The sequence below is a fragment of the Fusarium coffeatum genome (assembly GCF_003316985.1).
Source record: "Fusarium coffeatum strain FIESC_28 chromosome Unknown BRIP53273_contig_395, whole genome shotgun sequence".
Taxonomy (NCBI): domain Eukaryota; kingdom Fungi; phylum Ascomycota; class Sordariomycetes; order Hypocreales; family Nectriaceae; genus Fusarium; species Fusarium coffeatum.
The window spans coordinates 1-53,002 of record NW_022158184.1 but is presented as its reverse complement, the minus strand read 5'-3'; the positions used below and the strand labels follow the sequence as shown (position 1 = coordinate 53,002).

The window sequence follows — 53,002 nt, the reverse complement described above, 5'->3', positions numbered from 1 at the left end:
TTTTTTTTTTTTTTTAGGGCAGTAACGTTAGCTGGCGTCAACGCCTCAAAAGGATGGTGGTGTTGTTTGGTGCCTGGGCAATGACGTCTCCTCGCTCAAGCGAATCCGGGCAGTTTCCACTGCTATTTTTGAAACTCGGTTATCTTTTTTTGTGGCAAATACCTTTTCGTACTGAATGAAATTGAGTGTTGGCTGCATGTGTGCAGACAGGAATAACTGGCAATGGCCAATATAATTCAAGTTTCTTAATTTGTAGATCTGCAATCAATGTTTCGTTGTTGAGGATAAACTCATGGCTAAACTGAAGGACTTGGCATAAATCGATAGGCGCAATAGCTAGGTAGGTAGATTTTGAGAAGGAAAGCTACTAAGGTGGTAGGTACTAGGTACCTAGGTATATAAGAGGATTGAAGACTTGACGAGCTAGGTCCCTACAGACGAGGTAGTCGTAAGTTGGGCAGAGAGACGACGAGGGGATACACTGCTGACTATCGCTCCTGATGTCCATAGGAAAGAGATAGAAAGGTAGGTACCTAGTAGGTAAGCAGGCGGCTACGTCGTCGTTTCGTGTTGAATCATGCTCCGTCTTGTTTGGTCAACCTATTTTTGTTTCAAGGCGCTGGCCTTTCGGTGAGAAAGAAAGTAAACTGACAGTTGCAGATTTGAAGCACTGTACTACCTCGAGCAGCCATTGATGACCGTTGTTCTGAAAATAGGCACCTGCAATGGCAGTGACAATGACAATGACAATGACAATGACAACCATATCAATTCATGCCATAAATGTACAGTATCATCGTGAGTCTTTGCCACCCAATCAATCAATCAACAACTCGCGACACAATACAGTACCCAGCCGCCCTTTGTAACAGTCATCCATCCATCTAATCATGAGTATCGTATTTTACCCCTACATTGTATTACAGTAATCCCACGGGTACAGAAACTTTGTTTGTTGTCCTGTCATTGCATCAGCTAAAAAAACGGCCCGCACTTGGATTTTCAGCTCAATCTTCTATTACTACGACAAGTACCAGAGGCAAAAGGCTACGTGAGACATCTCAATGTCTTGTGATAGGGCAGTTGCAAAGGAAGTAAAAGGTTTTCACCGAATTTACTCCATGATATGGATACCAACTATCCGTAGACGAATCCCTTCTGTCAACAAGAAATACCCAACTCGTGTAGAATTCTCATAACTTAACCAGGCCAGCCATTTCGTTGTACTAGTACAATGGGAAACACCGTATGTGCGTTCTTGTCTCATCCGTCCTATGCATCCAAGATGTGGATTCTTAAGCACGTACCTACCTACCTGGGTAGTTGACAAGTGACAGATAATTGCGGCGGGATCTAGATAGCCTCACCTTTCAAACCTTGGATGACAGCTTTTTGTTGTTCCCTAGCTCGTCCGAGCCCATTTCGCTTACACGCATTGATCCCCTTGTGAGCCTACCTCAACGCAGACACCTTTAACTAATGCGGACCAAACTCACAGCCAACCTTTGTTATAGTCTTCAAGTCCGACACCAAATCAGTACGGATACTTGGTGCAATAACTACTCACTACCCACTGGAAGGAAGGATTCTAACACCAGGTGCATCAGCAGCACCCCTAGTCCTTGATCAACGCCTAAACATGACCTCCACCACATCAAGATCCGAGCGAATATCCAAGCCGATCCACAACTCCAGGATACTTACTACATAAGAAACTTGATTTTCACTGTATTGAACCGATCTGGAAAGGCTTGGTGTGAAGAATTAGCTCGGCGATTGAAGAAGACGTACCCTAGTTCCGTTTGACCAGGAACATCCCCGTGGCTTGTACCTGAAGAAGAGTCCAATTCACAAAGAGACTCGGTCATAACCGTTGAGCGGTCGAGCGGCTGCAGGTAATTACTTACTGACTGACATCTGTCACTTTTGACGATGAGATGACTCTCTCATCGCTCTGGGACAAAACTGTCACCTTTTCAGTAGGTGTGGTATACTCATATCTTTGCCTAACAATCCCATGTTGTGTCTGTCATCACCTTCACCTGCGACCAGACGAGTGATGCCAAATCACAAATAAGCTTAGCTAGTCACTTTCTCCGCAATGTGGCCCCGAGGATAGGAAAAAGAAAACAACCACATTCGACCTGGAGGTCTTGCTTGGGCATCCATCTGGCCCAAACAGCGCTGATCTTTCTGTCTACGTTCTCGCGCCACGAAGAGAACTGTCCAGCGTGACACATCAGCGCTCAGCCCACAGGAGGACTAGGCTGAGAATAGTTGAGTATTCCGTCGGTATGCTCAGAGGTCGTCGATGGTACATACGGTTCCGACGACTGTTATGTGGGACATGGGACGGAACTTACCTTGTGTGCGTGTTGGAGGCACGACCATCGATCAGCGATTCTTGTAAGTTGCGCATCAGCAACCAGGATGAAACATCTGCTGGTTGTTGCAATCCATATTCCATAATGCTCAGCGGTGAAGCTTTGCTTGTTCGAGGCACACATACTTGAAGTAACATTCTCGCGATCCCATGTCAGGTCATGCAGTGCATGATCCCATCCCGTTAATTGTATCTTTGGTCTATCACCATGTCCTACAAGGAGATGCGACAACACGACAACCCACACGTGACCGAATATGACAGTTTTGTGAGCTAATCGAGACTTGCTTGCGTGATGATAGTTCCGGTATACTTTATTCGGAATATAGAATATCCTTACAGAACAGTTCGACATGATATAGATACTATAATGATGCCTGGAGAATCAAGTGAGACAGCCTCTCAATGTGCACAACATAACTCCCGCTTAAGCCAGTGCACCCATAGGGTCCCAAGGAGGCAGGATGATGGCCTCCTTCTTCAGGACGTCTTTGACCTCTTTGCTGCAAAATCGGGGATCAACAACAGCCTGGTATACAAACTCATCCAGCCAAGCGTCACTCATAACGAACCAGCCCTTATCGCCCGCAGCAGCCCCCCAGCTATTCTGCACCCTCCAGCGGACAGGCTTGCCCGTCTCATCGTCAAGGTGCACAGCTGTCAACACCATGGCATGTGTCATCTGGCTCTCCCTTGTCGTCAGTCGCTGTGCCTTGCTCATACCGAGCAAGCTGGTATTGAAGCCAAGTTCGTAGTTGAAGAGGTCAAGATCCATGATACCCGATTTGGAATCACTAAACTTGCCAACGTCGCTGCCGAAGAAAATGGGAAGACCGGCCTTGAGCATCTTGATGCAGGTTTGCTTGAGAGTATTGATATCGACGTTGACATAGCTGACTCCACGTCCACCGACAATGTTTCCAAGTCGCGAGACTGAGAGTAGCGAGAGCGGCTCGTGACGAGGGTCATGCACAAGTGAGATCATACTCTCGATTGTGGTAGATGTGACCCGGAATTCGGAGCTGTATATGTTCTTGGCGAACTCTTTAGGAGTGGCCCTGAGTTCATGAGCCTTTCCGTTCTTGTCATTGTACTGCCAAACGAAAGCCTCCTCGGGGCTAGGTGGTGGCCCGAGGAGGAGAGTCATGATAAGAGAGATCTCGCGCATCATCTTGTCCTTGACTGATGAAAGTGTCGTAGCAGACACACCCGTGTGGGAGTTGACCAATCCTCTTAGCTTAAGAGCGAACTCGCGAAGCTTGGTCTTGATGACGTTGTTGAGAACACCGGAGCTTTGAGCATTCCATGTATCTGGGTACAGGGTCTGAGGCACGATACCATACTTCTCGACGAGATTGTAAACCATATCCCACTGGCCACCATCTGAGACGATGTCACCTAGTAAGTTTTGAACAAGGCGGCCTTCGAGGTCTTCCCCAGCAGTATCGATGATCTGTTCAAGAAACCAGTTTGACTTCTCGAGTTTGTCCCAGTAGAAGAGATATTGCTGTGACAGCTCGAAACTCTCGAGATTATATCGCTTCATTAGTGCCACACGGAAAACATTTGTGGAGGCAAAGAGCCAGCAGCGACCGCTTGAACGCTGGTTTGTGATAGGGTCGCCTTCGAATGGGATCCTGACGTTGAATATCTGCTGGTCCGCGATTTCGGTAGGCAATGAAGTTAGAACCTGTCTTGGGTTGGCTGAGCTCAGCGCGGTGAGGGCAAGTCTTCCTAGCAGTCAGTAGTGAGCTGGTGCTGTACTAGTAGTAGAGTCTCACTTATTCTTGGGATCCTTAAGAACGGAAGCCTGCCATGATTCAAGCACATCGATCGAGAGGCCCTGTGCGTCTCGAATGAGAGGCTCTAGGGGTTTTTTTTCGGCGTTGTTACTGATCTCGATGAACTCTTCGTCATCCTGCATTTGAAGATTGTGAAGACACTCAAATATAGCCTTCTCATGAAGTGTTGGCTTAGATGGTTGGGCGCCCATGATGAAATGCCAGTTCAGGGTAGGTGTAGCAAGTAGTGGTTGTAAGACCTGTGTTGAGATACAGAGAATGAGGATAAGTTAGAAATAAATACCCTCAAAGAAAAGAAACTCTCTATGTAACCGAGAGTTGTCACGCGCTCTCTTATCAATCATACCTAGGTAAGCTTGCGTGTAAGAAACTAATGGGCCCTACCATCCATCCATCCCTCTTGGGCTAGGTTTCATAACGCGGGGAAGCAAGGACCTTGATGGGAAAGGCAATACCGACATGAGCGAGGAGTTCCTAAATGAGAAGCCGAAGAAAACAATATATCGCCCAGCAGGTGGAAGAAGTAAAGCAATGGTTTGGACGAACAGCCAATGACAAGACGTACAGTTAACCAAAAGGATTGAGAAGAATAATATAGATCTAGGGTAACTACTTATTGAAGATACCGGGACTTGGACAAATGGTGTCTGGGCACGGTTAGCTTGACAAAGCAAGAGGGGAAACTTGACAGATCAGTGATGAAGGCAGACAAGCATAGCTGTTCGAAAGCCAATAGCATCATATACAGGACATCTCGGGGCATCACAAGGCGAAGCGCGGATCAATGAATTATGTAGATGCGGAATCAATTGTCAATTACTATGGTTCATGTACAGAACCCTCCCATCTACGCAAAAGACTCCAATATTTCCAGCTGACCAATATGACTTATCCAATCTCGACACATAAACAAAACACGAACACTCTTAACACAACAGATCCCCTATGAAAACTTGACATTGTACAGGTGAGGCCCAAGACCGCCCAGACCCGCTCCTCATCACGAGGTGAAGCTGGTGGCTCTGTCTCTTCGCTCAATTAGGCATTGGGAAGTAGTCGCATTGTAAACGGCTGCCCGTCTTCAGAAAACAGTTGAACACGCTTACAGGCGAGAGCCGTGGATGACCTTCATGTCAACGGCGAGCTCACGGCCACCGTCGTTAAGGACGAGGACGCGAACGGAGCCACGGCCAGACTCGAAAGCGTTGTGCAGGCGAGAGTAGAGGTTGGACTGGTCAATGACAGGGAGACCCTGCTTGACATCGCCAGTCTCAGTCATGGCAACGATCTGACCCTCCTGCATGTCGAGGACACGGTACTGCTTGAAGACAGGGCCGAGCATGGACTGAACGACAACACTGGGGGCAGGGTTGGAGATGAAAGAGGACTCCTCGTGAAGCTGCTTGGAGAAGAGATCGACACCAAGGTAGCGGTACTGACCGGTAGCAGAGGAGGTAGAGATGCGGATGACCTGGCAGGGGCGGCCCTGGAGCATCAGGAAATCACCCAGACGGATGTGGTGGCATGGGATGCTGACGGTGTTGGGAACGCAGTCAGCGGAAGGGCGAGGACCCTCGTGAATGTCGACCTCGACCGAGCGGCTGCCCTTGTCACCGAGCTTGTGCATGCCGCCGGAGCGCATGGAGTTGAAGTGACCTGGCAACTGTTAGTTTCTACTCAAGCAGACGAAAGGGCTCAATAGCTGCCCGGATCGAGAGGATTGTACTGACCGTCGTCGTCGTAGTAACCCATCTTGGACTTGTTGTCTGGCTTGGAAGCTTGGACGGTTTCTTCGGTAAATCTCACGTCCTTCTTGTGAGATGGACGAGAAACGGGAGTGCCAACGGTGAAGTTGTTGACTTGGGTTGTCTTGGTGTCTCGGTACTGAGGCTGGGAAGAGCGGGCGTCAACAGTGAAGTTGTTGATCTCAGTCTTCTCAGAGGTGTTGTACTGAGGTCGCGAAGATCGTCCGTCAACGGTGAAGTTGTTGAACGCGGTCTTCTCGGTGTGTTGGTACTGAGGGCGAGAGGAACGTTCGTCAACAGTGAAGTTGTTGAACTCGGTCTTCTCAGATGAATGGAATTGGGGAGCGGGTCGGCCTTCAACGGTGTAGTTGTTGGCTTGGAAGTTGTCTTGAGGTTGGTAGTGAGAGTGAGAGTGGGAGTGGGAAGGAGGGTCTTCTGTGGAAAAAGCTTGGGCAGGGCGGTAACGCTGGCGGTATTCACGTTCAGCGAGGTCGATGGGGGTGGAGTAGTAGGGATGACGGTGGGTGTCGATCTCTACGTGAGTGTGAGAAGTTTGATATTGGGAAGGAGGTTGGTACTGGGAAGGTTGGTATTGAGAGGGAGGTTGAGGTCTAGATTTGTCTGGGTTAGCTGATGGATGTCTATAGTAATTCGCTTGCGTATCATATGGCAACGGGAGGCGGGCGGCCCCTGAGATAGCTCCACCGCCTTGCTCAGGCCAGCAGGCTTAGAGGCGCTAGTGAGCCGGGGAGAAAGCAAAAGCAAATTGGGTATCCAGCCAAGCTGAGGTGGGTTGGCAAGGTAGTGCGCAGGGGGTGGGGTGTGGTGAGAAGGTGTGGGGAGAGTTGAGAGAGGAAATGAGATGTGATGTGATAAACGGGATGGCTGGGGACTGAAGCGCCCCGTGCATTGTGTGTAATGGCGAGCCAGACCAAGAAGAGTGAAAGTGATAACCGAGGGCTGGGGGAAGAAGCTCAGGGGCAACGGCAATTGTTTTCGCCTAGCGATGCTTTGATTGCGGTCTTGTTTTCAAATCTCCAAGTGAGATCAACGCAAAGACATACGGACAGACAGACAGACAGACAGACAGACATGGACGTTGAAAGCCAGACTCTCTCAGACTCTCTCAGACCATGACTGAATTGAATGACTGTACCGTGCCCCCGTGAAATTGACCAAAAAAGTAAAGAAACCGGGCTATTGAAAGGGTTGTAAAATGAAATGTAAAATCGGACATACCGTCGGGCGTCTTCACGGATAGTAAAGTGGTCTTCTTCGTGCTCGAATTTTTGGACACCGGGACGGTGGTAATGTTCTTCTTCACGCGTAATACGGACCTCTTCTTCGCTAAACTGTTGCTCTGGGCGAGAAGGAGGAGCCTGTTCGGCGGTGACAGAGACAGAAGAGTATTGACCTTCCCGTCCGGCTTCGGGCTGTTGGGGCTTGATCTCAACCTCTTCGTGGGTTTTGGTCTCGGTAACGGTCTGTGTATGGGACTCGGATTCCCGATATGTCGATGGGAAGATGCTGAAAGGGACGGGGACGCGTGCCTCAAAGTCCAGATTTGCGACTTTTGCTGGCGCGAGAGAAGCTTCTCATACAACCTTCCGAAATTCGAAAGGAAGACAAGAAGTTCTCTGGCTCTTGTTCCTACGAAACAAAAGTCGAAGAGAATGGAAAAGAATCGGAGATGGCGAGCGAAGGCCTTCAGTCGTTCTTTTCTTCTTGTCTGGGTGAGGTTGTGAATTGACGATGTCGATGTGGATGGCGATAATTGGAGGGAGTAGGAGGAGAAGAGGGACCGGACAGGACACAGAACGAAACTGGGCTTTTGAAGACGGGGGCAGGATTGGACGAGTTGTTCCTCTGTGAGCAGTTACTGTACTTGTGTGTGTGTGTGTGTGTGTTGCTCCCTCGGCAGCGCAATGTTCTGTTGATCCGTTGTGTCCTGTCCTGGCCTCTCTTGTCCCAGCCCAGCCCTTTTTCACGCATCCTGCCTTATTGCCATATCCCACCCCCTTGGGTGTGTCGATTGTTCTTTGTTGTTGCTGCTGACGGCTTGTTTACCACTTCTCTTGTTTACATGCCAGGGGGCTCAGCATGTAGCTCTATTTACCTCTTACCAAATCAAGAGTAGATCCGCAGTCTGAGTCCCCGTACGTGGAAGGCCCCACCAACCACTTCGTGATTACAGCCCCATCTTGGCCTGAACGGACCATGCTAACCCTTCCTCCTGCGTCTCAGCCAGAGACAATCAGCCAGCCTCCCAAAAGCTCTTGGAGCTCTTTTCCTCTTATTACCTAGCTGTCTTGTAGCTTTAGCCAGTAACCAGCCAGGAAGCTACCCAGCTCCGCGCTATCCTGTTCCACGCAATTCTTCCCACCTCCAGATTCATCTTGAAAGATGTGACACGGCCCATGCTTTGAGCATGGCTCTCAAACAATAACCTGCAAAACGTTAATAGAAAGTGGAACACAACCCCATATCCGTACGCAAGTAAGTGATGAAGCTTCGATCTCGTCACCGCTCCGCGTTTGTCGGACCTTGTCGACTGAGTTGAGCGCCATCTGGCCTGTTCGGTACTGTAGCATGGCAGCATGGATTCGACTGCGATCATCTCTCAGATTCTCCTTCACCTCATTGACCAATTTGACCCGTATTGGCCTGTTCCTGGACATCTTAGCGACCTTGAGAGCTCGCGTCATTGGGCGAGCCTACCAATTTAGATATGATCCGGATCCTAACCAGTAACGCCACCGTTCAAACCATGTCAATCAGGGGGTGGAACCTGGCTGCCGCTGTGGGCGACACCGCACAGTATCCCCAACCACTTATTTCATCGTCGGTACTCCTCGCGAGATCTAAGGATCTCAGTTCCAAGTCTATCAGTAATCAATTGACTGAAATAAAACTCTGTGTGATCGACTTGTCTATACCGTCCTCTGACAGTCGAGAACCACCTAGCTGAAGAAAAAGCATGGCTGACCAGCACGAAACCAGAATCCATTCTCGAGCGACAGCACAGTTTGAGGAGACCACATGGCGGGCTCGTGCAGGCAGTATCTTTCCTCCTATTGGTGGCCATGTGAAATCCCAACCTCTTCAATTCCATCAACTCCCGAATAGTTCCAACGCCGGTGCGCCAACAAACCTCGTTCAGCTGCAGTTCCAGCGGCTGATCAGGCATGATTCAACTCGTAATCAATATTGAACGGGTACGGGGAAAATCGTGGAAGCTGACCATTGGACGATGCTGCACCTTTTATGCGAGTGTATTATTTAGTGCAAGCCGGTGATATGATACATTCCTGCCTACTAACAGCAGGTACTGTTGACTTGAAAACGAGTTGTCACTGAACGCCCTCAGTCAGCGCCTGGGGTACTCTGCCTTGTCTGCCTCATCTTGGCCTCAAGAATCGGCGGAACTAATACCAAAAGCCGCGAGCATTAGCATTGGGTGGCCTCGGTCAGCTGCAACAGCCCAAAGTCTGATTCGCACCAACCTTGGACAGTCGTCAGCGATCACCAACCTCCCGTATTTATCAATTGTGTTTGAACCTCCAACGCAGCTTCGTCATCACCACCGTTAGCTGCAGCAAGGCTTGTCCCCGGTCGTAGGCTTCTTCTCCGAACCAATTGAACAGATTTTCTTGTCTGGCACTCATTTTAACATCTCGTACAACGTCCTTTGCATGCTGGGCATGTAACATGGAACATGCCTGATAGCAAATTCTCCTTATCAATAACACAGCAACCGGTGGGAGCCATTAATTTGCCAAGCTAGACCAAGTCTAGGCTTCTAGTTGCTCTGCCGACCCAAAAAGCATTTGGGCCAATTTGCTGACGACGGATTCTTTTTTGAGATAATTTGCAACATCGGGTCACATAATCTCAGACCACCACTAGCTTCTGACATTGGATCCGTGCCTCGGTCCCCAAGAGTACCGTGCGAAATGCGCTTTGGTTTTTCGTGTGCTGTACGGATATTGATTGAAAGAATTGATCAGAGTTCCTCGGCTCAATAGGTGTCATGTGCTGGTTAAGTTGGCAGCTTTGCGTACTCATTGGGAGCTGTCGGCAGTGAAGGCCTGAACCGTGCTGGTGTCATTATCTGAGACAAACCTGGGGTATCTCTGCGCATAATGCCTGCATACATCGTGATATACAGTATGTTCGTGTTATTCATCAACACCACGCAAGCAATGATGCGATGCGTGCACCTTCTGCCGTACTAATGCAAGTCTGATGCGCATTGAGGTAGCAAAGGCGCTTCAGATGGTGTTGCGACGAGGGTCTGCCATCATGGAACCCACTGAGTCCGTGTTTCTGGGGGTTTGGGCTCAACGAGCCTACCCTTTAGCGACATCTAGACGAGCATGCCAGTGGTTTTCTCAGATTTGTTCGGCTATGAGAAATCCCCCACAACTGCATCCATCCCTTGGCAATGTGAGGTCGGATGCGGATACACGAAAGCTGGTTGTCAAAATCTGTGGATATTATCCATTACACCTTTCCCTCTCCTTCCACCTACCAAGCTACTGTACATACAAGCTCAGGGTCACGTGGCGGCCTGGATGATGTCAGCATACCCCTCCATCTTACCCCACGTTGGGATTTGCCTTGTATCGCGATGATGTAGTGTAAAGCCTGAGTTTTCTCAACTTTGTGTGCCTTGGCCTGGGAACTGCAGTTCAAGATGAAGCAAAGATTCTCTTCATTGGATGTGAAAGTGAGTGCTATGTAAAAGATATATACAGTACAGTCCGTTCTAACTGTCGAATAAGATTATCGCACATGAGCTCCAGGAACGCCTGGTGACTCTTAGACTCTCCAACGTATACGACCTTTCCTCCAAAATCCTCCTTCTCAAGTTTGCGAAACCCGACAACAAGAAGCAGCTTGTTATTGATACTGGATTTCGTTGTCACTTGACAAAGTTCGCACGTACAACCGCCGCGGCCCCATCCATATTTGTTGCGCGGCTTCGGAAATTTCTCAAGACCAGACGGTTGACGGCAGTTAGACAAGTGGGCACTGATCGAGTCCTGGAATTTGAATTTAGTGATGGCCAATACCACATGTTCTTAGAGTTTTTTGCTGTATGTCCTCTACCTTTGGGTCTCGAACAAGACTTGCTGACACTTACTTCTAGAGCGGTAACATCATTCTCACCGATGCCGATCTGAACATCCTTGCCCTGGCAAGAACCGTGCCCGAAGGTGAAGGACAGGAGCCTCAGCGAGTCGGACTGCAATATTCTCTTGAAAATAGGCAGAACTATGGCGGAATACCCCCCTTGACCAAAGAGAGAGTACAAAATGCCCTCAAGACTGCCGTGGCCAAGGCGGCTGCCGATGCAACGTCTTCGAAGAAGCAAAAGGGCAAACCTGGTGGTGATCTGAGGAAGAGTTTGGCTGTTTCTATCACAGAGCTGCCCCCCGTGCTTGTAGATCACTGGTTACAGACGAACAACTTCGATACAACTGTTAAGCCACATGAAGTTTTGGCGAACGAGACCTTGCTGGACGAGTTGGTCAAGTCACTCCAGGAAGCCCGGAAAATCGTGGAAGAGCTCACAAGCTCAGAAACATGCACCGGCTATATATTCGCTAAACGCCGAGAGAGACCTGAAGGAACCGAAGCCAACGACGACGAGATAAAAACAAGGCGTGACAACCTACTCTACGACGACTTCCATCCATTTATTCCTTACAAGCTGCAGAAGGACCCCGCGATCGAAGTTCTTGAATTTCAGGGCTACAACGAAACCGTCGATGAGTTTTTCTCGTCTTTGGAAGGTCAACGACTGGAGTCCAAGCTGAGTGAACGTGAGGCAACAGCAAAGCGAAAGCTGGAGGCCGCAAAGAACGAACAGAATAAACGGATTGAGGGGCTCCAAGAAGCACAAACCCTCAACTTCCGCAAAGCTGCCGCTATCGAAGCGAACGTGGAACGTGTCCAGGAAGCCATGGACGCCGTCAACGGGTTACTCAATCAAGGAATGGACTGGGTAGATGTTGGGAAATTGGTTGAACGTGAGAAGAAACGGCACAATCCTGTTGCCGAGATTATTAAGTTGCCTCTGAACCTTGCCGAGAACCTTATCACGCTCGAGTTGGCCGAGGAAGAGTTCGAACCAGAAGAAGACGACCCTTACGAGACGGACGATGACGATAGCGCACTGGGCGAGGATGAGAACACATCGCCTGCAGCCAAAGGGAAGCAGACCGACAAGGCGCTTAGTGTGGAGATCAACCTGGGCTTGAGCCCTTGGAGCAACGCTCGAGAGTATTTCGACCAAAGGAAGACTGCAGCTGTCAAGGAGGAGAAGACTCAACAACAGGCCTCCAGGGCCTTGAAAAATGCGGAACAAAAGATCACCGAGGATCTCAAAAAGGGGTTGAAACAAGAGAAGGCTCTGCTCCAGCCCATTCGTAAGCAGATGTGGTTCGAGAAGTTCATCTGGTTCATTTCATCCGACGGCTATCTTGTAATCGGAGGCAAAGATGCCCAGCAGAACGAGACCATCTACAAGAAGTACCTTCGTAAAGGCGATATTTACTGCCATGCCGATCTGCATGGGGCATCCAGTGTCATTATCAAGAACGACCCCAAGACGCCAGATGCACCTATCCCCCCGTCAACACTTTCCCAGGCAGGATCACTTGCCGTATGCTCGTCAAACGCCTGGGATTCCAAAGCTGGCATGTCTGCGTGGTGGGTTAACGCTGACCAAGTCTCCAAATCTGCTCCGACAGGAGAGTTTTTGCCAGCGGGAAGCTTCATGATTCGTGGGAAGAAGAACTTCCTTCCTCCAGCCCAGCTTCTTCTTGGGCTGGGTATTGCTTTCAGAATCAGCGAAGAGAGTAAAGCCAAGCACGTCAAGCATCGCTTACATGGTGTAGACTCCGTAGCAGGTGACGAACCCTCACGGGCTCCTCAATCAGCAAATATGATAGGCGGCGCCGATGAACCCGATGCAGAACACTCTGATGTTCCCTCTGACTACGAATCCGAAGATGAGAAACATGACGAAGAGCCTCGTGACAACCCTCTTCAGGCGTTCGGAAACGGCGAAGGTCGTAATGAGGACGTCGAAGAGGCCGAAGAAGGCGTTTCTGAGTTGAAGATTTCGGATAAAGCAGCTGATGAGACCACTGACCAAGGTCTGGCCAAGGGTGACGACAGAGAGGGAGATGATGAAGAGGATGAAGGAAATGAAGACGAAGAAGCCGCTGAATCTAGAGATTCTGCTGGATCAGAAAAGGAAACCGACAAGCTTGCGGGAGCAAACACGAAGAACGATACAGTAAACTCGTCCAAGAAGCATCCTCCCAAGCGAGGGCAACGGGGCAAAGCGAAGAAGATTGCCGCAAAGTACAAGCATCAAGATGATGAGGACAGAGCTGCTGCTGAAGCCTTGATTGGAGCAACAGTTGGACAAAAGAAAGCCGAAGCCGAAGCGAAAGCGAAAGCTGATCGCGAGGCTGAGCTCGCTGCAGCCAAAGAGCGACGTCGTGCACAGCACCAACGACAACAAAAGGAAACGGCCGAACACGAAGAGATCCGACGTGTCATGATGGAGGAAGGCGTTGAAATGCTGGACGAAGACGAGGCCAGTCAGATGACAGCGCTCGATGCCATTGTTGGTACTCCTCTTCCAGGTGACGAGATTCTCGAGGTCATTCCTGTTTGTGCCCCATGGAATGCTTTGGGACGTTACAAGTATAAGGCCAAGCTGCAGCCTGGAGCGACAAAGAAGGGCAAGGCAGTTAAAGAGGTCCTCGAGCGTTGGAAGGCGGCTTCTACTAAGAAGGGAGTGGTGGATGAGAATGCTCGGGACAAGGATCGAATGTGGCCACGAGAAGTGGAGCTGATCAAGGCGCTTAAGCCTGAGGAGACCTTCAACGTTGTGCCTGTTGGTAAGGTGAGGGTCATGATGGCTGGCGGAAGCAGTGGGAGCGGCGGCGGCGGCAAGAAAGGTGCTGGCGGCAAGGGTAAAAGGGGAGGCAGAGGGTCTAAGAAATAATAAACAATGGATTTCCCGAACCCATTTATTTATATAGCAAAAGCAATAGAAAAGATAAAATCATATTGATGTATCTACTAAACTGCTAGATCCATGACAAACATCCAAGGCACTTTCCATGCACCATAACTCTTTGACAATACCCAATGATACATAATCCATCTCTTCATAAATCGTAAAGTCGCTTATCGCGTGCCATAGCTAACCTTGTCGAATTTTCTTACATCATCCGGCATACGTGCAATGCATAATTCACCGCAGAACTCGCCCCATTCGCCGCTTGTTGCATCACGAACAGCATCTCTCATGCCTCTACCGTAGCGTTCGCGGTAAGCTTGTTTGACGGCTCGCATGTGGTGCGGATCCCAATGGTATCGAACGAGACGTGAAATGAGTAGCTCGCGACGAAGTCCATCTTTACGAGATGCCGAGGTAGCATGGTGAATGAGGAGGGCGTCACGAACGGGACGGTTGATCACACCGTTCAGGATGTGAGCCAAAAGTTCACCCTAGCGGGCATTAGCTATGGAGCAGGATCATAGATGGACTGGACTTACAACAAGGTTTCCGCTCTTCTTGAGGGCGTCGCGTGCAAAGTTAGCACGGTACTGACGCTCATACTCCTGCAAAATGGCGCGCAGATGAGAGTTACTCCGCAGTACGATGATGTTGATCATGGCCGTCTCGCCACCCCTTTCTGATTTTATAGATCGACGAAGATCAGCGACATCATGGTCAACCAGAGCGTAGTCGATGGGCAGCAGACGGCCATAGTGGTCGTATTCCTCCATGCGACGTTCCTCAAGGACCAGAAGGACAGCTTTCTTAAACTTGTCCTCTTTGAGTTCTTCCTTCATGCACTTTGTGAGGCTGTTATCGTACTTTTTGTCTGTGAACGAATCCTTGATACAACGTATCTCGGCGTTTGTGCGGCCCATGAGAGATTCGATTAGAAGTTCTCGGCGAGTCTTATCGCCTTGGTACCAGAAATTGGCCCAGTATGCTTCGCTCTCCCACATGCCCAGGGCAACAGAGTAGCAAGCCTTCATCAACAAAGGGTCCTCGTCTTTGAGGCGAGCGCGGATATGCTTGGCGACGTTGACGCCCTTACGTTCGGAGCCTGTTTTAACGAGCGCCTTGTAGTCAGCACGTAGCTTCATAACTTGTTCGTGTGTCAAGCTCGGTAGAATCTCAATAAGAGGCTCAGTGTCAGGCTTGCGACTGCCCTTCAGGGCTTGAGCTAGTTGAGTTGTGATATCCTCAGGATCATGGAAACGTGCACGTCGGCTGCGACGTCTGCTATCGTCCTCATTATCAGACCCAAGTGGTGAAAGTGCCTCAAGAGCTCTGTTATCGTCGCTCGACCTGGCAGCGAGCAGCAGAGGAGATGGCATTGGAGAGCAATCCTGGTAAGTACCATAGTAAGATTCTAGCATTGGGGATGCTGGAGCATTTGCTAGCGATGCACCAGCCAAACCACCGGCGGCGAGTCCGCCTACAGTCAGCCCAGTGTTGATGCTGAGACCTGACATCCTCTCGGTCGGCGGCTGGGGGGATTTGTCTTTTCGACTGCGGTGTCCGTCTCTGGATCGTGACCTATGTCGGTGATGTTTGTCCACAGTTAAAGTATCGCCCGACTTTTCTCTCCTATGAGATCGAGATCTTTCTCGAGACTTTTCGCGCCGACGAGATCTGTCTCGCGATTTCTCACGTCTTCGGTCTCCAGAGTCAACAGCGAGACGATCTGAACTGCCGCGGGGATCGGAAGATCTATCTCTGCGATGTTCACGATGTTTGTCGTCTTCACGGTTTCTAGGCTCAACAGTCAAGATATTGGCGTTTGAACCGTAATTGTCATTGTAGCGGAGATCGTCCTTGGATTTGCGCGAACCATACTGATCAATAGATGGACTTGCAGGATCGCGATGAGAGTACCCGTATGAGGGTGGCTGCTGAGAATAATAGTCGTCATCGGAAGCTGGAGGGGGGTTGTACGTGGTCATGACCTGGGTGGCTATTGAAGGAACTCCAACAGCCTTACCGTAAGCCATGTCATCTGTCTCGTTTTTAGGTCGCGGAGGAAGTCCTGGCTGTCCATAGGCCAGGTCATCGTCTAGCCTTTCTTTACGGCTTCGGTTGTCTTTCTCTTTTTCACCAGGAGATCCGGTGAGCTTGCGCATGTACTTTTGGGGCAGAAAACTGAATTTGTCCTGCTCGTCCTTGGCGCCGGGTTCTGTACTATAAGCGAATGGATCTCTGTATTTTTCGCGACGGCTGTCATTTGGGAATGCTCCTGGGAGATCGCCGTCAACCCTGTCGTGCGAGGACCTGTAAGGCGAGTCCTTGGTTGGAGAGGCGGTTTGGTAATTGGTCGGGTAAGCATCGTAGCTGTATTGTGCTTGGTTTCCGGGAAGCATAGAATAGATGCCACCCTCTTCAGGATAGGGAAGAGCGCCGCTCGCTTGTGGTGCTCCCGGTCTTGTGCGGTCATTCAAGTCATCTTCTGGGTATATATAGCTCGGTTCGCGGTAGTCGCTGTAAGATGGGCGCTCAGGTGCAACATCGCTCTTGGACCTGCGATCGCGGGAGCGCGACCTGGAGCGATCCTTTCTGGACCTATCATCAGGTCGAAGGGAAGACATTGTCGCTTGTTTTGCTCAGGTTTTCTTTTTCTTGTGCTGAAAAAGACTGAAGCTGAAGCTGCAGTCGAAGGAGGGGTAGGTATTTGTGTGGAGCTCGCGGGGTTGTTGCTTCGGTTGTCGATGAAATAAAATAAAATGGAATGAAATGAAATAAGATCGGACGAGGGAAGAGATTGACAAGGCTAGTCTAGTTATAAGGGAGAAGAATAGAAGCTCGAGGGATCATGCCGGATCAAGCAATAAATCGTAGGCTTCCCGTCCATTTAAATTCGAGATGATACGCCGCCTGATGCGGTGCGATGCGTCAACGGCGGGTGGACCGAAGTGCTTTGCTAGGGTATTTGATTCACCTGGATGGTATTAGTGGTCGATGCCCTACCGTGGAGAGGGAGAATAGAGGGGACTGGAACCTGACTTGCAGAGAACCAAGCTCTTGGAGCATGGTAGTTGGGTCGTCATAGGGTCCATGCAAAGACGGCACACCAGTCAAACAGCTCATGAGGGTCTCAATTCGCTTCTATCGGGTGACCCCGAGCGCTAAGAAAGCTCACCGGGCCGCATGACTGGGGTTTAGTGTGGCTGTTCCAGGAGGCTGAGGCTGAGAACAAGGGATTGTCATTTGCGGGGCCGCACTGGGCTGTGCTGATTTAGTACCTTTACCTACCCTACTAACTCTGTACTATATCAAGTCATATCATGAGATTCAATCAACGGCCAATCTACAATACGAAAACCGTTATGACGTTATGAAGCGGGCGTGTCAACTCCCGCGCCGGATAACTTTGCTTAACATTAGGCTCACAACGCATGTGAACCGTTAGGTACCCAGGCCTACCTACTACTAAGGCACGTTGAATCAAAATTCAAGACTCGTTAGGTATGACAGGTACCTATAGTGCCTAGTAGAACTACCGAGACGTTATAAACCTGAGCTTAAGGAATGCGTATGGATATTGCCAGCTGGATCCTCTTGTTATCATATTAATTCTACCGTCTCTTGAAACGCAATCGGCTGTTGAGTGACTCGCCGAATTCTGAAGCATAGAACAAGCATGTGCTCAGCTGCCGATATCATGGTACAATAATTGTTGCAAATCATGCCATGAGAATATCTCCTTCATCATTACGAAAGGACGAAACCGAGCATTTCTATGTCTAACCAACAAGACCCTGGGGCATGGGAAACCGAGCCCTGAGCCTTAGGGCATAAGTAAGAAACCCAAGGGGTTTCAAGATGACTAGATCTTGACTTATCTACCAAACTTTTGTACCATGTCCTTCACCGTCAAGGTCAATGCCTCACTACTTGTATCATTATTGTTCGATACCTATATGTAGGAAGTCTATGGGCAATCTTGGGTCTGCCTTGTGAGGTGAATACCCTAGGACTATTGTAAATAGTCCTCTCTTCTGTAGCTAGCTTATATAAACCAAGCTCTTCCTTTCCTTTCTATTCGATGTCTATTACGGGCTTAACAAACTGAAGACAATGCAACAAAACAGGGAGATAGAGAAATTGGCGCGGTGAACACGAATCCACCAGAGATTACGTTGTGTAGGTCAATGGATTCGAGCTTTCTCTTTGCTTTGGATTCTATTGCTGTGGCACTCTTTCGCCTCGTTGAAACACATAAAGCGCTTCATCCTTTCCAGGAAACGAAGGTAACGCAACCTTGGCAACCAAGATCCAATCCTTGTGCTCCTTCTGCATAAACTCGTCCATAGTCACTCCCTTGAATCCTGTGTAACCATTTCTGTTCTGCGTACCCACAACCGCGATAGTGTCGCCCTCGAAGGCAGCTACGAGGTTTCTCGTAAAGCCCCCCTCGGTGCCACCACCCACGCCACCACCAACGACGGGATACACGAGCAAGAGAACCATGTCTTTCGCACTGGCGTTCTTGCGCAACCACTTGACGCCGTCGGAAATGACTGTATCGTTGACCCAGTTGACACGCCATTCGCTCTGCATATTATCCACAGCGTGTACCGTTAGGCCGTAACGACGCAGCATAAATGTCCAGTATCCATTGCCCGACCCTATGTCTGCAATCGAGCGCCCATCTGCTAGAATCTTGAGAATAGAGAGGCTTTCATGAGTTGGTGTCGCGCATCCAAAGTGATGCATAAAGATGGGCAGTACGTGGTGGCTTGTCACAACACGTTCTGATGCTGGGCAAGGACCACACCACTCAAGAGAGTGACATGACCACATCCAGAAGTCGAGATAGGGGTTCGTGCTGGGTGGTTTCTTGCACTTGGGAATGGTGAGTTTCGCGGCGAGTCCAGGATGAAGATATCGCTTGCTTTCCAGATTGGTGGCTACTTCACTCCTTGTCGAGCCCTTTTTAGCATTGGTCCCCAGGTTTTTCAGAACGGCGGCAGTTGCTGTTGATGGTCGGAATATATAAGTATATGCTTCGACGTCAGTTTGAGGAGCCGGTTCTCTCTGTCAAAGTCAGTCTTTCTGATATTAAACACTAGTGGTTCTGAGGGGCAATGTCCTACTGGAGAGCCATCCTCGTCACGATACCAGGCATGTAAACCATTGGCACCTCCGAGATTCACAACAGATTGCACTTGGGCAAGTTTTACACTTGTTATGGCATGGTATATGTAGGGATCCGGGTGAGGAAGTTGAAACAGTACTCGACTGGCGTTGTACAGGTCATTCTTCAGCAGGTGATCGACAGCTTCCTTCTGGCCATCAATATTTTCAATGGCTTCATCAGGCTTGAATGTTGGGCTTCCAACACAATAGACGAACTTGGATTGAGACATTTGAGAAATGCCACCCGACTGCCTCGGTGATGAGTTAGGTTAGTGATTTACAGAAACTCTCGATGACGTTTTGTTGTTGGAGAATATGCACCTCACCTCTGCTAAGTTCATCTCTTGAAAAAGTGGATGCTTTTCTTTTTTTCAGCTTAGGTCCACCCTGCCTGCTAGCCTAAGTGTACAGTTGCTATTGAGCAAACATCAGCGAAACAAAACAATCAGAGCAGCCCTAACAAGTGTTGGTTGGCTCAATGTCAGTATCTAACCTGGCCATTCTGTGTTTTCATTTTGGCATTATAGCCCGGCCATGTCGGCAAAGAATACCATCTGGATGGAGACGGTGCTCCGCTATTATAAAAGTGACAACTCGTTTGATACATCATTATGAGGAGCCTACTCCGTACACCTACCTGGTCATTTATCACAAGCTCAATGTCTCAGAGGGGCGCGGTTATGTTGAATTAGAGGTTGGTTTACGAAACAACCCACCAACAGTAAACAGCAAGATGCATATATGCAGTACACACAACCACAACGCGGTTAGTTTAGGTAAGGTGTCCGTACAGGTACTGTATTGCATGTGCCTTTCTTTTGCAGGATGTAGGCTACCTTAGTCGTCAGGCTAACCCAGTACTGTACCAGCCCAGTTTCTTTGTTCCGTCCCTCTCCTTGATGTGATGGACGTCCTGATGTTTCCTTTGACTAGGTAGCTGTTGGTGGACGGACCTACACTCGCAACAGCAGACGGGGACATAGGCTGCTGCCAATGCCCGATCAATTAAAAGGCAATAACGCCTCAGCTTGGCTAGAACCAACATCTGTCAATGGGTAAGGGATTTATAATCGGCGTGGCGGCAATCTGCCACTTTCTTGGCACGATCTATACCACAACCAACTTCTGTTTCGTTCCTTCCCGTCTGTAAAGGGCCCCACCAGCGCCTACTTTGGTACTCAAAGCAGATGCGGGTAGGAACGAACGGTGCTCCATTCATTGGAAGTCTACCTCCCTTCCTAGGAGGTAGGGAGGGAGCTATTGTAATCTGAGGCGCCTCTTTTCTTGCAGACATCCATCCATTCCATGGAACTCTCCTCCTGCAACTGCAGAAGCTGTTTCATCTAAACCCATATCCCCGGATCTGTCTTCACGCGTGTTATTGATGTGGCTTTGACGCCAAAGACCACCACCCAACTACAGCTTTTCTAATCCTAGACGACCCCTTGCATTCAGATCGTCCTCAACGATCTACCCAAGTCGACAACATCGTCATCGGACCACGCCCGCTGCTTCAATTCCGTGTTCTCATTTGCGACCCTCTTGCGAAAACTTAAGCAGGCTCATGACGAAACTCTAGGTTGCACAGATCTGGCCGTTGTTCCTTTTTATATTCAAAGTGCCAATTTGCCTTTGCGCCAAGTCTATTAAACAACTACTGCATTTTGGTTATATCCGTCTTCCTCCCGGCACTTACATATACATCTACTTATATATTACCCAACTACGATGGACCACGAGCCGCGCAGTAAGAGGCAGCGCGAAGACGCCACTGATAATGATGAATTATACGCCCAAGACCAACCTGGTTCTGCCGGTGCGAAGTCAAACGGCCGCCAGATATCCGCAGCCCGAGGAAGCATTTTGGACGATGATCGTGACAACAGCGCGGGCTCCCCCACACAATTACGCAAACCTTACGATGCCCATAAGGAAAGCCCTAGGGGGGATCGTGTAGAAGGCTCTCCAGCTTCGGACATCTCTGAGCAACGTCGACGCAATGATCTGGGAGTCACGTCGCCACTCACTCACCCGAATGGCATCTCTATGTTCCCAGACATGTCGGTCACCGAGCAGGAGGCCATGTCTCGACAAGCTCTCGCCCAGGCCGAGGAAAACATCGTTGCCGACAGCGACGAGTACAATTCTGCAGACGATGCCGGGTACGGGAGTGACAACATGAGCTCTGCAAGCACCTCTATCGGCTCATCTGTTCGGGATTATATGTTCGAGAATGGCCGTCGTTACCATAGTTTCCGAGCTGGAGCTTACAATTTCCCCAACGACGACGTGGAACAGGAGAGAGAGGACATGAAGCATGCCATGGTGAGGCTGCTTTCTGGTCAAAAACTTCACTTTGCGCCTCTGGGCGACAACCCGCAAAATATTCTTGACATTGGAACTGGCACAGGAATCTGGGCAATCGAGAGTAAGGCCACGTTGCTTCGTATATGTATGCTCGGCAGCTAACACTGAGATAGTGGGCGAGCAATATCCGAGTGCGAATGTTCTCGGTATCGATCTCTCACCCATTCAACCTACTTGGTTGCCACCCAATGTTCATTTTATGGTCGACGACGTTGAGTCCTCATGGCTTCATCCCCAAAACCACTTTGACTATATTCATTCTCGACACACAGTTCAAGCGATCAAAGATTGGCCTCGACTCTTTGAGAGCGCCCTCCAGTGAGTATAAACTTCCTACAGCTTTCTTAGCTGCGGCGTACTCACACAACATAAGGCACATGAAGCCCGGTGGCTGGATGGAACTCCAAGAAATTCATCATTATCCCCACAATGCGAGGACAGGCGAAGCTATTCACCCCTACGACCACCCAATCGCACAATACTGGACCTATATCAACGAAGGACTCGCAACTCTCGGAGTTGACTTTCCTGCTGCGGCGGGAGGTAAATTGGCTACTAAGATGCACGCAGCCGGTTTCATAAATGTTACTGAGCGAATATTCCATGTCCCTCTCGGAACGTGGCCCAAGAACCAAGTTCTCAAGACTGTTGGATTGTATTGGCGTACCATTTTGAATGATGGCGTTCAGGCTATTGCTCTCGGTCCAATGTCAAGGGGGATGGGATGGAGCCGCGAGCAGATTGAAGTGTTTCTTGTCAGTGTGCGAAGGGCATACTGCGACAACACGGCGCTCCTGTACATGCCTATGCACATCGTTTATGGGCAAAAGCCACATTAAGAAGCTCGTACGAGAACAAAAATGGAGAGAATGGAAGAAGGATTCGCGACCGATTCACTGACAGCTTCGAGGCTGTTCTGCAACCAAGGGCGTACCGACCCGAAGGCACCATTATGACGTGGAGCCGCTAAAGGAATCAAGTGGAATCAATGGTGGGCAGTTCTTGTCTAGACTACCCGATACGAGCCGGCTGGCTCGGTGCAAGTCTGATCCGCCGGAAATAAGTGCCAGGAACACTAGCTTTGCCTTTAAGAATGCGGTATCGAGGACCGCCCACTGCCTTCATAGGCATATCTATGAATCGGTACTATGACCCACGAGTTGATTAGACAGCCAAAACATTGCAGCATTTTTCATATCTATAAGAGTACGGATACCATGGTTCCTCTTATTGCTAGGCTCCATCTCAATTACTTAGACCCTGGCACAACCCAAAGATCTTCAGCTGATGGTTGCATATCCTTTACCCACAATAATTTTGCGTACCACAAATGTCACATCGTACGAAAGAGACCACACGCCCACAGAATGGGAACAAAGTCTAATATGACGAGAATTGGTGGATGGCTTCTCATCCCTGATCTTCTCGACGAGAATTCTCAATACACGGATTTAATTATGCAGCCAAGGAGGCCAAGCTTCATTAGGTGGCTTCGTGCCACCCGCACCATTACATCCATGCTAGCTTCGGAACTAACCTGCGGGAAGAGGGAGCAGAGGAACGGCTGGGCTTGAGACCTAACCTAGACGGTGTTGTTATCGCAGCAGACAATCCCAGTCATGTACTTCATGTACTGATCCCAGGTCATTTCTCGATTTTGTTTCTGGGATCAAGGCCATAGCTCGCAGTTATACGCCAATCATGAAGGCTCTTGCATCGAGATAGACTTAGGCTCAACACACCTTGCCACCCTTTCCAATGGCGCTATCAGGAGCGGTGCAGGCAGGTGAAATAGTCCATGCCGTCCATCTTCTGAGCAGCTCACGTACCCGCTATCCGCATTGGGTCTTACTGTTCATTTGAACTTTGGAATTACCATGGGGCCTTGATGGGAGTTCAGAATGTATAAAACCACGCAACCCCAAGGCCGTACTACGTATTGCAACGTTGACCGTCAAGCACGACCACGTCACGATTTCTGTCAACATGGGTGAAGAACTTACATCACCATACTCGCATGGCTCACCAAGCTTAGAGACATCTCTTATGGTTCAGTTGGCAAGAAAGATTACCGAAGAGACGGAAAAGCTTGACAACTATTTCAAGAGCAACGACCTTCCGGATTTGGGATTTGACGTCGATGCCCCTGATGATCTTCCCAAGCTGCCAGAAGACATACAGAAATGCCGTCTGGAAATTTCATCGGCAACAAAGCAGCTGGAACTCCTTGTGAGAGGACCCAGAGAGACTGTCAGATGGGGTATATGGAGCGTAAGTTTTCTCAATGAATTGTGTTTTCGCCCCTAACGTATGGAAGTATCTAGATACGCTAAGCCTCCAGATTCTCAATAATTTCAAGATATGTGAGCACACCCTCCCTGCCATCAACCTAGTTGCTGATACTTAAAGACGATCTTGTCCCGCTGGATGGAAGCATTTCACTGAGTGATCTTCAGAGTGCAACGACATTGGATCCTGTGAACTTGGCGCGTTCTCTCCGCCATGCTATGACAAACAAGATCTTTCAGGAACCCATGCCAGGTTTTATATCACACACTGCTGCCTCCAAAGTTCTGGCTGAGGACGCCAACCTCCAAGCTTGGGTGGGATTGAACGGGGAAGACTTCTTTCCTGCCGGAGCGCACACTCTGGAAGCTCTCCGCGCTGATCCAGCGGCTACCTCACTCACACGGACCGGCTTCAATCATGCTTGGGGAACAGTCGATAAGGAACCCATGTTTGCAACCTTCGCCAAGGATCCTCTGCGAGGAAAACGATTCGCTGTGGCTATGGCAAGCTTGACTGGTGGAGAGGGCTACGAAATTGGATATTTCATCGAAAACTATGACTTCTCCGAAGTGAACAACAACGAAGGGACATTCGTAGACGTTGGTGGCAGCCATGGGTTCGTGTGCGTTGATCTGGCTAGGAAATGGGACAAGATGAAATTCGTGGTGCAGGATTTACCAAAGACCATCAGCAGTGCTCCGAATCCCATATGCGAAGATGAAGGCGTGACACAGCGTATATCCCTTCAAGCTCACGACTTCTTCACACAACAACCCATCAAGGGCGCTGATAGTAAGATACAATCCAGTACGCAACATTGATATAAGATTTGAGCTGACAAACGACCAGTTTTCTACTTTAGATGGATATTTCATAATCTGGCCTCTCACTATGCTATAACGATTCTGAAGAACCTTATTCCAGCTCTTAAACCGGGTGCTCGCGTACTCATCAATGATCATTGTCTACGCGAACCTGGGGTTGAGAACAGCTGGGATGAGAAGCTCATGCGGAGCATGGATCTTTTAATGCTGACTCTTCTGAACTCCCAAGAGCGAACAGAAAAGGAGTTCGAGGAGCTTTTCAAGGCTGCTGATGAACGATTTGTCTTCAAGGTATGCCGTGTGTGTCTCGATTAGTATCATCCGTATTTGCTAACAGGTTTCACAAAAGGGCGTGAAGAGACCAGAAGGATGTAGAATGAGTATCATCGAGGCAGTTTGGCAACCTTGAGTTCAAGGTGTTGAAGAGCCAATTGAGCTCAGTATAAAGAGAATGATCTGGAATAGAATCTACCTTCTAAGGCCACCATGAACTTTTGACCAACGGTATCTGCTGGCTGCTGTCTGGGTAATAGAAGAAGTACCCTCTAAGCTAGGTAGCTTAGATAGTTTTTGGGCTAAAGTAACCAAAATGTTTTGACTTGGGTAATCTCTCGGTAGCCATTTGTTCAATGCCCTAGCAAAGCGTCAGATATCGCTTCGATTCTTTGACGCCTTTGAACTGCATTTTGGGAAGTGCGATAGCCTTGTGGTACCGATCCAGCGCTTTTTGCAAGGTTCCAGTTCTAATCTGATTTCATATATCGCTTTTCATCTCGGAGATTGCGAATGATAAGGCGAAAATGGCGATCGTGGTGGGAAGGTGCGTTTATTGCGGCGTTAGTAGACTCGAAACAAAGACACAGCATGGGCTATATAGATACTAATACGCAACCGTTCTGATATCAAGGCGTAATTGGTTTAGTGGTAAAATTCTCCGTTGCCATCGGGGAGCCCTGGGTTCGATTCCCAGATTACGCAGCTCAACTTTTACTTCTGCTCCGAGTGCAGGATTTCATCTCTTTTTTGCCATAGATTGAGAACCCGAGATGTGAAACTGTGCGCCCGTTGTTACCTACCCTTCTTTCCTTAATACACAAGGGGATTATGAAAGTTAACTGCTACGATTATAACAAACGAAACGATTTAGTTTATGGGAGTTTAGGTCCATCGTTAGGCTGATCATTTTATTTCTCTCGCCCTAAACTTGGGATGAGAATTCTTCCCGTAGACCGTCCATCCTTTCTCCATTCTTCTAAAGACCAGGATACATCATATCATAGAAGTCATTCACATCAGATGTGGTCATCCATTTCTGTCTATCAATCGTGATTGTTAATGTATCTCTACCGAAAAGAACCAAGACTTGCTTCGGTAATACTCAAACTACAACTTTGTCTGTTCGTTTCCCAAACCTCAGCTTGCACACACCAGACACCCCTTGCTCATCGTATATAAAACATCCTGATTCACTTTCAATCCCTTGACTCATGTTTACCAATGTTACAACGTCCCTCAGTTACCTTCCGCTCCGAAACCACCCTTGGAGGCGATCTCCATGGCCAGCTCAGCAACGGTCTTGTCGCTCAGGACCTCAAACACCGAGACTTCGACGCTGCAGTTTGTAACAACCCAGTTTCGGACTCCAACGGCGACCAAAGAATCAACACCGTAGACGTTGGGCGGCTTGCTAGTGTCAATCTCTTCTGGGAGCATGTTCATAGCCTTGGCTAGCATGTGCGTAAGGCCTGTAGTAATGATGTCGGCAGCTGCATCTATGCTATTGCAGCATGCAAGGAGTGATTTCAAGTCGAACTTGGCTGAACCATCAACGGCACTCAGATCGGGAGGTGCCATATCAACCAGGTTGAGGTAGCTATAAAGAGCAGTGCGAGACCAGTATGGATCAGCTGGCTGATTTTGTCGGATAAGACCACCGGAGCCAATGCCCATGACGATGCGGCTGGGCATATGAATCTCTGGTGTAATTTCCCCAGTGACGGCAAAAGAAACTACAGTAAGGAAGTCCTGATGTCGAATGCCGTAGAAGCCACTGGCTCGCAGCATGTCAAGAATCCCATCGTCCTCGGCAAGCATGCCGGCACTAAGGACAGGTCCGAGATCGATGGAAGTAGCATGCTTGCCCTGAAGGCGGTACTTTTGTGCAAGGGCATCTTCAAAACAATTGCCAGCAGCGTAGTTCGCCTGACCACGATTACCAATTACCCCAGCAGAGCTGGCAAGGAAGATGAACAAAGGGTCTTCCGAGTTGCTAGAGACCACCTGCACCAGGTTATCCGAACCGATAGTCTTTGGCTTGACTGCCTCCATCCAGTCAGAGTATGTCATGTTTGCAAATATCGAATCCCTGATGACTGCTGCACATTGAAACACACCTTTGATGGGGGGCATTTCTCGACAGATCTGCTCCTTGACGACTTTAGCAAGAGTGAACATATCGCAAATATCAACTTTGTAAACACGGGCATCGACACCTTTGACCTTGAGATCCTCAATAAAGGAGTAGGAAGACTCAGACGAAGCGCCAGATCGTGATAGGAAAGCAACATGTTGAGCGCCGTTTCGAACCAGTAAATCGCAGATACTGCGACCAAGGCCACCAAGGCCTCCAGCAAGAACGTAAGTGCCAGTATGAGATAGAGCCTGATGAAGTGTTCGAACAGGCTTCAAAGTTGTAATCTCAACCATGGGGTTCGTCTCAGGAGGAGCGGTAACAGATACAAGTCCACGCAGCGGGCTCTTATCAATGACCTTTAGAGCCTCGGTGACGTTGGGGAGCTCGATGTCTTTGATGAAGCGTTCCGCCACAATCAGTCTGTCTTTATGTTCTTCGCATTTGACCACTTCCTCGATTAGCTCCGCCACGTACTCAACATCGTTCTTCATCAGTGTTGTCAAGTCAAAGTTGATAATCGAAACAGTCGCGGACCCAAGTTGAGTAGATGGGAGATTCGGGGACTTGCTTGCGAACTGTATAATTGTACCACCTGTAAACTATTAGAACATGATTTTGCGAATTCCTTGTGCAAGAACTTACCATGACGAACGCACTTGAGGTTGGCCTCGAGAAGTTTTTGAGTAGGGTTGTATATCAGATCAACTCCTTTTTCTACACGGTCGCGAATAATTGCAGTGAAGTTATCGGTGTCGGCATTAAGAATGTGTGAATTTCTGATGCCGAGATTCAGGAGACACTCTCGCTGATCCCCTGCGTCATTCCCCATAACGGTCACAAACAAATCAGCACACAGATGAGCTGCTATGCTGAGAGCTGCGAGGCCAAAAGTGCTTGCCCCAGCATGGATGAGGACCGACTTCCCGCGCCCGAGTCTTCCAACGTGAACAAGACAGTGGTAAGCACTGACGCACTGGCTGAGAGGAAGGTTGGAAGATCGTTTAGCGACAAAGCGGCTGTCAATATTGACATTGCTCTGAACAGAGCCACCAGCGATAATGCCACAGACGCGATCGCCGAGCATGAACCCAGAGACATTGCGCCCCACGCGTCTAACATGGCCGCAGATATCAGTGCCAATTTCGGAATCCCATGTCCTTCCCATGACAGTATCCAGGTCATGAAAGTTGAGAGGGGCACTCTCGAAAACAATCTCAACCTCGCCAGGCTGCGGAGCAACGTTGGCTCCGGCAGTGAACATCAAACTAGGGTTAACCAGACCGGGTTGAACAACTTGAAGCTTCAAGTGACGTGGGTAGCTGTGGAAAGATACCTTTGTCGTGTTGTGCGATAACCCTTTCTCGACAATGTCGTTGAGCGACTCAATGGGAACCAATCGGGGGACAAAAATCGTCCCATTCTTCTCGGCAAACTCTAGCTCGTGATGACCAGATCTGGATGCCCATGCGAAGCTTTGCAAGAATATCTTGTCGATGGACTTGACAGTTGAGAGAGAGTCCAGTGGGGTATTTATGTTCAAGTCAAACGTCACAAACAATTTCAAAGGATCTTCTGAGTTGAGTGTGCGTGCCAGAGCAATGATGGGGGCGCCCTTGGGGTTCATAGGCTCCATATGAGCACCGCGCGAGACCCAAAGGATACCTTTGGCTAACTGATGAACAGTATGGAAAGCGTTGAATTCTGCCTCCGTCCAGTTGTAGACGTATGCATTTGGGTTATCTGTAGCGAAGTCGAGAAGAGAGATGACAATCTTACCCTTGAGCTTGTTTGGCTGGCTCATCACTTCACTGAGATGCATGACGTGAATTTGTAAAACAGTATAACGCTCTACGATGAGCTTGCCAGCAAGTGATCGTGCCTCGGGAAGAGATTCGTTGGCCAGAAGGATTACCACATCAGGCACAGAAAGCCAATCGTGGGCCGGATCTGCGCGGTGAACACTAAACTTCATTTCAACAGCCTGACCACTGTTATCCCGGTAGCTGTGGGCGACAACCTCTTTGTCCACAGCGTCAAACTCGCCAGGTGGCAAGCTTTCCAGTAGGAAACCAGGCCGGTTCAAGTGTGTCAGAAGCCGGGGGGTGTCTACACCATTCTGGACACAAACAAGTATAAGATCATACTTGGGCAAAGGCTCAGAGCCATCAATTACCCGATTCTCGATGAAGTGTTCGTAGTGTGTTCCCTCGACCATAGAAGGCCTTTTCAAAGCCTTGCTGCCAGCAGTGTGCCCCAGTGTGTATCGAGAAAACCAAGGCGTTCGCGTGCGAGTACAGTCAAGTGCACTTAGAATGTTCAGTGCTGTAGATGAGCTGCCGCCAACCTGAAGAACCGAGAGACCCGGCAGTTTGTGGGCAAGCGTTTTGGCGAGAGACTCAATTGTCAAAGATCGCGAACAAGTGATGTCCTGTGTCCACGAAACCTGAGTGCATAGATTGCGGTTGTTAGGAAGAAAGCCACCCACAGCTTGAGCTGAATTGGCGATGCCAGTGAAGTGAAGACCGCTGACAACGACCGAGGGTTGGTCCCAACATGACTGTGTCATGGCGATATCCGTGCTAGCATCACGAAGACCTATCCGAGTAGCAGTAGAATACCCATCAAAACCCTTATCAAGGTCGCGCGAAATATCTGCCGAGACAAATATGCTCTTGATAAATGTCGGAACCATAGGCTCATTCGAGATTGCGAAGGGTGTCTGGAACATTGAGTCTAGGGTTGCGGGGTGAATGAGATGATCATATTCAAACTTAGCAGGCATCTTCGAACGTGTGTCGGGAATGCGGATCTTGGCAACGCATGAGCTGTTCCCCTGGAGGATATGGGTAATGTTGCGAAAGGTAGGACCGTAGTTCATGCCAACAATGTCGAGGAGCTCGTAGAGCTGCCTGGGAACGACCGACTGCTTGCACGTTGTCTTGAGTAACTCAAACTTCTTACGGTACTGATGAAAGGCGACCTGCCAGTGCCCTCGTTTGTATCGCATCTCGATACAGCCTGTGGCATTCTGTTCCCATGAGGAATCCAGTTGTTTTGAGTAGATACAGAACTCGAAGGTGGTATCCTGCTGCTGATCACCGGAGGTCGAGATACGCTTGAAGTTCATGGCCATCTCCAGTCCATGTGCAGTATTTGGCACAATCATGGCCTTTTCAATTCGCATGTTGAGAATCTCAAACCCAAGAAGATTCTCCGTATCTTTCGCCAGTTGGCTTGCTCCTTGTAGAGCCATAGTGACCATGCCAGCTGCTGGATATATGATGGTCTTTTGTACCTGGTGATCCTGAATCCATGGATTTTCCGAGATACGGAGGAAACCACGCCAGCGAGGTTCATAGGAGATGGCATCGGCGGTAGGAGCACCGATAAGATCCTGCCGAGGAAACACTCTGAAGCGGTTCGCTTCACCGAGATGAGATTCGTGCCAGTAAGACCTGGTGTGGTTCCATGGATAAGGAGGGAGGTCGGCCAAGCACTTTGGAAGAACTTCGTAGTTACTTTGAGCAATGACGTTCTCTATATCGAACTTATATCCAGACGCCCAAAGCTCGGCCAAAGACTGCTTCAAAGAAGTCGGGCCATGAGTTTTGTGGCTGAGAGCTGAACGGAAAACGGGCGAGTTGTTTTGCTTCGACTGATTTATGGTGTCAACAACTGGAGAACGAAGCGTCGAGGTAGGGCTCAACTCTAGAAAGATATCGGGAGAATCTTCAGGAGGGAGGGTTAGCATATTGTCGATCGCAGACATGAACAAAACTGGATGGGTCAGGTTGGAGGCCCAGTACCCCTTATCAAGCTTGCTGCCATCGATAGAATTCCCACTGACTGTAGAGAACATAGTCACGGGCTTCCGGTGCTCGCATGGGCTCACAAGACCTAGGGCAGACTTATACTCTTTCTCAACCAACGTCATGTCGGTAGAATGGTAAGCGACCTGGACTGGAAGGATGCGGCAAAAGATACCCTTTGCAGTGAGTTCTTTGTATGCGTACTGGATGTTTTCTCCTCTCCCGGAAAGTGTCACTGATCGAGGGCTGTTAATGCAAGCCACCTGGCATCGGTAAACCTCGGCCTTTGAGCCCTTTGAAACCCCAGGGATATCTTTAGGCTGCAGTCCAGCTACCATCATGGATCCATGAATCGGCGGACATTTAGTCGCCAGGGACGAGGCAGCTACGCCGCGGTAGTAAGCAACCTCCCAGGCTGCCTGTCTTGTCAGAGCGCCCGATGCGTATGCCGCCGCGATTTCCCCAGAAGAGTGCCCGACAACATAGCTGGGAGTGATCTGAAATGAGTCAAAAAGATCTACCAAGGCCATCTGAACAGCAGTGGTAGCAGGTTGGGCGATTCTAGCGTCAGATATGCGAGTCCGGGTCTGGTCCTGGAGTATCTCCTCAAGGAGGTCGAATTGACTTCCGAGAGCGACTTTCATGTAGTGAGAAGCAGCTTCCATAGCATCACGGAAAACCTTGAAATTTAAAAGGTCTTTCCCCATTTGCGCATACTGCGCTCCTTGACCGCAGAAAAGAAAACATATCTTGGGTTGTTTGTTTCTGGAAGTTCGTTTGAATAGGGTATCGTTGACATTCTGAAGGTTGGCGATAATGTCTTCTCGAGACTCGGCAACGACAGCATGTTTCCACTCCAGACTGGAGCGGCGACAACCAAGTGTGTAGGCATAGTTTTGAAGGAAAGCCTCATCGGCTTCCTTCTTTGAATTCAAGTAAGACAGATGGGACTCCAGGATACGGCCAATGCCAGACTTTTCATGCGCTGAATAGAGGAAAAGTTGCGGTTCGGAATCTGTCTTGCGAAGGGGCTTCTTCAAAGCTGAGTCGAAGGCCTCGAGAGAGTTATGATTACCCTTTAGCCCGCGAGCTGATAGATATCGAGGAGCTTCATCCATGATCACATGAGCGTTTGTGCCTCCGAAGCCGAAGCAGTTGACACTAACGCGGCGTAAACCGGGAAGAGGCCAGTCGAGCATTTTGGTCGGTACCTAGGATTCAAGGTGAGTAAGGATTTGTTAATAGAATAGTCCAAGTACATACCTTGACTTTCCAGGTTTCGAAATCGATATCAGGATTGGCTTTGTCGAAATTGATGTTGGGTGGAATTTTGGCATGCTCCAGAGTCAGGACACCTTTGATGAGTCCAGCTACACCAGCAGCGCCTTCAAGATGGCCGATATTGGGTTTAATCGATCCAACGACGATGGGATTATCAACATCGCGAACGGAGCCGAGTGATTCAGAGATGGCTTTGAGCTCACGCCAATCCCCAGCTTTGGTACCAGTGCCATGACACTCGACATATGCGGTTTGGTTGAAGTCAAGACCTGCAGATTCGTAGATGGAGTTGATGTTGGCGACTTGTGCCTCCTTACTGGGTAAAGTTATACCTTTGAGAGTCAGTCGTGACGGGCAAGACAAGGAAACTATTTCACATACCTGTTGTATGACCATCTTGATTGACTTTGGTAGCTCGGATGACTGCGCGAATGGTGTCGTTGTCGCGGAGAGCATCAGAAAGGCGTTTCATAACGACGACGCCGATACCTTCACCCCTACCATATCCATTGGCTCTCGAGTCGAAAGTAAAACACTTGCCATCGGGACTCAGGAAGTTGAGAGCCGTCATTGGCATCATGGTATTCGGGGTAAGAATCATGCCAGCACCAGCGGCAATCGCCTGACAAGTTGTCAGTATCCTCCCACGAACAAATAGCCAGGGGAAAACTCACTAGAGATGTCTCTCCTGTTCTCAGACTCTGTGCAGCGAGATGAACAGACACAAGACTGCCACTGCAGCCAGTGTCAATGGTCATGCTGGGGCCATGCAAATTGAAGAAGTATGAGATGCGGTTCGCCATTATGGCAATACCGTTTCCAGTAGCAGCATATTGAGGCTGCCAATCTGGATCTCTGAGGCATACTTGCTCATAGTCTGTCCAAAGTTAGCAAACATCCGAGCTAGCAGCTGATGTATCTTATCTTGCCTTTGACAAAAGACCCGACATAGACTGCAGCATCGCTACCGTCAACATCCTCCTTTCGAATTCCAGCTGAATATCTAAAGTTAGTATTGACTTGATTGAGCTAGCGGAAAGATTGACCATTTTCAAGTGCCTCATACGAGGCCTCAAGAAGGATTCGCTGTTGAGGATCGATAGCTTTGGCATCTTCTGCCGCGACCGAGAAGAACTAGAAGAAGATGAAACGTCAGAAAAGAATTCTCTTTTTAGAACGGTTCAGAAACTTACAGAGGCATCAAAAGCGGCAAAGTCACCTTTGATGAAGTGGGCTCCGCGGAAGGAGATCTAAGAAAGGTGCATGGTTAGCCATGTTTCATTGAGGACCTGGCATGCTGCTTGACTTACGCTACCTTGACGATCACCACCAGGATGATAGTAGCCATCGATGTTTAGACGATCTTTGGGGAATTCGCTCCATTGAGACTCTCCTCGTTCCAAGACTTTCCATAATTCCTCGGGAGAAGAGGCATCGCCGGGGAACCGCAGGCCGATACCTACGACCGCGATGTCATCCTCCATAACGTTCAAAAAAGCCACCCAAAAAAAAGAAAAAGACAAGTAGGGAAGGTGATATAGCTTGATCTTTGGTTTGGGTTCTTTGGAGAGTGTTGGAAGAAATCAAAAAGGTCTAGGAAAGCTCTGAACAGCAAGAAGGTTGTTGAGGTTGAAGAGAAGGGAAGGAAGGAAGGAATAAGCTGGGCAGTTGCGTGCTAAATATGACGAAATATAGAACAGTATCTCTCAAAGTTTGGCAGTGATAACAGAAGTTCTAAAAGTGCTAGGTCTATGCCAGTGCCAACAAGTTGAAATATATTGGCAGTCCTAACAGTACAGTAGACTGACTGGAGGTGGTTTAATTGGCCAGCACTGGCTGGCAGTTCTGTTCTCAGGCCAGAATAGGACCCACGAGTCTTTTAATTGTTCAATAGAAGAATTAAAATCAAGCACGGGTGTTAAATCAATAGTTGTGTTGTATGACGAGCACGGAGGCTGTTCATCCCCTTGTTCGGTGTTGAGATGAGAAAGGGGTCGAGGATATGAATATGGTCCCTTCTTTTATTCTCGGTCTTCTTGGTCTTTCACCTGAAGAACAGATCTAAATGAAGACTAAAAAGCCTCAATGGATACCTAGCAAGATCTTTAATTAGAATGAATGATCTGACAAGATCGATGCCGTGCCGTCACAACACTGCCACTGCCACTGCCAACAACTTTCCCATCCCGCGGTCGGCGTGATAACTCCAAGTTTGGCCGACGGCATGGAGTATGACTAAAATACCTTGCAGAGACAAGAAACCAGAGCAGGGAAGGTGCAGGAGGAATCCAACTGATCAAAATTATATAATTCAGAGGCCAGGTACTGTCTATTATGTCTGTGTTGGGAGATACATCAGAGTCTACGGTGTGTGTATGCAATGCAGCTTCAAGATGCTAGGTAGGTAGGCAGATGAGGAGAACAACCAGTTCGGGTGAAGTAAAAGATTCCTTTGAGACTGACATGGCGGTCAGTGAGAAAGCAGATTGCCATGCCAAACTGCTTTCCTAACGGCAACGTGCTTCTGCTTCACTCTAGATGCAGTGTTGGCTGCAATATCCCATGGACTTGTTGAGAGGATCATGTATTGTTTTCTTCTTTGGATGATTGATTGATATAGAGTCCAACGTTAATAAAGGCATCGACAACTCTTTTCTGATCTACTGTATACGGCTTGAAATGGTTCATGTTGCCCGCCACCACTACGGCAAAGCTACATGGGACATTTCGTCTCCAGGTGCGGCACTTGAAGTCGGGCTTTTTAATTGAGAAACTCCCGAGCTTCTATTGTCCCAAGAAGCACACCCTCCCCGCATTGATCAGAGAGTGAAAGTCCGGCATATAGGAACGGGGCATTGCCCGTAACAAGTCTATCCTATCGGACAAAGGCAAACCGAGGCCTGATGAACTCCAACCGCAACCCGTTTTTGTAAATTGACTTTACAAAAGTTCACTCATAGGTATCCTGCCTAACAGAAGTACCACTTGGATCCAATGTATCAGAAGACCAACACTAAGGATATGCAGAGTAAGAATGTGGACATCTTTCTAGGGTTGAAGCTGGGCCTCGGAACTGCAGACTTTGACAGCTGGAGTCTTGCGACATACTCGGATACGAGCACCTGACAGTTGATAAGTAGTCAACTCAGTGTATAGGTAGCATGGCATGATATGACATGACATACCATGACTCTGGTTGCGGGGACTTTTGCTCATTGCCTCTTGGGAGCTAAAATTCAGTGGCTTGCTTCTTCTCCATCCAAGACGTTTTAACCCCACGGGACGAGCCGCTGCAACAGGATAAGGTTAAGGGTAGGATATGCAAGAGGGAAAGGAGAGGAAGAGGAGCCAACCTAGCCAAGCTTGGTCAGCATATACGAGCGGTAGACTAGGTACTAAGGTAGCCCCATGTACTGTACATGCTCTTTGCCAGCTGGTCGCAGTCACCCCGGTCGGGCAAGCAAGTACCTTATCCTTGTACACATCATGCTTGGTGATGCTTCTAGGACGGGAAGCTCTCCCGTGTCGCAACGGCTAAATGAAGCATGCAATGCCATGCACGAGGGGGGCCAACAGCGGAACAACCGTTGATAACCTCCCGAAGCAGGTCCGCACGACGTCAGATGGCCCGCAATGGAGCGGACAGAAGGATGATAGGCTGAAGACGGAGGTTCTCGTATCTCACAATTGCCGATTAGAGATCAAGTTGCGGACGAGACGAAGTCTATTCGGCCAAGGTGAACTGTTCCCATGATCACGTGGTATCGTCTCCCTCGTCTCCCTCGTCTCCCTCGTCTCCCTCGTCAACTAAGTTAACGAAGTTGACTACCTACCTTTCCCAGAATTACTAAACGAGCACAGTGTCTCAAAAGAAATTCTCGCCATCAAAAGCCGTCTTGTTCCTGAATCATCCGATTACCTGGGAAAATGTGGCGGAACAAGGTTGCACAGCGTACCGCCAGGCGAGCGTCGTTTGGCTGTCGCTATCCATCCACCAGGAGCTGCTGCTCTTGTCTTTTGACTTGGATGCTCAGCCATACTCGCAAGAAAAGTCTTGCCTGGGTATTTTTGTGCAAGGGAAGGGAAGTCAGCTAAACCTGAACAACACACCATTGCGAGCCATGAACAGCACCACGATTGTACCAGTGAGTACTGGCACCAGTATCATCTTCTGTCCCAGCCTGAGAGCCCACGGATACATGGAGAAGCTTCTTCATTAGGTATGATATCAGAATCTCGCAACTGCACAGACACAGGTAGGCGAAATGTAATCTAAGACCATGCCGACAGCACTTGTCGTTTGGCCGAGGCCCTGGCCCAGCCACGAGAAGTGAACATACTATGTGTTACCAACACATATGCAGTGTCCCACAGTATTGCCGAGGTATTTTCGCTTGGAAGAGAAGACAGCGGTTAACTCGCTGGATTTTGTCACGAACAAAGCAGTTTGACAATCCGTCTCCTTTGTGTCAACTCATTCCACAAATACCACACGGCCAGTCCAACATGAGAATAGAATTGCGGGCTTGGAAACTCCAAACTACATCTTGACAGAAAGAGCCCGGGCCCAAAGCTTCTACTCACCCGTATCACCGACCTGATGGTCATAGAATCACCCTGTCTTACCTAAAGAGTGCCCTCAGTAGCACAGCACCCGTCATAGCCACTGCTCCTGGACTCGTACCACTGTCAGAGAAGATCTCATCTGCTCTGAGATTGAGCTTCGCTCTGGCTGCTTCCTTGGTCCTGGGTGAGGACTGAGGTTGGCGATGGAACTGAATGGCCTCTTCGCTTGTAGTCGTGTAACGGTTGAGGACCATGTCTCAAATATTAATTCGATCCTTCGCCTTCTCCGGCAAGACATCTGTCTAATGTTGGAAGTGTTTCAAGAATATCGTATCGACGTCAAGGTATCGTTGTTGTTGCTCTATTAAAAGCCTGGACTCGATATGAAAAGCAAGCATCCTTTCTTTTCGATTTGACGATTAAAGATATTCCAACTCTTTTAACTCTGCATGAAACTTTGGCTTTTCTTCTCTTCTCTTTTCCTTCTTTTGGGAAGCAACTACCTATCTTGAGAGACCCTTCTTGCCTCGTCGCACCTGCTCTATCGAAAGTCTTTGTTGACGTCGGCTTCCACTCAAGAGGCTCATATAGTCGCCACAGGCACCTGCTTCCGTCCGAAGTTAAGATTCTACAGCTTGGATAGAGACCCCGATTCAACCTTCGACCGACAACAGGTTTCAACAAAAGCTCAAGCTCTCAAGCTAAATATAGTTGGAATCAGTAGCAAGAATGTCCAGTGGATATCGCATGTCGCTTTCCTACCCGAACACATCTTTGGGTCAAATGGCGATGATGGAGAACCCGGCAGAAGAAGACACACCAATAACTGCAACTGCCATTGGGTTGCGGAAGCATTCGGTCACTGGCCCTCGGCGGGCAGTTCTTGTCATATCGTAAGTGACCTTAGTCTTCCAAGATGCCCTTATTAACCAAGATGCCCACTCCCTAGCCTACTCATGGGCCTTCTTTTCTCAAGCCTCGATACCTCGATTGTATCAACATCGCTCTTCACTATCTCGCACGACCTGAACGACTTCACCAACGCTCCATGGATCGTCCTAGCATATCTTTTGACGTATATGGGTATACCCCCCGAAACTCGTGGACCAGGGAACAGATTTTGACAAGATGCAATAGGATTCGCCGTTTGTGTGTCCAAATTGAGTGACATCTATGGTCGGCGAAACATGCTCGTGGTATCATGGGTCATCTTTGTTGGGTTTTCTCAGGGCTGTGGATCGGCTACAAGTATGACAGCCTTGTACGTGTTCTGCTCTGTACTTGTACTCTCTTCTCAAGCTGATCCCCTTTAGGATTGTATGTCGGGCGTTTCAAGGCATGGGAGCGTCTGGATTGTACAGCTTAACACAAATCGGCCTGGTTGAGGTTGGTCCCTCTCATAGTCCCAGTCTGATAGGGGCTTTGATTGGAGCTACACTCGCAGTCGCTTTTGTCCTAGGTCCTATCATTGGCGGTGCAGTCTCCCAGCTATCAGATTGGAGATGGTTATTCAACATGAAGTAAGTACACTCACTTGATTGCGTTGCTTTGCTTTGCTTTGCTTTGCTCTTGGAAGTGACACTGACAAGGTCAGTATCCCCTTCGGCCTCATTGCGATTCTCACCATCACGAATCTTTGGCCACACGAAGAAGTGGCCCACTTCTTCTCATGGAGAGCCTTTGTCAGTATCGACTTTCTCGGCAGTGCTACACTTCTTGCCAGTTCTGGATTTCTCGTATTTGCCATTCAGCAGGCTGGCTCTGAGACTTTTGCTTGGGGAAGCCCAGAGATCATTTCAGCTTTGGCAATATCCGGTGTCAGTTGGTTCGTATTTGTGTGGTGGGAAGTCAACCTCGAGACCAAGCCTAAGCCAATGCGCAACATCGAGCCCATCTTTCCAATTCGACTGATGCTGCGCCGGGTTTACTCTTCCGGACTACTGTAAGTTGATACGAGGCAAACCATCTCAACTGGTCGCTTACATCTTATAGCGTCACTTTATTCACAGGATTCCCTTACATCTCGCTTTCGATTATCATTCCGGAGCGATTCCAAATCGTCAGTCGCCAAGAGGTGCTCATGGCAGGTGTCCATATCCTTCCCATGCTAGGGGCTTGCGCTGTTGGCTCTTTTCTGGGAGGAGCAATATCTAGCCGAAGAAACAACACCTCGTTAACACTTGTTGGCGCTTCTTGTCTTCAGCTTCTGGGTGTCGGACTGATGTCAATGTTGACCGAACCAGACTCGCACACAAAATCCCAATATGCCTTCCAAGCGATTTTTGGTCTTGGAGTCGGCCTTTCTTTCTCGACAGCAACCATAATGACCAGTATCCTGGCAGCTGAACGCAGTGAGCTCGCCTCTGCTCAGGGTGCTGTTGCACAGGCTCGCGTCCTGGGAGGTTGCATTGGACTTTCGAGCTGCACTGTTATATTCAATTCTCACGTTAATGAGTACCTTAAGAACTACCTGACACCGACACAACTCGACAGTCTTCACCGGTCGCCACTTACAAGCTTACAACTTGCAGGAAGCCTACAAGCACTGGTCAAAGACGTCTACGCCGACGCGTTTGCCGAGGAGATCAAGATTATGATGCTTGTCTGTTCTGTCATGGTCATCATCTCTCTATTCTCACTGGAGCGAAACCCTGCGCCACTCGAAAGATTGACAGCTTTCCCTAAGGATGACTTCTCTTCCAGAAGAGGTAGCGAATCTGCCACAGAGATAACCGATGTGTCGAGCATTCGTCGCTCGGTCTGACATGTAGTTATTGTCATTATTTGGTTTTTTTTTTTCTTTTTTTTTCATCTGTCTTTGATTATACGAGTCAACCACAGCTCCTCTTGATAGGATTGGCGTCTTGCGTGGCATATCTGGCGTTGTCTTGAAGTATTGGGGGCCATTCACTGCGCCGCATATGGGTGTTCGGATGTTTCAATAAGCAGGGACTGGATGTTATATGTACAAGTTTATATTGTCGCAAGGTTTGGTGAGGAACCTTTCTTCTGATCATATCAAAAGAGACTGTACCATATCTACGTACTGGTTGGCCTTGAGGGCCTGGATGATCTGGACTAGAAATGCCTAGAGTGAGCCATTCTTGCAGCCAGAACCTAGTACATTGATTCTTATCACTGGCAAGTCAAACACGCGTTCTGTTCGTCTATTCAAGCAAAGTCTCGGCTGCCCTTTACAAGCCAGACAAATTCCGTTCATTTGTATTACCATGGCGCATAGTCTTGCATGGCAACACAATACTAGGTCTACTGGCTCTAGAATATCTATCACAGTTTCTACTGTAATACAGGGTCTGCGTTGCTCTTGGGCCAGTCGGTCAATCGCAAAGTCCGAAATCGGGGCAGCTTGAGAGACCTTACGGATAAGAATGTGAGTCCCCTTTGAGACAAGCCGGTTGTACAGACGGCCTCTATCAACGCCATTGTTGGGTTGAATGACTAAGGCCTGTAGCGAGGAACAGAAGGCAGTGTCTGTTGGAAATTGAGACCATGTTTGTCTTGGACGCTCTGCAACCTTTTTGGAGTTTCACCGCCTATCTGATCTAGGCCACCTCTGTAGGTGCGCGTGAGAGAGAGAGAAAGAGGCTGAATGTGCGAGGAGAGTGTTGGGATTTGTCTGGTGACCTGAATGTCTGGTGAAAAGGTCGTGTGACGAGCACGACTGTAGGGTGGACTGGGTATCGAGATCTGGCAGGAAGAGAATGCAAGATATGCAGTGAGATCTAATGCACTGTGAGAGGTTTCGACCCAGTTACCAAGCCATCCACCTATATGCAGTTGAGCGGACTCAAAGTGTCTTGGCTGGCCCTGCTATACTCAGAAACATATCAAATCTCAGCATTTTTATTTATGGACACTTAGCGTATATAGCCATAACGCTATTCTGTGCTTCATAGTTAACAAAGCTGCTGGTTTTATGAACTGGTGGTCGAATTTTCGATGAGCCATTTAAGAAAGTTCTCCTAGGCTTATAAAGATGCACTAAAAGCACCAGCTCTAACAGAAAGTGAGAATAGTCAGTTGAAGGATACGGAGGCTTCTTCATCAGGTGCCGAGTCAAAGTTTACGGTTCTATCCTGGACGTCTACGGCTGTTCACAGGGTCCATCAACGAACAACGAAGACAAAGGAGCTCAGGGAACGAAAGCTTGAAAATGAAATCACATCAAAACTCACGTACCAAGATCATCTGCCAAACATGACAAGAAATACAAGGACCAAGAAATGGGGGTAAAGATCCCACTCTTCCCCCCAGACACAACCACTGTTCCTAGATAGAGGTATCTCCATATTTGTTCTTTTTTTGCTTTATTCCTTCCTTTAACCAATTGACTCTTTGTTCCCAGAACAGAAGTATGGAAATGCACAAATAAACCCATCAACTGGACACAACTGGACATTCTTCTGCTGTCAGCATCGAGAAGCTGCGTTATCTTGGCGAACTCCGTCACAAGCTAGGATCTTTTTAGACTGATAGAGCAGGAAAGAATAGGACAGAAGGGTCTAGAAGAATGGCCATGAGTAGTTTTGTAAACTCATCACTTATCGCTAATTTTGGGAGGGGACTTTTTACAAAGTTACGAAGGATATCAGCGACTTGAGGCATCGAGGTTTCTCACTGGACAGGTCATAGGATTTAACTCTTTCTTCAAAACCGGATAGAAGTAGCCTTATTTTTATTTTTATTCTCTATTTTTTATCTGGTGCATTTCCTGGTAGGTTTCCCTTTTTGCTCAAGATCGATCCATTTTGTGCTTGAAAGCCACCAAACACTCTGCAGTTGATATCGAAACTGAGGGGCTACAAGCTCATGCATGGGACATCTACCAGTGTGGGAAAAGATTTAAGGATTAAAATCAGAACTATATACAAGATGTGGATGTCATCTAGGTAGTCTTGCAATTAGGGGTCAGGATGCTAGGGCAAGAAGATGCCGTAACATAACCAGAACTCGGGACAGGAAAATACGATGCCCACAGACACAACCTCGAGTTATCGATAAAAATACACAATGATCCCGTGTAATTGAGGTTTGGCTTTTTCTTTGCTGTCTATGGTAATCCCTTGAGCTCTCGTAGTATTGCTGTTGATGCTGCTTAGATCTGATTTCATCCGGTAATGACTGAGTCGCTAATTAAATAAGACTGTGTTGCTTTTGCTCCAATCCTCAAGCTCTGCCAGGTAGCAAAGTTTATGCTTCCTGCATGATTTTGGCTTCACTCTTCTTATGTTGATGAATATAATAAATGACACGTCTGACCTTCCAGAGTCTAATCAATTCTTAGATTTTGCAACACCCAGTTTTAATCACCTGAAGTCCTCTTCTTTTCGGCATGATACTCTCCCTCTTACTTACTATCCTACCCCTCATCTTGGAATTGTTGATGAACATTGAAGAAAACAAAAGGCCCGTCTCCAGTAATAGACCGAAAAGTCCTACGCCCTCAGAGACCGCGCCGATACTGACTTGGGCTGACATCGCAAGTCAGGCGCTTCAAGGTGTCACTTCCTTTTCACTAACAGAATGCGGGGAGGACGATTATATTGACAAGACGCTCAATCGGATCCTTTCGATACTGAAGCCAAGCTCGCCTATGTTCTTTGCATGCCACTCACAACTGAACGACAGGCAGAAACTCTATCTCGAGCACCCGACAGACTACGGTATCAGATTCCTCTTCACCAATCACCCTCAGTACGGTACTGGAGCAAGGCGTTATCTATATTGGGGGGCGGCATCCTATAACCAAGGCGAGAAGGAGAGGTGTTTTGTTTTCTTGACGCTGCTCACCTTTGATAAGCAAGGCGTAGTCGCCTCGAATCGTTGGTTTCTCGATGCTATCAGCTACAAATTCGGAGACACGACTTTGGTCACTATGACACAAGCAGTCGCCATCACACCTATCGGTCGAGATTACATTCAGGGCGTCCTTGATCAGGTCCAGCTTGCTGAGCCTCGGCTCAAACGCCTCTGGACAAAGATGAGCCACTACATCAACGACCACCCAGAACTGTCACATCTTTTATGCTACTACCACAACCGAAACAGCACCTTCGTTTCGTTAACAGAAAGAGACGAGGCTTACTACACTATAGAAAGGGCTTTGGCGGATAACGAATGGTGCGCGGACAAAAGATGTCACCTTGTCAAGGATCTCAGGAAGTCTTATCACGATGCAAGAAAGGAAGAACACAGATTCTTTCCAATTCTTCCTAGGCGGAGTTTTGTACGTAGGAAGAAGCAAGATCAACAGGAAAATAAATGTCGGCCCGCCGAAGACTTATGCGAGGTTTTGACCGGCAAGGTCGTATCCTTTGATCCAAAGATCCATGACTTAGACTGAGAGTTACTTATTGGTGTTGTTTTTATTTAGTTAATACAATATCGGGTTCCTAGTGCCTGGAAGTCAAATGTGTCGAGTGGTTTGATTCAGCACGGTTTCTCATTCTGTCAGCACAAAGTCTCCAGGGTAACTTTTGAATGACCAGGTTGTTTCCTCTATCTATATATCGTGCTTAAGAGTGGTCAGCACCACCGATAGCTTGGGGCTTAAAGTAAACAGTCATGACACCCTCGGGGCTGAGGTTGCCCTTGACAAAATCCTTCAGCGCCTGGTGAGCTTGGCAGCCATCATCATAGTACTTCATGTCGTCCATACTGGCAAATTCAGTTTTGGAGACAAAGGTGTATCCCTGAGATCGAGCATCCTCATCAGCGGCACCGACGACCATGGAGAGGATATAAGGCTTGCCGTCCTGAAAATGGTTAGTATCGCTAGATATGATAGAAGACTGGGCAAAGGTCACCCTTTGCTGAGCGGCATCAAGCTTGTGGTACTGGTCCAGCAGCTTAGCCTGATCGTCCTTGCTGGGGAGCTTGAACATGGTGATTCGGTGCACACGGTTGGCCATTTTGACAGTGGTGGTTTGGGTGAAGGGTCTCGATATGCTACTGAAACTGGAACTGAAAGGAAGGCTAGGAATGATTCGTTTAGAAGAGAGAGTTAGAGCCTGGACGAGACTGGAGTTCATATATGAATGATCAAGCAAAAGCTTGGAGAAGTAACAGGGGACAAAACAAAGAGAAGGCGGTTGTATGCGGGTCAAACGCGGGGGTGCCGACGGCGGTTGGAGCCTCGGAGGTTATTTCGTATTACTAAGATAAAAGAGCCAATCATTTTGCATCGTTTTCACGAATGCAGGTACTCAAGATCAATGACCTCTGATTCCGCTCTCGACCCCGCGATTTCCCGTTTGTTATGCCGCCACCGCCAAAGCAGTTGAATATATCTGCCTAGGTACGTACCTACCTACCTCAGTAGGTTGTTCATGACATTCACTGACATAAGCGTGCTGGCTCATATAGTATGCTCTTCATCAACTAACTACCTGAGGCTCCTAAGCTGAGTTCAAAGCTTCCAAGAAGGCTACATAACCTAAATTCGGTTGTTTGATAGGTAGGTAGCCCGAACAGCACAGGCCAATCAACTCTTCTACCCCGTCCCCACGGTCTGGCCTAGGTCGTCTACCTACTATATACTACATACCTAGGTGGGTAGTAGTTATCAGATCTCCGACTCCCAACTATCCGTACCTACCTACGTACTAAGGTAGTAGGTAGGTAGGTAGGTACTCAATCATTGGCGGGAGAATTATCTTCCACATTATTGCATTTCTTGCATCTTCCCCCCCCTTTCTTTCTTTCATCGCAGACACGGGATTGTTCTAGATTCTAGTAAAGCTGCATCCCTAGTTCACTCCCGATTTGGATTACTTCCAGGCTCACAGCCTAACTACACAATTAACCATTCACCCGGGTACATAACACCCCCTCTCTCTCTCTCTCTCTCTCTCTCTCTCTCTACAGAAACAGCCATGGCCAATTCTGACCGAATCCCTACTTCCCCAAAAAGTTGACTACATATACATGCAGCCGTTATTTTCCTTTGTACCCTTCTTTACAAACTCCTTCGCTGGCTTGCTATACATCAAAAAACACCAAATCACTTTTGTTGTAAACCTATACAATAGAGAAAACAGGCACACCACTCCTTTCGCCTCCCAGAGCATTATCTACAAAGTACCCATTGCCACTTGCCCATTAACCCCAGACTGTAGGTCAACAAGATGTCGACATAGGCCTTCGACAAGCGGCGGCATGGCTTCATTGGTAGCAGGGTAGTTAAGTCGAAAAATGTGTCGACCCAGGGACAACATTGCGGCATAGTCTGACACGGGATCCAACTGAGAGTGCATCCCTCCCGGTGACGCCAGGGACGGTATGCCCTGGCCAAGCTCGAGAAATGCTGTCAACTCACTCGTCTCCGGTCCATTCAAAGAGACTGTCTCGTCGCCTGCCCCTTGGTAGTCATTTGTTGACTGCTGCGAGACCATACCATACGCCCACAGCGTAAGGCTAGCAAAATACACTACCATGGCGTTGAATCCTTGCAGTGTCGTTGATTTACACTGTGCCGCATGTCGAAGCACTTGCCCAGCATGCCAAACAGCATGACGAGACTCCAATCTGGGTAGCCAGCCTTTCTCTAAAGAATGCGCAGCTCTTCGAGACTCTTCCTCGCCCTTCCTGCCTGCGAGACTCTGCAGATCATTCAGCGAGACATGGAGGATCATCATGAACAGTTCCGAGAGGAGCAAAAGCTCAGGACCAAAAGTCTTTACCTCCTTGACCTTGTCTGAAAATCTTCGAAGACCACTATAGAGACTCTGGTAGAGGGAATGTGCCCATAAGGGGACGTCAGAGCCCGAGTGATCTGAAGTTGAGTTGTGGCGGGGGGCAATGGCACAACGATAAGTCCACACTTGTCCCCATAACCCATGCAGGGCAACTTTGCAGCAACTCTCGATATCCACCCAGGCGTTTGGTTCAGTAACAAAAGCCATACAGTCCCTGATATCTGAAAGCCGTGGAACATCGCCAGCAGGCGACACTCCCTTGCCAGTATGCAACTCGCACCACATATGCGAATTGCTGGCCTTCCAGAGATCGCCAGCTGCTGGAAGGGCGAATTCAAGCTCGTTGTACGCCAGTGTGGGCCCTTTCCATGATAATATCGATGATTGCACGTCGTGTAGAAATGCCCGCATGGCTAATCTATACCCCAGTCAGTATGGCATGACTTTAGTAGCAGCTATGTAAAGAACCTTTTGCAGGACTCGAATGTAACAAAGCTTCGCCATTTCGACTCCACTATTTCAGGGGAATCGCCAGTGTTAGGCGTGTGAGCATTTGTGTCCGACGTGAAGCTTGTTCTACCAGTCTTTCGAAGTAACTATCAACATTAGCCTGCCAGTCAGGAATCATCGTCAGAACAGACCCACGGTCATCAGCTGCGGGGCAGAACTTTCTGCTGCTGCTGTTTGTTGGTTAAAGCCACTCCACTGTCCAGTTTCGAGATGGAGCATAGAGGCTTGAAACACCATCAAGTCCCGTAATATCACACTCGAAGATTCAAGCTACCGATGGTTAGACAACCGTCTTAAATCCTTGCTCCGTTCAATTATAACGAGAAATAGTTTTGTCGGACGGCAGCATTCAAGACATACCTTCTGAATTATGCCTGCAGTGAGACCGTGAAGAGCCAGAGCAAACTGCCATATTGCTGGATTAGATATGTAAGTAGCTCCGTTTGAAACAACAGCAAAGATGAGATCAAGGCTAGTCGTTGTCGAGTCTAAGGACGATCTGTGGATGAAGGCTTCGCTTTTGAAATCCTCGACAACAAAGTATGTCTCAATCATATAATTCAAAAGGTCAGCCGATGGGAATGACGGCACCCGATTTGGGGTAGGATTGTTGGAGAGGACCATAGCAAACAGGCTGTCCCGTGAGTAAGATGAGATTATGTCTGAAGGAGGCACTGGGCTCCCTGCTTGGCTGCTGGTCTCAGGTTCAAGTACCCATGTCGAACTTCCAAGGTGTAAGCTTTCTGTCTTCGCATCTTTACAGGCTTGACGAGATCTTTTGGCGCCCATTCCAGACTCGGGGCTTCGTTCAAATGTATTCGATCGTGGGGCCTTGATCAACCCGAAGTCTGAATCCCAGGAAAACCCAAAGTCTGGGAACAACCTTTGTGACGCTGCGAAGTACAGAGATTCTTCTGCTGCATCTTCAAAGCTTGAAGCGCCAAGGAGAGAGGCAGTATTATAATCCACAGTGGAATCAATTGCATGCTCTTGGCTTGCGATTACTGACTGTGATAGAGCATAAGCAGCATCGCCAGCAGTAAATGCCTGGCTGTCGTTCCCCCCCGTAGAAGCGACCATCGAACTATCCGAGGGCGACATGCCAGCCTGCGAATCCGATGTTCTGTATTGGTTCCCTCGCCTGACAGGCATCTGACATGCCAAGCTCTTACTGCGGCATCGACTGCACGGCTTCTGATCCTCACATTTTGCTTTTGACGCTGCGCAATTGAGACATGCCTCGGCGGCTCGATCGCTCCTTCTGATGAAGGGACGATCCTTGGCGGCCCCGTCTCGATCATGGGTAGTTTCATGCCGTGTCAAGAGATCGGCGCGGTTAAAACGCTTGGGACAGCGAGTGCATTGATACGGTCGGGCGTTTTCGTGGGATCTGAGGTGTCTTGTCAGATGATCGGCGCGTTCATAAACGCGACGGCAGATGTGACAGACGTGAGACGGTGAGGAGGCGGACGCATTCGAGAGTTTTCGCTTGGCGGGCAGTACGGATGAAGATCGCTGTGGTGTTTCTCCAGAATTCTCTCGCAGTACGGGATCAAGCTGCTGCTGGAATACATGGTGTTTCGAAGGTGACACTGGAGGTAGCGAGTGCTGCAACTCATGTTGTTCTTGCTGCAGAGGCGGCTGGATTCGTTGGTGCGGGTCGGGGGCAGGAACGGGTGTTGCTAGGGAGAAGAGCGAGGAGAGCAACATGTCAGAGCCAGCGGCATCGCAAAGAATGTCGATGCCATTCTGCTCGGTAGCTGCCATTGGGTACGAAGTCCTCGGCCGATGTACCCCTTGCTTCACCTCGGAGGAAAGCAAAAAAGCAAAGCAAAGCAAAACGAGCCGAGCCGAGTCAAGTTAAGCCGGACCGTGCCGTACTATTCTTGATCACGGAGAGGTTACCACGCCCGGACTCACCCAGATGACCACGCGTAGCTTATTGAGCCAGAGGCGTCAGGGATTAGCGAGTTCCAGTAAGTAATTGAGACGAGATCAGGCTATGCAATCGACACAACTCGAAGGTCGCCGTTGTGGTTTCTCGGAAGAGAGGGGGCGGGGGCGGGAGATGTGACAGGCGTTTAGCGGATTCTGGTGGGGTCCGGTCTTGCCCTTTCACGCGGCTATTCAGCGAGTTAGAGCAATCCAATTTCATTCATCAGGGACTGAACCTCTGTGACCCACTAGAGCCCAGCCTGATCCACTTCCCGGGGCCGGCCTAATTCAACGGCCGGCCTCCAATCCCGGACTCTGTGTCTAACGGACATAAACACCCGGTCCCGGACCCCGAGTCCCACAATGTCTTGGATTAGCTTCTTCCATGGACCGTCCTTAGTTGCATCAAGGGTAGATGCGGTAATTGATATTCGCAAGGTTGAAGTTGGACGGCTTTTCCACTCATGTGTACTCCTCAGTCCCCGCATGTTTATGTATATCACTTTGTCTATTCATCTCAGTAGTACGGCACCAAGTAGGTATGTAAGCTGATCGCATTCAAGTCAGCCCTTGCATAATGCTCAATACACATATACATGGGTTGAAGTAACACCTCGGACAGGGGTAGTAACTGACAGCTGGTAAGCTTACCACAATGTTCGGACCAAGCAGGTATCAAAGTACATACTGTAGTATCTGTCAGTGCAGTTCCAGCAGTCCTATGGCGTCACTTGAGTCATTTAATGAAGAATACCAACCTGGGTCTGCCAGGTCAAGAGTCTAGACCGATATGTCTCAGTCTTCTTATCAGGCCTACGCATGCCAAGGGGGATTGGCGCAGGGTATGAGAAAGGCGATCAGACAATACCGATTATATTCTCCGTTGTCTTACATGTCTAGGTACCTATCTACTAGGCACGCCATTTGCAACAGGGGTGGAAAGACGAGTGCTCACGAGTCAGGAGATGGGTTGCGCTATGGAAAAAGTTATTGTATTATGAGATTACATAAGTTTATAGAAAATCGTGGTCCGCGTTACTGTAAAAGTTCAAACACATAATGAAGTACCCATGCTACCATCCAGTGTACTGTACATGGCTGATATGGTTGGTCCTTAGATCCCTGCCGTCAATCCGATCAACTAACCACTCGATCGTCTTATGCAACTCATGCGTTTTATCCCATAGAAACCCGGCGGAGCTGTACGGTGCCATTGCGGATGGTGCAAGTCAACCATCGATGTACCCATAAGATGCTGATAGCATGGCTTTTACTTGGGTTCCAATCCCCAGATCATATATTAATTCAACCACCACTTCGGAGGTTGACGTGACTCGTGCTTAGTCAGGACAAAGGAGCATATGCCAAAGATGCCCGTCAAACGTTGACTCGTCCATAGAGGAGCCCTGCAGCTTTTCTAAGATGTCTGCCCAATCTCCGAAAGAACAGAGGCAAGTGTTGTTTGTGCCATCAGATGGCATGAAGGTGTCTACTTGGCACCATGAGTTGCATAAAGCTCTACTCCACCCATCGCTTTTTTTCTTGGCCACGATTCATGTTTCTTGCTGGCAAAGCCTTGCCAATTCTGTTGCTGATGTCGTGCTCCAACAGCTGTGACTTGAGTTAAGGTCGGCATTCTGTCGCCCCTCAAAACTGCCACGCATGTACTATTGAGCATCTCAGTGGCTGATAATGTTTCTGATTGATTTGACATAATTAGTGACTTGTTTGGATCCGAAAGATGATGAAACTCACTTTAACTATTGGATGATTCTTAATCGACGCATGGAGTTCCACAATAGCCGCAGGCGCGGCCTGGGATCACCCAGACTTCTTTTCCTGCTAGAGCGCACGTAGGACAGCGAGTTCCAGGTACTTTATGAGATCTGAAGCCGAGCGACAGAGCCGGTGATATCAAGGTTGCGCACTCTGAATATGAGTTAGGGTGTGTCAAGACTTCCATCTGTTCTTGATCATCCTGAAAGTTCACGCAGGTAGTGGGAAATAGAGATTGAGGCATGGCGGTGTTGAATGCTATTTCTCTGGTTGAGACAGTTGAGTCTTGAGGACAGAAAGGTTGTCTTGATGGCGAGTCGATAGCGGAATTAAACCTTGGATCAGGAAACAATATAGGAAGAATCTTGAAGATGTCAGGATCCAGACGACCTGAAGGAGGTGGGAAGCTGGACGGGATTTATGGTTTCTGAGAACTAACTAAAGGTTGGCAATAGTGCGGCTTATACATGGATCGGGAGGGCTGAGAAGGGTAAGATCAAGGGGTCCAAGAACAAAGCACGGGAATTTCTCGAGACAAAACAGGTACGCAACACCCTACCACAAGGATGATGCTCCCATCTCTTGACGATCGGTAGGCAGCCCAGGGCCGTAGTCTCGGTGGGCGCTGGGGCCCAGCGGTGGTAGCATCAGACCTGTCACATCGGCTTTCTGCCAGACTGAAGCTGTCATTACTTGCCAGGGAGTTGCGTGGCGCTGCCCTTGAAAGAGAGTGTGGGCCAGCTCGATGGAGGTGGGGTCTCCTTTGTTGTATCCTTTCTTTTTGTTCTAACTTTGACCTCAAAATTCGGTGATCAGCATTGATGCCGAAATATGTCGTCCTTGCGCGGACGGGGTCAATCGACGAGCTAAACCCAGGTTGGACAAAAGCTCCCTCATGTTCGTTTGCTTCGCTCTCTAAGTTCGTATACTTTTTTTTTTTTCTTTCTTTTTTCCCTTTCCTTAAACGTTCCCATAGACACTCCAAGGAAGCCAACGCAGGAAAGAGAAAAACAACTCCTGTTTGGCAAGAATATAACAGGACGGCGATTGAGTGTCTTATTGGTCAGACCATTTAGGGGGGTTGCTGTATTAGAGCTTGGCGTCGACACAAGGAAAAGCAAAGTTGTGACTGCTCGTCTCCGCAAGGGTCACAGCGACAAGGAGCCCACGACGCTGACTTGCTTGTTGATGGCTGGATTGCGATCAGGTCCAGGGGACTCCCTCAAGCGGCTTGGCTTTCAGGTAGAGTGTCTGGAGGTGGTATGCCGGACTGGCCTGCCCAGCTTAACCTCCGTCCAAATGAATAGCGGGCAGCAGAAGCTTCGTATAGAGTCTGTGCGCTGCACCGAGGTGGTAAATCTGAAGATCAAGGGAAATTTCCCTAACAAACACGATCTAATACCCTGGTCGCCCATCCACATCGTACACCACGGCCCAACCCCAGGCCTTGGCGGGCACCAGGGCTCTGGAATGATGGACCCTCGTTCCTCTTCTCTTCTAAGGTCAATCCAAAGTGACGCCGTCAGATGCCGCGCCAGGGCCGGCTCATTGCCCCTCTCCCTTGTACTGCAGGACGTACTCTGTACAGTAGGTACAGTTAGGACGATCGCCAGTACGTCGGGCTATCTCACCGGTCTGTTGGTGCTAACATAGATGAAGCATCCACAATGCCGCAGAATAGTCCCCTGGCGTATTCCGCTGGCTTTCAACGGTAGAGAGTAGGAGATCTCCAACAGAGCACTGTAGATCCTAGGCCGAAAAATGCCGGGTTTGGATATACTTGGGTAGGCGTCAAGACCTGTGAATGGGAATTATAGTATCTGAGACCCGGGAAGTCCGTGGTTGTGTAACGTAGTTTCGCAACATGTATATTCCCCTACGGGGTTTGTGTGTGAGCAAAGCAAGGTAAGGTAAAGCTGCGTAGGTAAGTAGGTCCTTTTGGGCCAAAGGTTGCGAATCGTCAGCATTCGACGGGCCGGCGTCGGATGGGGAGGAAAGCGATGGGGACAGTGGAGTTGATGGAGTCAATCGATACTGGGTCAAGCGACGTTGGCGTCGGAAAAAGCAAGAAAGGAATATAAGAGGATAAACTACTAAACTAACTTAGCAGACTACTACTAGTAGTTAGGTAGGTCCTTTCTTTTCACGTCCTTACGTTTTGGGTGATTTTTTATGGTCGTGAGGCTGTCGTTGTCATCGTATCTAGGTACTGTACAGTACCGTACTATTGTGTCAGGTGTGTCTCTTCCTTCCAGTCAAGTGGATGAAAAGCTGCAGTTGGGATTGGCTAGGTACCTGCCTTGCATCGCATGGATCACATGGATTGCATTACATGGATCGCATTGCATTGGATCTAATCGGCATCTGAGTCGCCAAGTACCGCTGCGTGCCTCCCAGCCAGCCACCGGGCAGTTGAGTACTATACTCAGGTTAGTACTGAGTACCTACAATACCTGAGGTACCTAGGGTATAGGAGGTATCCAATGGATGTCGAAGAAAAATGGAAGCTGCTTAGTGAGGTTGTATCTCTACGTTTCGATGCAATCTCCAGAACTCGGGGTAGATACTGAGTGAGGCTGGATAGTAGGGGGGAAAAGGTTCGCGTCCCGAGTACATGGTAGCTCTCGATCGCCTTCCCGTCGGATCGTGCATCTGCATACGCCTCTTTGCAGATCGTGCTTGTTTTGCAAGTACTGTACTGTATTGAACTGCACTGCAAACGTGTAGGTATGGACGGTACTGTATATGCGAAATCGGTAGCAATAAGATAACCAAGCTCGTGGTAATTCTTTGGGCGTTTCCACGAATCGATACCACCGCATCCATTAGTCAAAGTCAAGCTACTATAGCGTGCAGATGGTGAGATGGAAGCTCTAGAATCCTTCCAGTGACATGGATCGATCCATGGATAGGTTAGTACTAGAGGATGTATGCAGCACTGTACAGTACATTGTTGGCTTTACTGGGCTGTACATCCATCTATGCTGTCCTCTCCTTGGTGCAGCGGGTCTCCCTCCACTGAATGTCCCTCGCTTCAGCGCACCTCATCTTTAACCTCTGCATTGAATTGACTCGGATATCGGCTTCAGGCACTTTTCTGATAGTAATAAAAATAAAAGAAAAAGAATTCCACGACTCAAGGGCTTAGCTCATGCAATTGAAGCAAGGCGACAAGTACTAGTAGCTACATTAGCCAATAACCCTTGTCTCGTTTCTGCCTCCTTTCAGAGTCATCCATCACCGCCATCCGAGCTTCCATCTTTGATCACAGCCCGCTCAGCGATCTTAACACTCAAGAGCTGGGTGAGTTTATTCCCCCGGTTTTGTCTGATTATTTCCTGGTGATTTTTTTTTTTTTTTTTC

The 53,002-nt window shown here is 48.8% G+C and overlaps 11 protein-coding genes across 11 annotated transcripts; 4 read left to right on the top strand and 7 right to left on the bottom strand.

The window, feature by feature from the left end:
• Nucleotides 1-2,810: 2,810 nt before the first annotated feature.
• On the bottom strand, nucleotides 2,811-4,376 carry FIESC28_11396 (uncharacterized protein; the record flags this gene model as incomplete). The annotated part of the gene is made up of 2 exons (XM_031165520.1): nucleotides 2,811-4,113; nucleotides 4,165-4,376. The coding sequence occupies 2 exons, from the start codon at nucleotides 4,374-4,376 to the stop codon at nucleotides 2,811-2,813; spliced, it is 1,515 nt and encodes a 504-aa protein (XP_031010431.1).
• Nucleotides 4,377-5,287: 911 nt separating this feature from the next.
• On the bottom strand, nucleotides 5,288-8,635 carry FIESC28_11395 (uncharacterized protein; the record flags this gene model as incomplete). The annotated part of the gene is made up of 5 exons (XM_031165519.1): nucleotides 5,288-5,841; nucleotides 5,916-6,541; nucleotides 7,170-7,506; nucleotides 8,231-8,234; nucleotides 8,423-8,635. 5 exons carry the CDS (start codon nucleotides 8,633-8,635, stop codon nucleotides 5,288-5,290), a joined length of 1,734 nt encoding a protein of 577 aa, XP_031010430.1.
• A 1,991-nt stretch (nucleotides 8,636-10,626) lies between these two features.
• Nucleotides 10,627-13,959, top strand: FIESC28_11394 (uncharacterized protein; the record flags this gene model as incomplete). Its single annotated transcript, XM_031165518.1, has 3 exons — nucleotides 10,627-10,659; nucleotides 10,715-11,029; nucleotides 11,083-13,959. 3 exons carry the CDS (start codon nucleotides 10,627-10,629, stop codon nucleotides 13,957-13,959), a joined length of 3,225 nt encoding a protein of 1,074 aa, XP_031010429.1.
• Nucleotides 13,960-14,144: 185 nt separating this feature from the next.
• FIESC28_11393 (uncharacterized protein) lies at nucleotides 14,145-16,601 on the bottom strand (the record flags this gene model as incomplete). Its single annotated transcript, XM_031165517.1, has 2 exons — nucleotides 14,145-14,468; nucleotides 14,517-16,601. The coding sequence occupies 2 exons, from the start codon at nucleotides 16,599-16,601 to the stop codon at nucleotides 14,145-14,147; spliced, it is 2,409 nt and encodes an 802-aa protein (XP_031010428.1).
• A 1,594-nt stretch (nucleotides 16,602-18,195) lies between these two features.
• FIESC28_11392 (uncharacterized protein) lies at nucleotides 18,196-19,666 on the bottom strand (the record flags this gene model as incomplete). Its single annotated transcript, XM_031165516.1, has 3 exons — nucleotides 18,196-19,050; nucleotides 19,110-19,400; nucleotides 19,646-19,666. The coding sequence occupies 3 exons, from the start codon at nucleotides 19,664-19,666 to the stop codon at nucleotides 18,196-18,198; spliced, it is 1,167 nt and encodes a 388-aa protein (XP_031010427.1).
• Nucleotides 19,667-20,880: 1,214 nt separating this feature from the next.
• On the top strand, nucleotides 20,881-22,358 carry FIESC28_11391 (uncharacterized protein; the record flags this gene model as incomplete). Its single annotated transcript, XM_031165515.1, has 3 exons — nucleotides 20,881-21,580; nucleotides 21,633-21,837; nucleotides 21,893-22,358. The coding sequence occupies 3 exons, from the start codon at nucleotides 20,881-20,883 to the stop codon at nucleotides 22,356-22,358; spliced, it is 1,371 nt and encodes a 456-aa protein (XP_031010426.1).
• Nucleotides 22,359-23,505: 1,147 nt separating this feature from the next.
• Nucleotides 23,506-24,947, top strand: FIESC28_11390 (uncharacterized protein; the record flags this gene model as incomplete). The annotated part of the gene is made up of 4 exons (XM_031165514.1): nucleotides 23,506-23,790; nucleotides 23,861-23,882; nucleotides 23,929-24,600; nucleotides 24,658-24,947. 4 exons carry the CDS (start codon nucleotides 23,506-23,508, stop codon nucleotides 24,945-24,947), a joined length of 1,269 nt encoding a protein of 422 aa, XP_031010425.1.
• Nucleotides 24,948-26,144: 1,197 nt separating this feature from the next.
• FIESC28_11389 (uncharacterized protein) lies at nucleotides 26,145-33,619 on the bottom strand (the record flags this gene model as incomplete). Its single annotated transcript, XM_031165513.1, has 8 exons — nucleotides 26,145-27,637; nucleotides 27,688-32,065; nucleotides 32,118-32,467; nucleotides 32,517-32,757; nucleotides 32,810-33,012; nucleotides 33,182-33,269; nucleotides 33,329-33,385; nucleotides 33,446-33,619. The coding sequence occupies 8 exons, from the start codon at nucleotides 33,617-33,619 to the stop codon at nucleotides 26,145-26,147; spliced, it is 6,984 nt and encodes a 2,327-aa protein (XP_031010424.1).
• Nucleotides 33,620-37,657: 4,038 nt separating this feature from the next.
• FIESC28_11388 (uncharacterized protein) lies at nucleotides 37,658-39,465 on the top strand (the record flags this gene model as incomplete). The annotated part of the gene is made up of 5 exons (XM_031165512.1): nucleotides 37,658-37,784; nucleotides 37,839-37,962; nucleotides 38,015-38,221; nucleotides 38,278-38,643; nucleotides 38,694-39,465. The coding sequence occupies 5 exons, from the start codon at nucleotides 37,658-37,660 to the stop codon at nucleotides 39,463-39,465; spliced, it is 1,596 nt and encodes a 531-aa protein (XP_031010423.1).
• A 3,772-nt stretch (nucleotides 39,466-43,237) lies between these two features.
• FIESC28_11387 (uncharacterized protein) lies at nucleotides 43,238-43,633 on the bottom strand (the record flags this gene model as incomplete). Its single annotated transcript, XM_031165511.1, has 2 exons — nucleotides 43,238-43,477; nucleotides 43,529-43,633. The coding sequence occupies 2 exons, from the start codon at nucleotides 43,631-43,633 to the stop codon at nucleotides 43,238-43,240; spliced, it is 345 nt and encodes a 114-aa protein (XP_031010422.1).
• Nucleotides 43,634-44,794: 1,161 nt separating this feature from the next.
• FIESC28_11386 (uncharacterized protein) lies at nucleotides 44,795-47,695 on the bottom strand (the record flags this gene model as incomplete). Its single annotated transcript, XM_031165510.1, has 3 exons — nucleotides 44,795-45,836; nucleotides 45,887-46,014; nucleotides 46,289-47,695. 3 exons carry the CDS (start codon nucleotides 47,693-47,695, stop codon nucleotides 44,795-44,797), a joined length of 2,577 nt encoding a protein of 858 aa, XP_031010421.1.
• Nucleotides 47,696-53,002: the final 5,307 nt, after the last annotated feature.